Raw genomic sequence first — 71,662 nt, 5'->3', positions numbered from 1 at the left:
ACCAAAGGATACCTTACATGCGATGAATTCCGGAAAATCTGAATCATTTGACTGAATTTGATAAGATGGTAGTCCTTTCTGGCGCACAGGAGCACTCTGCTAACAGCACTTTGACGAGACGTCTTGTATATAAGATAATTCGAGAGGCGAAAATCGTCACTGATTCCCGCCTCTTGAATGCAAAGTATTAAAAAGTTGTATTGTACAAGCAGTTTACGAAAGCCATCACACTTCCTTTGAAGACTTGTTGGCATTCGACTGAAATATGGAGACATTTTTGTAGCGGTTATTCATGTACTGCTTGCCGCAGTTCTGGCCCGGATTGTTGGCGCAAAAGTGCTTCCAGAGGCAACAAGGCTTTCATTTCCGGTAGGTTGTTTGCTTCCGGCAGAGCAAATAGGATTGCCGTAAGAGTTGCGAAAAGCATTAGCCAAATCAGTTGCGTCACCGATGCGGCAGTGTGGTCGCTATTAACTGGCGTTACTTCTGCAGTAGGTGCGTAAGGTCGCTGAGAGTAATGTGTGCGAATATTGGAGCTTTCTGGTGCCTGTTGTCGTGTGGGTTTCCGTAGCATTGACGCATAAGAATGGGCGCTTGACCGTGATCCTCATGGCTGGTCTCTTTATTGCACTGTTGGCTGTTCTCTTGAGGAGAAATAGCTTGTTGGTTCTCTTGGCTGTGGTAGTTCCGGTACCCGCTGAGGTGGGTGACCTTGCACTGGAAGAACAATCTCAAGGTTTGGGAGGGGAGGTTCATTGCGTCGCGGTTGTCTTCCATGGATACGTTCATGCCGACGCATTTGTGCCGCTGCCTTGTTTCGAAGGCAGCCTGAGTAGGAGGCGGCATGGCTCCCCTCACAGCTCACACATTTAGGCTGAAGTCGTGACTTGCACCCCTTGTGGTCATGATCTTCTGAGCGGATTTTGCATCGACGGGTACTGCGGCAGTTTTTTGCCGTGTGCCCAAATCGCTGGCACTTGTAGCAGCGAAGTGATGGTCCTAGATATTCATCGACAGGATGACTGGTGAAACCTAAGCAAATTCTTCCTGGAATAGAGCGATCGTCTCTGAAAGTCAGAATTACTGTGTGAAGTGGATGTAACTTTACTGCTCCATCTTCCTGGCGGTAATACTTTATCTGTCTGCGTGCCGATGTAACTCCTGCATCTTTAAAGAAGTCCAGGAGTTGCCCGTCTGTATACTGCAGAGGCACATGCCATACTTTCCTAACGTTTCGCGTGTATAACTCTGAGATGAAGGGCTTGACTTCCAGGACGCCTACACATGACAGCATCAAAAGGCGTTTTGCAGATGCCAAGGAAGCAACGCTGACAGGGAAATTTCCATCTCTGTTCGTCCTGAAAGACTGTACTTTTTCTTTGGCAGCGGCAACTATTTCAGCAGACACTTGTTTTGGATTCACTTGCCAAAAAGTAGTATCTTCACTTGTTGGGCGAAAGATAACCGGAATGCTTTCTGCTCGTTTTTTTCTTATACGTGGCCAAAGTAAATAGTGCATCTTCACCCATCACTTCTTCACCACTTAGCTCATAATTCGACGTTGTATCATCATACTTGCTGGCCTCTAGACGAGGTTTCTTGTTGTCGGCTTCACCGTTATCCATTATTCCTGTAGTCGCCGAAGTTGATTCCTAGTTGTGGAAAACCAAACGTGCTTTATGCCGGCTTTATGAAGGTTTGTGACGCCTGCAAGGCCCCAGGCTTTTCATTGCTGCCTGTAGTATCATTCACATGGCTTGCTACACTTGGACGAGCATAAGGCTCGTGACGATGTTCTCGGCTTCGGACCACCGTAGTGGCAGGGTAATAGCCAAGTCCTCAAAATAGAAGCGTCGTACCTGTAAGGTGCCTGGCCCGCTGAAATTTCACCCTACGTCTTGCTAGTGTTTGGATCGCACCGCTGGCGCGAGTTGTTGTGGTCGCACCGCTGGTGCGATCGGTTGGGAACTCGGCGCTGACGCCCGTGGTTGTACCTGGGTCGCAAGCCCCAAGGGTAGCGTTGGCCTGGCGGCCTGGGGTACAACTGGAAGCATCCGAAGGTCCCGGCAAAGCATGAGTCGACTGGTAACAACAAAACAACTTGTTTATTTTAACATCGCAAAGAGTTGGCGGTCAGGTTGACCGAAGTAGAGAGACGGGAGAGCACTTTACTCAACAGAAGAAATCGGAGCCCTCCTTTTGGCGTCCGGGGGCAGCTGTTTTTATACTCTCGCAGTTGAGGGCAAGAAGGAACCCCTCAATAGACGAGCACGTGATTGTACAATGGGCTAAGGTGACGCACACTGTCGTAGCGCCGCCGGTCGGGCACAAAGACGGGGAGGAGAAGGTAACTTCGGCTCTCGTAGCGCCTCTGGTCGGGCACAATGACTGGAAGGAGAAGGTAACCTCGGCTCTCGTAGCGCCTCTGGTCGGGCACAATGACACATACACTCACACACGCACATGAAGACACGTGGCATCGGAACATGCCTGGAAACGCCTGGAAACGCCTGGCGGGGAGCGTAGCGGCGACGCCGAACGGGCCAAAATGTCTGCCGCTTTGTTGCAATCGCGCCGGCTAAACCGCGCGTCGTAGGCGAAACGTAACAGACCGCCCCGCCGGGGGAAGGAGATCCCGATGGACAGGGGACTGCATCCGCTGTCCGGAGGGATGTCGCTCGATGATGCTCATAACAGAAGTCGGGCGTCCCTCGACGTTTCTTGAGCGCAGCGCACAGAGAAGGCCTCGTTCTCTCGTTCAGGTTCGCACAGGACACTGCAAAGTGACTTCGGGAGAGTTCACATTCTTGTTCTCGTTCCCGGCAAGCGTTAGAACTACGCTGAAACTCAACCGCTCAGTCAGCAAGCACGGCACAACCCTCACTAAGCCCTGCCAGGCTCTTTCCCCTTTTTATACCACTGCCTAGTTCCTTACAGTAGTCTAGCATCACTCAGAACGCGTCCACAAATTGGAAAATTGCACTAGAAAGCATATCATCACTTTGAAACACTAAACAAAAGCAATATGTTAAAAAAAATCCTGCCTCAGGAAGAAAAACATCAGTAACAAACAATTTTGAGGCTGATTCCTACGTTAGGGGCTTCGACTTAAGCCATCGGCGTTACCGTTGAGACTCCCCTTTTTGTAACGCACCTCAAAGGAATATTGTTGCAAAGCGAGGCTCCAGCGCAGGAGGCGGCCATTTTTGGGAGAGGTGGTCTGCAGCCATTGGAGAGGGCAGTGATCCGTCTCAATGATAAACCTCGAGCCGGCTAGATAGCATGACAATTTCTGAACGGCCCACACGAGACATGCACACTCTTTCTCGGTGGCGCTATACGCCTGCTCACGACTGGTCAGCTTACGACTAGCATACAGGACGGGGTGTTCTATTTCTCCCTTTTCCCGTTGGCACAGTACAACGCCCATGCCTCGCTCACTAGCATCGCACTGAACAACGAACCCTTTTGTATAGTCTGGCGATCGTAGCACAGGCTGGCTTGTTAGGGCACTCTTTAGGGCGCTAAAAGCTCTTTCCTTTGTCTCGTCCCAGACGACTGTTTGAGGCTCTGACTTTCTTAGAGCATCCGTCAGGGGAGCCGCGATATCAGAGTACCTGGGGATGTACCTCTGATAGTAGCCGGCGACACCTAAGAACGACCGAATATCGGTCTTTGTGCGCGGTTGCGGAAAGTCTCGCACAGCGGCCACTTTTATTTCAGAGGGGCGGCGACGACCCTGACCAATCACGTGACCGAGGTAGACAACCTCGGCCTGTGCTAACTGGCACTTAGGAGCCTTTACTGTCAAGCCCGCTTCGCGCAGGCGGGTTAGCACTGCCCGCAAGTGTGCCATATGCTCAGACCAGGATGCGGAGAATATCGCTACGTCGTCTAGATACGGTAAAGCGAATTCTTGCTGTCCCCGCAACACTTTATCCATGAGGCTTGAAAAACAGTATGGCGCGTTCTTCAAACCAAAACTCAACACTTTAGGACGGAATGTTCCCATTGGTGAAATGAACGCCGCATACCTACTAGCCTCTTCTGTGAGTGGAACCTGCCAATAACCCCTGACAAGATCTAGGGTGGAAATAAACTGAGCGCTACTAACTTTCTCAAGGCGCTCCTCGATGTTAGGGATCGGATAAATTTGATCCTTAGTGATGGAATTAAGCCTGCGGTAGTCGACGCAAGGACGAGGTTCCTTGCCCGGTACCTCAACTAAAATCAAAGGGGAGGTATAATCACTCTCACCTGCCTCAATAACACCGAGCTGTAGCATTTTCTTTACCTCAGCCTCCATAATATCGCTCTGGCGGGGTGACACCCGATACGCCTTGGATCGTACTGGCTCTGGGGAGGTAAGTTCTATATCATGAGTAAGTACAGAAGTCCTACCAGGCCTCTCAGAGAACAGACCTTGAAACTCTTGTAAGAGCTGGTGTAGTTCGGTTTTCTGCTCAGGCGACAGCGGTGCTTTACTGATAAGGTCACTAATGACTTGACCGGTGTCTTCCCTGTTCGTCACTGAGCCTAGTCCCGGAAGCTCGACCGGAAGCTCTTCAGGAACGTTTACCATCATGCACACCACTGCTTCCCTTTGTCTATAAGGTTTGAGCAGATTACAGTGGTAAACTTGCTGTGCTTTCCGCTTTCCTGGCAGACTTACCACGTAGGTAACGTCCGACAGTTTCTGAACAATTCGTGCTGGGCCCTCCCACTGCACGTCTAGTTTGCTGTTTAGCGATGTGCGCAATATCATGACCTCATCGCCCACCTCAAAACGACGGGCCCTGGCGGTCCGATCATAATAAACCTTGGCCCTCTGCTGGGCCTTTGTCATTGCTTCACCTGACAACTCCTGTGCCCTTCTTAAGCGTTCGAGGAGCTTAAGCACGTACTCCACCACGACTGGGTCGTCGCCCCTGCCTTCCCATGATTCTCGAAGCATGCGAAGCGGAGACCGAAGCGAGCGACCGTACACCAGTTCAGCTGGCGAAAACCCCGTAGCCGCATGCGGCGCGGTCCTTAATGCAAACATCACCCCAGGCAGACACAGCTCCCAGTCAGTTTGATGTTCAAAACACAAGGCTCTCAACACGCGCTTCATGACGGAGTGGAGCTTCTCAACGGAATTCGACTGTGGGTGGTACACTGAGCTGTGTAGCAGCTTTACCCCACACCTTTCGAGAAAAGTTGTCGTCAAAGCGCTAGTAAACACTGTGCCCTGATCTGATTGGATTTCCGCAGGAAAACCAACCCGCGCAAATATGGACAGTAGTGCATTGACTATCTCAACTGAGCTGAGTTCTTTAAGCGGCACTGCTTCAGGGAACTTTGTCGCTGGGCAGATCACAGTCAAAATGTGTCTGTACCCCGTGGCTGTTACCGGCAGAGGTCCCACTGTATCAATAACGAGCCGTCTAAAAGGCTCCGTAATGATAGGTACCAATTTCAACGGCGCCCTCGATTTGTCCCCTGGTTTGCCCACCCGCTGACAGGTGTCACATGACCTCACGAAGTGGTCTGCGTCCCGAAAACACCCTGGCCAATAGTACTCTTGCAAGAGACGGTCCTTAGTTTTCTTAACTCCTAGGTGTCCGGACCACGAACCCCCATGCGTCAAGCGCAACAGATCCTGACGATAGCATTGAGGCACGATCAGCTGATCGAACTCCACTCCTCTGCGGTCTAGATACTTCCGGTACAGGACTCCACCTCTTTCCACAAAACGCGCATTTTTCCTGGCGATACCTTCCTTGACATTGCAGCGTATGTTTTCTAGGCTACCATCCTTCTTTTGCTCGGCTATCAAAGCCGACCGGCTGACTTTTAGCAACCTATCAAGTCCGTCTGACGTAGGCGCGATGAGCAAATCAGTAGATAGCTCTTCTAACTTTCCCGTGTCGGGCGTTTCCTCTCCAGTATCCGGCGCCTTCAACGCTACAGGCTCAATTTTATTCAGTTCAGGCGTGCTCTGAATATCAGCTTGCTGCGCCTCTGACCCTTTTTCGTTGTTTGATAACATCGGCCCCGCAACTACCGCCTTTGCAGCGAGCTCCCGAACCTTCGATCTGGTTAAGGCCTGAACGCTAGCCTCACCAAACAAAAGCCCCTTCTCGCGCAGGAGGTGATCGGACCTGTTTGAAAATAGGTACGGGTACTGGGGGGGCAGCATAGATGACACTGCCGCCTCCGTCTCAAGCGCTCCGAAAGGTCCTTCAATAAGCACCTTTGCTACTGGCAGACACACGCTATGAGCTTCCACGGTTTGCTTGATCCATACGCACTCGCCCGTGAACATATGGGGTTCTACGTAAGACGGGTGAACTACATCCATCGTAGCTGCGGAATCGCGAAGCACTCGGCACTCTTTCCCGTTCACGAGGAGGTCTCGCATGTAAGGCTCGAGAAGCTTCATGTTCTCGTCAGTGCTGCCTATTGAAAAAAACACAACTTTTGGTGTTGTCTCCGGACACTGCGCCGAAAAGTGACCCGGCTTCTGGCACGTATAACAAACGCGCGCTCGCCTCATCTCGAACCGCTTTCTGCGTTTGGCTGCCGCCGTCTCTTTACGTTTGGTCGGACTGCTTTCACTCGCATCCTCACTACGCGTGTCCCCCTTTAATCTCAAGGGCGTGAACTTCGGCCTCTCAAACTTCGAGCCAAATTCACCCTTTTGACCGTCCTTAGCTCCGCGAGCCCGACGCGTCACAAACTCATCGGCTAGCTCAGCGGCTTTAGCCACCGTACAAACGTCTGGCCTATCCAAGACCCAGTATCGCACGTTCTCCGGTAACCGACTATAAAACTGTTCTAGCCCGAAACACTGCAGAACTTTCTCGTGGTCACCAAACGCTTTCTCATCTTTGAGCCACTCCTGCATGTTTGACATTAGCCTGTACGCAAACTCTGTATATGACTCACTTTTGCTTTTCTCATTTTCCCGAAACTTCCGACGGAACGCCTCCGCAGACAGCCGGTACTTTTTTAGAAGACTCGATTTCACTGTGTCGAAATCCTCTGCCTCCTCTCTATCCAAGCGAGCGACTACGTCGGCCGCCTCGCCGGGTAACAAAGTGAGCAAGCGCTGTGGCCACGTTTCCCGAGAGAACCCCTGCTTCTCGCACGTTCGCTCAAAGTTAACCAGGAACAAACCAATGTCCTCTCCAAGCTTAAACGGCCGCATCAGGTCAGTCATTTTGAACAATACGCGTTCTCCTGCACCGTGTGCCTGACTTCCATTACGAGCGCGTTCCATCTCTACCTCAAGACGCTTCATTTCCAAAGCGTGTTGACGGTCGCGCTCTTCTTTTTCTTTCTATTTTTGTTCTTTAAGTTCGCGCTCCTGTCTTTTTGCAGTCTCCCTTTCCTCAATGGTCTCAAGTCATTCCGACAGCTCGTCATCCTCAGCCTCTAACTCAAGAATAGCCTTTAGCAGTTCTGGTTTTCTGAGTTTGTCCGAGACATCCAGACCCAACTCTCTTGCAAGCTCCAGCAATTTCGGTTTGCGCAACGACTTCAAATCCATGGCTGCTCTGAATGCTGCTTTCTCTACTGCTTACTATTGTCTTGCCGCAAACTAACCTGGCAGCAACGACAACCACAATTACCAGCTCTGTTTCTAACACTAACAAAAGCCTGGCAAAGCTCAGAAGAAGAAAGTCCCGCACTCACCAAACCTCGCAGCCAAGAGTCCAGCGCAGTCGTTCCGCTGCAGGCAACCAGTCATCACACAGGGCTCGTTGCACTGCTCCCGGATCGTCGTTGAGCTGCTCAGCATACAGTCAACTGCATCTCTTCGCTGCTGGCCTCCGTTGTCGCGATCTCACCGCTGGCAGACAGTTGTTTGGATCGCACCGCTGGCGCGAGTTGTTGTGGTCGCACCGCTGGTGCGATCGGTTGGGAACTCGGCGCTGACGCCCGTGGTTGTACCTGGGTCGCAAGCCCCAAGGGTAGCGTTGGCCTGGCTGCCTGGGGTACAACTGGAAGCATCCGAAGGTCCCGGCAAAGCATGAGTCGACTGGTAACAACAAAACAACTTGTTTATTTTAACATCGCAAAGAGTTGGCGGTCAGGTTGACCGAAGTAGAGAGACGGGAGAGCACTTTACTCAACAGAAGAAATCGGAGCCCTCCTTTTGGCGTCCGGGGGCAGCTGTTTTTATACTCTCGCAGTTGAGGGCAAGAAGGAACCCCTCAATAGACGAGCACGTGATTGTACAATGGGCTAAGGTGACGCACACTGTCGTAGCGCCGCCGGTCGGGCACAAAGACGGGGAGGAGAAGGTAACTTCGGCTCTCGTAGCGCCTCTGGTCGGGCACAATGACTGGAAGGAGAAGGTAACCTCGGCTCTCGTAGCGCCTCTGGTCGGGCACAATGACACATACACTCACACACGCACATGAAGACACGTGGCATCGGAACATGCCTGGAAACGCCTGGAAACGCCTGGCGGGGAGCGTAGCGGCGACGCCGAACGGGCCAAAATGTCTGCCGCTTTGTTGCAATCGCGCCGGCTAAACCGCGCGTCGTAGGCGAAACGTAACACTAGTCAGTCGTCGTCAATGCTGACCATAAAATTAAAAAAAGAAACAGCAAAAAACAGAGCACCGCACAAGTACAGCGACCAAACAGATGCCTTTGCTATTAATATGTCAGGCATCAGGATCGGGAGTAATTTTCCCTTACGAGCAATTATATAGGTATATTAGAAATCAGTACATATGCGCATGCGTACGGTGGCGCCCGTTACCTATATATATGTGTACCGCTTCGTGGAATAAAACAGTTGTTGGAAGTTAGCGCTGTGTCCGCGTCTTGCCACTGTCTCTCGTCCCTTTTCGTGCGCTAAAAAACCTCAGTTTTGATACGTTCACTACTAATAATAAATTCAGGTAGGCAAATACCAAATTTTTGTATACGAATTACATGCGTATACTAAATATCAAATATCTAACAGCCGATTGGCACATGCCCTTTCACTCTGTGATACGTAGTTTCGATACGTTCGAGTTAACTAATAAAATTAAATGGAGGTGGGCGAATACCACATTTTTGTACAAGAATCGAATGCGAATAATATGTATAAAATATCCAACAGCCAACCGATGCGTGACCTTGCTCTCTGTGATACGTAGTTTTGATACGTTCCCTACTAATAATAAATTGAGGTAGGCGAATACAACATTTTTGTATACGAATCAAATATGAATAGTAAATATCAAATATCCAACATCCAATAAAGACGTGCCCTTCCACTCTGTGATACGTATATTCGATAGGTTCACGTTCACTAATAACAATAAATCGAGGTGGACAAGTACCACATTTTCGTGTACGAATCGAATGCGTATTGTGGGCATCAAATATCCAACAGCCCACCGAACCGTGCCCTTCCACTCTGTGATAACTAGTTTCGATACGTTAACTAATAATAATAAATTGAGGTGTTCGAAAACCACATTTTCGTATACGAATCGAATGCGAATAATAAGGATCAAATATCCAAAAGCCAACCGATACGTGCCCTCCCACTCTGTGATACGTAGTTTCGAAACGTTCATGTTCACTAATAATAGTAAATTGAGCTACGCGAATACCACATCTTTGTATATGAATCGAATGCCAATAGTATCAAATATCCAACAGCCGACTGATACGTGCCCTTCCACTCTGTGATACGTAGTTTCGATACTTTCACGTTCACTAATAATAATAAATTGAGGTGGGCAAATACCACATCTTGGGATGCGAATGGAAAGGGAATAGTAAGTATCAAATATCCAACAGCCGACCGATACGTGCCCTTCCACTCTTTAATACCTAGTTTCGGTACGTTCACGTTTACTAATAAAAATAAATTGTAGTGGGCGAATACCACGTTCAGCCAACCGATACATGCCCTTCATCTCTGTGATAACTGGTTTCGATAGGTTCACTAATAATGATAAGTTGAGGTGAGCGAATAGCACATTTTTGTATACGAATCAAATGCGAATAGCATCAAATATCCAACAGCCGACCGATTCGTGCCCTTCCACTCTGTGATAAGTAGTTTCGATACGTTCACTAATAATGATAGATTGAGGTGGGCAAATACCACATTTTTGTATACGGACTGAATGCAGATAGTAAGCGTCAAATAACTAACAGTTGATGGATACGTACCCTTCCGCTCTGTGATACGTAGTTTCGATACGTTCACGTTCACTTACAATGATAAATTGAGGTGAGCGAATACCACATTCAGCCAACCAATATGTGCCCTTCCACTCTTTGATACGTAGTTTCGATACGTTCACGTTCACTAATAATAATAAATTGAGGTGTTCGAAAACCACATTTTCGTATACGAATCGAATGCGAATAATAAGGATCAAATATCCAAAAGCCAACCGATACGTGCCCTCCCACTCTGTGATACGTAGTTTCGAAACGTTCATGTTCACTAATAATAGTAAATTGAGCTACGCGAATACCACATCTTTGTATATGAATCGAATGCCAATAGTATCAAATATCCAACAGCCGACTGATACGTGCCCTTCCACTCTGTGATACGTAGTTTCGATACTTTCACGTTCACTAATAATAATAAATTGAGGTGGGCAAATACCACATCTTGGGATGCGAATGGAAAGGGAATAGTAAGTATCAAATATCCAACAGCCGACCGATACGTGCCCTTCCACTCTTTAATACCTAGTTTCGGTACGTTCACGTTTACTAATAAAAATAAATTGTAGTGGGCGAATACCACGTTCAGCCAACCGATACATGCCCTTCATCTCTGTGATAACTGGTTTCGATAGGTTCACTAATAATGATAAGTTGAGGTGAGCGAATAGCACATTTTTGTATACGAATCAAATGCGAATAGCATCAAATATCCAACAGCCGACCGATTCGTGCCCTTCCACTCTGTGATAAGTAGTTTCGATACGTTCACTAATAATGATAGATTGAGGTGGGCAAATACCACATTTTTGTATACGGACTGAATGCAGATAGTAAGCGTCAAATAACTAACAGTTGATGGATACGTACCCTTCCGCTCTGTGATACGTAGTTTCGATACGTTCACGTTCACTTACAATGATAAATTGAGGTGAGCGAATACCACATTCAGCCAACCAATATGTGCCCTTCCACTCTTTGATACGTAGTTTCGATACGTTCACGTTCACTAATAATAATAAATTGAGGTGGGCGAATACCACATTCAGCCAACCGATACGTGCCCTTCCACTCTGTGATAAATAGTTTCTATACGTTCTCTAATAATGATAAATTGAGGTGAGCGAATATCACATTTTTGGATACGAACCGAATGCAAATAGTAAGTATAATATAACCAACAGCCGACGGATGTGCCCTTTCGCTCTGTGATACGTAGTTTTGATACGTTCACTAATAATGATAAATTGAGGTGGGCGAATACCACCTTTTGGCTCATGTCAGAGTCAACGAAAGCAACCGTGAATGCAAATTTCCGCGAACACATAGCGGGGCTATAACGGTCATCGAAGCTTCGTCTAGCCCGTGGACCTCCCCTGTTGTTCCCGTGAAGGGCGGCAGCTGGCGTTACTGTGTTGATTTTCGGAGTTTGAACAAAGTAACTCATAAAGACGTCTACCCTTTGTCTCGCATCGATGACGTCCTCAACTGCCTTCATGAAGCCCAATATTTTTGTCCATCGAACTTCGGTCCGGCTATTGGCAAATTTCAGTGGACCCTATGGACCTCAAAAAAACTGCACTTATTACGCCAGATGGCCTGTACCAACACAAGGTCATGCCGTTCGTCATGCCTGTAAATTGCCCCAGCAAATTTCGAGTGTATGATATACTTTCTAGTGTGGGGATATAAGGGGTCCATCTGTTTATTCTATTTAGACGATGGCATTGTCTACTCACCTTCACAGCCACTTCACCGGTTTATCGGCCGTTCTTGCGGTGTTCCGTCGAGCTAATCTTCAAGCAGACACCGGCAAGGTGTGAGCAGTGCAACAATTTCCCGTGCCGTCACTGCTGTGCTCAGTCAAGGACGTCCGGAGTGTTGTTAGATTATGTTCCTACTTTCGTCGTTTTGTCCGGAACTTCGGGGACATCGCCCTCGTTCTCACTCAACTCTTGAAGAAGGACGTTCCTTTCGTTTGGGGACCCGAACAAGTGTCTTTATTTTCTGCCCTCATCCGTCTAGTTACTGCACCACCAATACTGGCCCATTTCGACCCCTCATCGCCTACAGATCCTCGCGCGGATGCCAATGGTCATGAAATTGGGGTTGTCCTTGGCCAAAAACAGCACGGCAAGGAACGTGCATGTCATCGCCTACGCAAGTCACCTTCTTTCATCGTCCGAACGGAACTTTACCATCACTGAACGTGAGTGCCTGGCGCTGTCACCTGTCTGGCGTGCCTGGCGCTGTGTGTGCGCTGTCACCAAATTTGGACCTTACTTGTTTTGGCAAACTTTTTCTTTGATTACAGATCATCATGCCCTCTGCTGACTCTCGTCGTTCAAGGATCCGTCTGGACGTCTAGATCAGCTGAGACTCCAAGAATGCTCGTCTGTTATGCTCTACAAATCTGGACGACTGCACCAAGACGCAGATTGCTTGTCATGCCACCCTGTCGATGCTCCCAACTTCATTGACCCTGACTCAGACGTCTGCGTACTGTTCATCCTTGCTTCGAATGATATCCCCACCGAACAGCGACGAGACACTTCTTTACGGCTGATCATCGACCATCTAACCGCTCCATCACCAGAATATTCTGTTCGCCTGTTTGAGCTACACGACAACGTTCTGTATCGTCGTAATCTCAGCTCAGATGGCCCAGAGCTTCTGCTTGTCTTACCTCGCCATCTATGCTCCAACGTTCTTCACCAGCTTCACGACGTACCAACTGCCGGTCACCTATGTGCCTCGCGTACTTACGCCCGCATCCGAGGCGTCGGTTCTTCTGGCCTAGCATGTACCGTTCTCTGTGCCGCTACATCGCTGCTTGTGAACGTTGCCAACACCGCAAGCGTTCTTCAGCGCTGCTTGCAGGCCAGCTACAACCTAGTGTTGTCCCTGTAGAGCCATTCTTCCGCGTCGGCCTTGATCTTCTAGGCCCTTTCCCTGCGCAATCTCGGGAAATAAATGGGTTGCGGTCGCGACAGACTACACCACCCGCTTCACAAATTACCAGAGCATTTCCGACAAGCGGTTCTACAGACGTCGCTAACTTTCTCCTCTACGACGTAATTATACATCATGGCGCCCCTTGGCAGCTGCTCACCGATCGCGGGAGGTACTCCCTCTGACGAGTGGTAGATGACATCCTTCGTGCCACAGACGAATGGACTGACCGAGCGCTTGACCCAAACTCTAACTCAGATGCTGGCCATGTATTTTTCACCTGATCACCGTGACTGGGACAGCACCTTGCCATTTGTTACCTTCGCGTACAATTCGTCACGGCGTGACACCGCAGGATACTCACTGTTTTATTTACCGTTTGGTCGACATCCATGCATTGTCATTCGAGACTCTCTTTCCGTCGGCTCCTCACTCGCCTACTGAATACGCCAGTGACGTCGTTGCTTGAGTCCGTGCAGCTCGTCAACTTGCCCGCGACCGACTCTGTGCTTCGTAAGAATCTCAAAAGTCCCGTTACGACAGCCGGCACACAAGTGCCCACTTCACTTCTGGCTATCTGGTCCTCCTATGATCGTAATGTTGCCGCCTTGGCCTGTCAGAGAAGCTCCTCCCACGTTACACCGGGCCCCACAAGGTGCTGCGTCAACTCGGTGACGTCAATTACGAGATTATACCCTTGGCTCTGCTACTTCGACCTCCTCGCTACCAACTGATGTTGTTCGACGTTTTCCGGCTGAAGCCACACTACCCTTCTAGATCTTCACCTTCGTAGCAAGCGCTAGGACAGCGCTTCCGCCGCCGGAGGGTGATGTTACGGAGCGGTGGATACATGGGTGAACGCAAGGTTTGGCAGAGCGATGAAGACGATAAGAACACGTGCACGTGGGCCGGATCAGACATCTTCTCTTGCCCTAGCTTTATTTGTAAATATCCTGTATATATATACTCCGCCTACATTTCGCCTCCGTCATATTATCTGTGTCGGCCAGGAAAAGGGGACGACAATGGCAGCACTTTCCCGCACTTTACGTTTAGCGACACATGAAGATTATGAAGCCACCCCTCTAGAGCACATGCAGATATTCTTGCAAATACCGGTAAATGGGATTGATGCCTCTTGCTGCCGAGAGAAATGTGATATCGTCTGCATAGACATACGGTTCTACACATCCTGGCGCAGTGGAAGGGAACTCATTAGCAGGTTAAATAGTACAGGAGACAGAACAGCCCCTTGGGGCACACGGTCCTCTTGTATGCTTGTACTTTGTTGATGAAAACCGTTTTGAAAACAATTAAATTCTCTGCTTCTTAAAAATACTAATATCTATGCCCTTATATGTATCTATGAAAATTGTAGGACCGTAATGTGTCCAGCAGTAGTGGATACTTGACGCTATAATTTGTTTTCGCTAGGTCAAGCGTCACTAATGCACTAAATTCTTTCCTATCGCGAGCAAGTTGGAAACGGCTTTCCAAGTCTACATGCGCACACCAAATGGAGAGACCAGGCCGGCAAGCCTATTTGACTTGGACTCAGCAACGCATTTTCAGATATATATGATCCATCATGCGGCTACATAAAATTATTTCAATTAGTTTTACCATATTTGATGTAAGAGAAATAGGTCTAATATTGTCAAGACTGTAACCATGCTCCCTGTTTTTTCAGTAGCGGAATTATTTTTGGCTGTCTTCCTATCTGGATTCTTCTAGAATGCACGAGTCTTCGCCTCCAGCCGAATTTCTCTTTCTCCGGATTCCCCAATCTGCGACGATTTCAGCAGATATGACAAGTCGTTAAAGTTCAGTAGTAATTTCGGACGGTGCAATGACGTTGCTGATAGAAGAATTCCTAAGGAAATGTTTAACAGCGCCTAGAAAGACTGTCGATCAAATTGATCGATATTTATAGGCGCGCTAACGAAATAGTTAGGGAAGGTGACATAAAGAACCAGATGTCGGCGTAAATGCCTGGACGGTTGAGGGAGGGAGAGGGGAACGTTGCGTGTCCCCTTAAATATGTTTCCAGGTTGCCCAAGAAAGAATATGGGGACCATGCACACTTACTCCATCCCTAGTGGCCCGTGGGCGCAATGACCAATCCTGTCAGCTTCCCGGCATGCATTCATGGTGTACCTTGCAAATGTCCCGAGTAAATTTGGCTCATAGTCGCGATTGCACCCCCATTTCTGGCCGCTGTTCAGGTGTTATTCGTAGTAGGTTGGTTGGTTGGTTTGCCTCCACTTGTGGCTCATGCTCACTATGGGGGATAGGCCAAGAATCGGGTGAGTTAAGAAAATAGTCATTCCCGATATTTTATCTTTGAGGGCCTCTTCTCTAGGACATTATCATAGGGTTGTTGGTGCAACTGTTACAAGCTTTATAATTGAATCAGGACGATTCCCGTGCTAAATTATTAAATTTTTATCTTACTTCTTTTTTATCTATTCAAAATTTAGCATTAGTGTTTACTGTTAAAGTAGTTGCAGGTGCGACCAGCAGAACTTTCCGCTTTCTTTCTTTCTTTCTTTCTTTCTTTCTTTCTTTCTTTCTATCTTTCTTTCTTTCTTCCTTTCTTTCTTTCTTTCTGTCTTTCGACAATCACAAATAATCGTTTTGCAACAAGAATCAAACGCAGTCAAGCTGACGTCGACGTGCAGGTGTGGTGCTTCTTTTTTTTCGTGCGGCGGTCATTTCTCTCATTTCGGGTGGAGAGGGAGGGGGCAGAAGAGAAGTTTTGCCTGGGGACGAAGTGTGGGGAGGGGTTCACCCAAAGATTTCCGGTGGATCGAGGCCCCGCTACCGCCACGTGTATAGTGGGCGCCCATCGGTTCTGCCTGAATTTTTTTCTTTGTGTTTTTAATTTACTCTGCGTTCTTTCTTTTTAAATTCGGGACAAGTCGTTCATCTTATTGAATCTGTAACATTAGGTATGCGCTTTTTCGAAAATTGGCACAGTGGGAACGAGCCACGGGTCGAGGGGAAAACAAGAGCTACCTTCTATCGTCACAGGGCTGGTCTGGTGCCCTCCCCTCTGTGCCCAGTCTGTGGAGAAGATGAAACAATAGATCATTTTTTCATATTCTGCCGCTGTTTTACTTCTTTAAGAAAGAATATTCTAGAATCAAGATTTACACAGCTTGGTTTAAGCTTCTCAATTATATATATCCTTTCTCTAGGAGCCTCCTCTCTTGGAAAGTGCCACAGGGATATTTGCTCAACCGTGGAGGAATTTATAATTGCTACAAAGAGATTGTCTTGAATTCTTAAGCATTTTATTTTTGTTCATTACCTCCAGTTAGCTTTACCAATTTTAGTATTTCATAAAGATTGCCTAATTTCATCCAAATCTTGGCCAATCCCCCACAGTGGGTGTGTGCCATCGTATAAGGAATACCACACCATACCATACCATAGAGTGCGCGCCCGCGAGACGTCCCCTCGTCGAGGCAGCATAGCTCGCTCATCGCCATGCTGAACCTGTTCAGAAACAACCGCGGTGGCAACACTGCGGCGGGGCCCAGCGGCCTTCGAGTGCCGCTGGCGCCCGATCGGCGTGTGCGGGCGCAGCCTCGGTACAAGGCGGCCGCCTGGCTGCTCTTCCTGCAGATGGAGAAGACGCTGGGCCGCTTCCACAGGGTGCTCAACCTGCCCGGCCTGCAGGACTTCCCGGCGAGCTCCCCCGGCGGCTCGGCCGCGGTCATTAGCTTACCCTGGACCGGCCACAAGCAGGAGGCGGCGTGCCCGCTCGGAGACCGAGAGTTCCGCGCCTGCCTGGACGACGAAGGGCGACTGCTCAAGCCGCAGGAGCTGCGTCTTGCCGTCTACAAGGGCGGAGTCGAGCCATCCCTAAGAAAGGTCCGCTGAGTAACTTATCTGTACAGATACTCATACAGATATACAGATTATATGTCGGACACCACTGTGGAGAGCTCCAGAATAACATTTGCCAACCGGTATTCTTAAGGTGACCTGGTGCGAGCTGATCAGCTCTAGAGCCACCGTCTTATACCTTAAGAATGCCGGTTTGTTGCAGGTGGAGAGCACGTTCAGTGCTCTTCACTGTATATATAGATAACATACCCGTCCGCGTTCCGAATCGGAAGTTGCTAACGGGGAGACAGTCTCCGAATACGCTGCTGAGAAGTCGCTTACGTGCAACTAAATTCCGAGCAGGTCGTCTGGAAGCACATTCTGAACGTGTACCCAGAAGGCTTGACGGGCCGCGAGCGGTTGGCGTACATGCGCCGCAAGAGTGACCAGTACCTACAGCTACGCACCGCCTGGAAGGCGCTCGTGGAAAATCCCGGCTTCAGCGGCGACATCCAACTGGTCAGCAACATGGTGCGCAAGGACGCTTTCCGCACCGACCGCTCGCACCCGTTCTACGAGGGCGCAGACGACAATGCCAACGTCGTCTCGCTCTTCAACCTGCTCACCACGTTCGCGCTCAACCACCCGTCACTGTCCTACTGCCAGGTGAGGCGAAATTCGAAGCGAATAATATTAATAATAAAACGCACGCTCCGCACGTGAACAAGGAGACGCGTGGATCGCTTCGTTCTCGCGTCATATTGTGCAGTAGCCTTTTACAAGGAAGCGCAGTAACGCGCCGCGCACCCTTTTGACCCATTCGCACAGGGCATGAGCGACCTGGCGTCACCTCTGCTGGTGGTGATGCGCGACGAGCCGCAGGCATACGTGTGCTTCTGCGCGCTAATGCGCCGGCTGGGGCCGAACTTCAACGCGGACGGCGAAGCCATGACGCTCAAGTTCAAGCACCTGTCCGATCTGGTGGAGCACTTCGACTCTGCTTTCTTCAGGTACTCTTTGCCATTGCAATACCCGTGCTGCTGTAATGAGAAGCATTCTTCTCCGAGTCAAGCCAGTTTTTTTAGGCTGCCTCAATGCACACCTCTTCCCCCGTGCGAAGCTGGGGGCGAGGAGGGCATCGAGTCGTTTTGAGAGCCGGCGCCAGCTCGCGGTGATTATTTCATATGTCATCACCACTACGCTTCCGGCACTTCCTCGTTTCGGCTCCATCCGCCATGTTTATACACCAGCTGCGCGATGGGCGCACATGGTATTCAAGCGCCAACTGAAGCGCCGCAAAATAAACTGTGAACGTCAGGTACCGCAGGGAGATGGTAAATAAAGTTGAATAAACAAGATGAAACAAATTAAGGTGTGTGATAATGATCAGATCATAGAAAACTATACACTTTTTTAAAAATCATGTAGCGATCCTCGCCCTTACGCCTTTCGATCTACGACGCTATTTAGCATTTCTGAAGCTCTGGTTTATAATTGTCATGGCTAATTTCCATCGCTGTAGCGTATCGATGAGTTACCACGATCATCCGCCTGTCGTTGGCGGGTCCGGTCCGGTCCCATCATGCATGCGAGCTTGCCAAGTCCCGCACATCTTTCAAGCTTCAAAACACATTTTTTGTCGTACAGCCCTGTCATTCTTATAGCACCGCTGTCAAAGTCATGCATACCTTGCTGAGTGGAAGGCCTTAGTGTGCAAATGAGAACACTTGCGTATGTTTCACAGCACGAAAATAAAACTGTATATCGGACTCTCCGGGTGTCGATATGCCGCAGAAGTATGACAGTCGTAAATTTCAGCTATGCTCTGGCACCGAACCCGGCGCAAAATTGGGAAGCATATTTCGCGCCTCGTATTGTTGCGAAGCTCTGGCCGTACACCGCGGTAGCTCTAGAAGTATAGCCTGCGGTGAATCAAACGCAACAGCCGTTGAACGTTTAGGCGTGCTTACGGAACGAGGCGTAACCTTTTCTGCAACTAAAATATTTTATTACAAAACCTGCGCTCGTGTGGCGACCACTGCAAATGAACCTCGAAACCTCACACGTTTTTACACCGACACAGACACTAAAATGCAGTACAACTAAATCTTACAAGGCGGTATGTTCACGTTATACAAACCGCATCCAACCGACGCGCCCAAGTGCTCGGACTATAGTGTGATTCTGAGCCGATGCAGATCACGTTAAAATATTTGTGACAATATGGCCTTTCTTACCACCGAATGAACAAGTAGGGGAAAAGCGTTTCGGTCCTCCCCCCCCCCATATCCTGATTTGTACAAATGAAATTCCCTGCATCTGAAATCACGACCACTTTCATTGTAAATTGAATTGCGATCACAACAAAAGCTTGCGTGTCTTCGCCGTGAAGTGCTCGAAAACGTCGTCAAATGAAACTGATGTTGTGAATCTCCTGCTCTATAAAAGGTAGCATCACCCAAAAAGCCGCCCCCACGACGTGGTTGTAACTATCGCTTGGTCTTTACGTGCGTTAGCTTCGGAAATGTTATTTCGCAGCAGGAGCGCTGGCTACAGGAACAGCAGCGGGGGAAAAAAAAGAAATCAGCTGAAAAACGCGACAAAATTTCGTGCGTATACTGTTGTGTTCAAAGCGACTTCTCTGAGCGAGTGAAGCCATGGCATAGACGGTCATTCTATTTTCTCCTGTAATCCGAGATCTCAGGAGTCGAATTGCTGTCATCGTCTTTATCAAACAAGACGCAAGTAATTGACGTCTGCTCAACACTCACTGAGAGACTGAGGAGGCTCCTGCAGGGCACGCACGAGGTCAAAAGCCCCACGTGCGAACCTCGATTCTCCGGACAAAGGTTTCAAACATCGGAAAGAAAACGGCCGGGCGATACATATTGTAAGATTTGGAGTCGGGCTTGTAGGGCGATCGGAGGAACTTGGGGCGACAGGACTAGGCGAGCAGGAATTTATTTACATTTGAAACAAGTGATACATTTAAACAGTCCAGCGTGACTCCCAAATGGAGCCCTCAAAACGAAGCATACAGCAAACAAGCACACAGCTCACGAGTACATTGACGAGCACAGAGCACGACGACGAGCGCACTCTAGCCGCCGACAACAGCTGGTTAAATCCACTTCGTGTTCCCTAGATCCCTTGATGAGGCAAATCGTTCGACGGCATCGTAAACAAGCCGCCTCTCTGCGGGACGGTTTACAAACACACGTACGCACTTTCACTGCACTCGGAGCTGACCTTCGCAACGCGGCCGTTGTGTTGTCCATTGTCCTGCGTCCCCGTAGCCAGGTGGTCACGCCCGACCCCAGCCGGCGCCTCTAAATTCCAGGGCGGACCTCGCACAGTGGCCTCCGCCGCTGCCCATTGTCTGGCGTCTTCAAAGGCCCGTGAAAAGGCACCGCAAGGCATCTCCTTCCAGGAAATCCCCCTGCTTCAGTCGAACCGTGAAGGCGTTGGCGATTTCACTAACAATAGCTGATCGCGTTTAGTCATGCGGCGCCTAGGGGTCGTTGACGCAGCACCTCGCGGCCCCTACGAAACGAGTCACCGCGGCAGGTGTTGAAGGCTTCCATGGTATCTTCGGGGAAGCTCGCCACAATCGCAGCTGCAGCTGGCTGCGAAAACTTTCATGTTTCCACCTCGGCAGGCCATTCCTAACAATATGCTGCTCCTCTTTGGTCATGCAGAAATGTTCATTTATCTCGGTTGCGTTGATTCTATTAGACATCTTTCTTCTCCGGAATTGTCTCGCAGATAGAGCAAGCTTCTGAAAACCTTATTAAACCTTATTAAATGCTGTTGTGAGCTCAGCATTGAGCTCTTGAGGAGCCCAACTAACCTTCATAATAACCTGAAAAAAAAAAACAGGGTGACAACTTCCATGCAGCACGCACGGTTGAAGCTCTAGCTGCATCTCCGGGTGCCTCATTGAGTTCACAATCTCTACTAACTCACTCGGGATCTCTGCGCAGTTTTCACGAACGGCCTTCCCAGCTTCCGCGCGACAGTCGTGGAAAAAGACTTCAGAGCTCTAAGCTTTGTGTTGAAAACATGAAGATTTCTCTCAAAAAGTGCGTGGCGTACAACACCATTTGCAACGAAGTTTTAGACAAATTGCAGAGAGCTAAAAAAAATCTAACAGCATTTTGTTCTCTGCTTGTGATAAACAATCCGTCGACGAGCACCAGGTTCAGGTAGTGGGCATAACAGTGAAAATATACAAGCTTGCCGTTCTGTTCGCACTTCGCTTGGACACTGCAGGTACGTGACCAGATATGTTAGAAGCCCCATCTGAACCGACATCGATGCCAGAGAAAACAACTTGCAATGTTGCGAAGACAGACTTGCTGTCCATGTTTGTGAGCCTTTAAAGATCGAAAAACTCCTCAAATGGCCTATTTCCAACCCCTCCAAAAGTATCTATACAGTCGAACTCTGATATATTGAACCGAAACATAACGAATTATTGCGTAGAACGAACGGCTATAATATAACCTTGAAAATGCTTTTATAATATTGTTACGGTGAAGGGAAGGAAGAAGTTGAACTAGACTAGAGCTAGGAAGACGAAGTCTGGCAGTTGCCTAAACGCCATATACCTCAGTTGTAAATATACATTATCTTACACTCGTGGGCCTGGTTTCTTCCTGCAACATTTTTATTTTTATTCGATATATCGAATTACCTATATATCGAACCTTGTTTTGTAATCTCCTTCAGATTCGATTAATAAAGACAAACAGCTACTCTTTTCCCCTTGAAGCCGCCAGATAATTGATGAACCATGGCTGTGTACGGCAATCGTAAGGTTATTTTGCATTGTCTAACTCGCGTATACAAACGTTCTTCGACCCCGACTTTGAATGATCTCGCAAAATGGGGTCATACGTTTTCGGTAGCCTTTATAATTTCTAAATATTATCCAGTGTGCCTTCTGAACGGCCTTCCTTCTTCCGCTAGCAGCAGGACTACGACGCCAAAAACAACGTCGCGTTTTCGTTGGCGTCGTTCCTCTGTTTGGCAGTCTCGTCGAGCATCTAGAAGAAAAGCAGTTCATTTGTTCACATGGCCCTCAGGTTTTTTTCATGCTGGTTGAACGCTTGCATCGCGTTCTGTTGCAGACAGATAGCTCGAAAAAGGATGTCGCCAGTTTCGCTCACGCCCGCCATAAAAAAAGCGTTTACGAAGTCACAGGTGTCCCCTGTCTTCTTTCGTCTCTGTACGCGTGGCGCCTTTTTCGCGCCTCTTTCGTGCCCCGCGAGACGCTTGTCGTGTTCCTTGTGCCTTCTTCTTCTTCGTGATTTGGGAGAGGGAAAGTACGCTGAATTCTGCAGCCCATATGGGAGCACGGCGCAGCGTAATGGGGATGGTGGCGGGGGATGAAAGATGAGGGGATAGAGGGGGAAAGGGATGTAGGTTTCAGGCAGCATACGTCAGCATCATCCAGGGGCGATGGCCGTCGCGCGAGGCAGATGCCCATGGGAGGCCGAAGTCTAGTGGCGATCTAGGAGCCCGTTTGAGTACACATGTTCAAGCAGGCATGTCAGTGCCGGAAGCGGGCCGGGAAGAGTAGGTGTGTTTCTCAGTCTCTGCCACCTACCGTCGGTAGGTGGCAGAGACTGGAGCACGCTCCTGGGCTAATGCAGGACAGGTGCAAAGTAGGTGCTCGAGGGTCTCGGCGTCACCATACCTTCTGCAGGCCGGCGAGGCGATGCGTCCCTTGGCATGGAGCCTAGCTGCCGTCCACGCGCAGCCCGTGCGCATTCGAAGGAGTGTGGAACGGTCCCATCGCGAGAGACCGTTCTCAGGGAGGAGTTTTGGGGCTCGGTTGGTAGCTACCCTGTTATCCGGATGGCTGGAAGTGAGCAGCTGTTTTAGTCGCTGCCTGGAGAAGTCCGATGCTGCGACTGCTCTGGTGAGTGGAACAGTAGGGTGGTGGGCGGCCTTAGCAAGGACATCCGCCTCCTCGTTTCCGGCGATCCCTACGTCAGAAGGCACCCAGTGGAAGGAGATGGCTACCCCCACTGCAGAGAGGGCCGAGATTTTTGCTCTCAGGAGAGTCTCAGTGACTCCGTGCCGATGGTGATCTGAGAGTGCCTGGAGAGCCGGTCGCGAGTCACTTAGCACCGTCACTGATTTTGTCGGGAGGTCCTCCGACAGGAGGCCTGCAGCCGGGTGGAGTCCCGCCAGCTCAGCTGCTGTAGAGCTCGGGCGGAAAGGAAGTCGGCGCTGCCTGCTCCTGCTCTCAGATGGGATAGTGTAGGCCGCCGCTGCGGAACCATTGGAGAGCACGGAGCCATCCGTGAACATGAGCAGCCTGCCGTCCAGCTCTTCCAGGAGTTTGCCAGTAGCAGCCTGTTGTAGTGCTGCTGCTGGCGTCCGGCGCTTTGATGCTCCATTCAGGGACAAGTGCACCTCTGGAGGTTGCTCGTGTGGCGGAGATGTAACCATGGGCACTGGTCGCTGCACAATCAGCTCCTCGTAGAGCTGACAGAGCCCCCCCCCATGAGAGATAGCGGCTGGCTCCGCAGTCGGCAGAGCAGAGCCCCACCATCTGGAGCACGGTGCAGACGGTCAGTGTGCCCAAGGGCACGCTGGAGCATGTGCAGCGACAATGGCCATTCGCCAGCCTCAGCCAGTGTGGCAGCAATTCGGGAGTGCTTGGGGAGACCGAGGATGCTCCTTAATGCACTTCTGTGCAGTCTCACGAGCTGTTGCTTCCTGGCTGGAGATAATAGAACCAGCGGCAGGGCGTATAGCAGGATGGATGTGGCCGCAGCTTGGTTCATCCGCAGCGCCCACTTAACAAAATTTGCGCCCCTGTGCTCAACCCACAGGGAAGGAAAGGAGGGGGGTGGCTCTCTCGTGTGCACGCCTATGAGTATAGTGTCTAGTTGCCGCTGAACAACAAGTAAAACGGAGAATTAGCGGCAGTTTTGTGGCATGCAGCGTAATAAGCGAACGTTGCGTAGGGCGAAACAGTAGCCACCTAATCGTGGTGGCCGGGCGAAAAATATAGTTAGCATGTCGATGAGTGTGCGGTTCAGTCCCTTAGTGGTCCATTGGTCTGAAGATGACAGGAGGTGGTGAACGTCAGCGTGATAGAGCAATAGTGCAAGCTGTCGGCGATTACTTTGGAAAGTAATGTACTGCCACATTCCGCGAAGAGCTGTCGTGAGGTCACCGTGCACTAAGATAATATCGTGAAGGAGATCAGCAACGTAAAACGTTGCGCACTTGGTTGGAAATGCTGGAGTACGTGTCGGCGTATCGTGTCGCGTAATCGGTTGCCAATGCCATCCAGCTGTTTAAAATAATAGAGGTTTAATAGAGGTTTGAGGAGACCGAGGATGCTGGTAGGTCATAGTTGGTAGTTGGTAGTATAGTATAGTAGTTAGTATAGGCATAGGTAGTATAGTAGTTGGTAGTATAGTTAGCAGGTCATAATTAGCGAGAGCTATATATCACCACGGCGAGTGTCCATTGCTAAGGACACTCGCCGTGGTTGCTTAATGGCTATGGCGTTGGGCTGCGAAGCACGAGCTCGCGGAATCGAATTCCAGCCACGTGGTCGTAGGTGCGAGAGATCCAGGGATCCCCTGCACTTAGCGCGTCATGAAATTTGTGGAGAACAGCTTAGCGAATGTTTTGATAGAAGACAATAAAAAGGAAAGTGCCTTCAGGGTAAGAATTACGGTGGTACAAAACGTCATCCTGGCCGACGAACAGCCGTGGTGATAGGTCGCTAACCGGAGATTTCACTCTCTCAATGAGAGTGCGCAAGGCGGACGTAGCTCAATTTAAGAGGCCTAAATGCAGGCACAAGACTTGCACATACAAAATTTGAGCGCCAGTAAACCGAGGCTGTTTATAGCGTCGCTGTCGGAAATTTCGGTTATGTCTGCAGGATAACGGGACAAGCAGTCGCCATCGTTGGAATGTGTACTGCTCGCGTAAGCAATGCTGGCCGACTTAGTGCCGTACTTTTCACCGGCCTTGCCGTATATCCCCATGACCTGGTACTCGACCTTAACTTTATTTCCGCCCACTCTGGAGTTGTCGATCGGGACTCCCGCCTTTCTCTAATTCTTGATCCTGCTGCTCCGCCCGAGAGTCACTCTGGTCCTGCGGATTTTTCACGTGACGCCACAAATCGTCACATGCATCGAACAGTCGCCTTCACAATTTGTTCTGGACGCTACTACATCGTCATCCCTATCATACTGTATACTGTCGCCGACAGTGTCGAACGCACAACGCCACGATGGCCCTTTGTACGGTGCTGGCTTTTGCTGCCAACCGTACATGCCTTTCCGTGTTATATTTTGGTCTTAGCTAAGCAAGTCTAACCACAGGGAATATCACTGGTCACTATCGATGCCTTAGCAGATCACCCTGCTAGAATGTTAAATCAAATTATGGGCTTTACGTGCCAAAACCACTATCTGATTATGAGGTACGCCGTAGTGGGGGATTCTGGAAGTTTGGACCACCTGGGGTTATTTAACGTGCACCTAAGTCTAAGCACATGTGTGTTTTTGGATCTGCTAAAATGTTTGTCGTTGACGCTTCCTGTGGGAGCCTGAAGTCTGTTGATTGTCCTGATGACAACTTAAAGGGACACTAAATGTTAATATTAAGTCAACCTGGATTGTTGAAATACCATCCCAGAAACCCCGAAACGCTTGTTTCGTGCGAAGAAGAGACTTACTTTAAGAGGAAATGCGTTCCGAAGCGTCCGCGTACCTCTAGCGCAGTTCAAATCGCCCGCCCTCCGATGGAAGAGTGGCGACGTCATGGTCTCATGGTGACGTTGCGCCGTCGGCGAGTAAAACGGCGCCCGCAGACGGCGCTACGGCTTCGCAAAACGCAAACGCGCGACCAGAAACAGAGCCAAGACAGAGCCGACAGCAGCGCGAAAGCGGAACTATGGTGGCTAGCGGAAGGGAAAGCGCGCGACGATAAGCTGGTTCTTTATTTTATGACGCCAACTTCGACGCTCGTTGCAATAGATGACCCTGACAATGACACATTTGCTCGCGATGCTGGGCTCGACGTCAGCGATTTAAACACTGATGAACGTGACCTGCTGCTGAGGGCTTGCGCTGCCGGCGTCGTTGCGTACTACTACGACGGCGGCCTGCTTTGAAAGGCACTCCACACGACTTCAGTAAGTCGGCGTTGAACTCGTAATCCTCTGGACGAAAGTGCAGCGAGCACACTACGTGATTTTTCGGCTCTCTGCCAGCGCGCTGCGGCAGAGGTACGGCACTTAACCACATCGAACGGAGAGGTTTACTCGTTGGCACACAGTGATAAGTAACGTTGGATTCGCCGCTGCAACTGCCCCTGGCCAAGTTCCGCGGACCGTTCGTGCATCCCACGATATCACATGGATGTGGCATTCTCGCTGCTTGTTCCAAATGCAAGTTTCGCGAGCCAGCAGGACCACCGCAGCACGACGCGATAACGAAACAACTGAAACTCCAAAGCGCGCGCGGAACAAGGTCGAGCGCGCAGAGTCGAGCGAAAACGAAACCTTTCTATCACCCATACTACTCATGGGTAACGTCAAAATGTTTTTTTCCTAGAATCGAATAGAAGTAGACAAGTAGCATTTTCCTACGTCTTATAATCTAATGAAATGATATTTTAATACGAGTAGTTGAGTACTAGTGACATAAATGATGATGAGGAGTGCCTTCGTCATCGGGCTATAGTACCGGAATGTCGCTGGGGAGTCTGAAATCGTGTCATGCATTTACCTCAATTTCTCGGTTACGAAAGCTCTGTTCGCGATTATATTGACGCCTTAGACGTTCTAGAGCATTGCTTTATCACTTTAACTTGACTTCATAGTAACCTTTAGTGTCTTAGTGTCCCTTTAAACGAATGATTGCCACAGACCTACCACTCGAGTTGGCTGACGTTCTCTATTGTTGCGCTCTCGTATGACCAAATTATCACAGAAGTGTTTCCAAACCTTCCTGTTAGCCAAGTATCATCCGTGAACATGCGAGAATGGGGTAGAGTCACTGCATACAGCTCCGAAAATATGTATCCGCTAGAACTAGTCTTTTGCTAAAAACAGAGCTGTTTTGTACGCGACTCTCCTATAAAATAGATTGACTGCGCGACTCGGGCCACCGGGGATCTTGAAATCCGCTTACAGGTACCTTGAGAAATTCGGAGCCCACGACCTGCTCTTCTGCTACCGCTGGCTGCTGCTGGAGTTGAAGCGCGAGTTCGCCTTTGACGACGCACTGCGCATGCTCGAGGTGCAGTGGAGCTCACTTGCACCGATGCCACCAGACGGCGAGCTGCCCCTGTTCGAGCGGCCCTACCACATGGAAGGGGCCCTGCCATGTACGTTGCTGTCGACGCACGCCGATTCCAGCTCGCAGGGCAAGGCGCACGTCACTAGCCGACAGAGCCCGCCGCCGGCTGCAGAGGCCTCGCCGTCGGCGTCCACCATGTGCGGCGGCGGGTCAGCAAACGGTGACAAAGACGAGCAGTATGTCTGCAAGTCCGTCACCACGTCCGTCACACAAGAGCTGAGCACGGAGCTGAACAGCACGAGCCGGCGACCGGGCACATGGTGCGACGGCCATGGCGACAGCGCGGGCAAGCACGCCTCTGACACGGAAGACCCGCTCAAGCCGAACAGCACTGGCGACGAGCATCATGCGTTCCAGGAAGGCGGCGCTTCCTCTAGCGGGGCCTGTACGCCGGAATCGGGCGCTGTGCCGCGGACGAACGCTTCTATTTTCGCTAAGAAGGCCCGCCAACGATGTGCGGCCAATATGCGGCTGCCGCGGCCGCAGGAACTTGGCGGCGGCAACCCGTTTATGATGTTCCTATGCCTAGCGATACTCACGCAGCACCGCGACGTCATCATGCGCGAAGGTATGGACTACAACGAATTGGCCGTGCATTTCGATAAGCTGGTGCGCCAGCACGACTTGGCCAGCGTGCTCCAGCGGGCCAGGGCCTTGTACTCCGAGTACTTGCGCCTCGGATGGGACGAACCGTGGGAATAGCACCCACGTCTGTGAATCCGCGATTTCATATACTCAACTGCAGTGGAGGCTGGCTGTTCTGACGCGGTCGGGTATTCCATATAGGTCGGGGGCTGTCAGCTACAGGTGACGTGCTGCACGTGTCCTCAGTGCACATCAATCCTGCTGGCAGCCCAACGCCGTCCATTGCAGGTAGTCTTACTCCGCGCATCATATAGCGTTATGTGTCTGAGGTCCAACCCAGATGCACCCCGAATACTTGCTTTCAAAGCACTGCGCTTTCATATGAGTGCACTTCGTTAACGCCCGGTTAGATTTGAGATTGAATTTTGCGTCCCATATGACTTCTAGTGCTACAAACGTGCGTTTGTGTTGCCTTCATTTATACATGCTGGCTTACATCTTGAACCATGCAGCGATAAGCCCTGTTATCACCGTGACCGTTAAGAACAGTGTATGATTGAATGCAAGCGCCGCCGTCAGGCCACCATTATGATTGCAGCGAAACCAACGTTTCATTATTAGATTTCATTATGAGCTTGTCGAAAGCTGTAGCGCCGGAACAACCAATCTACCTTTCAGTAAAGGTTTACTTGGAATTCTTGAATGAAAGACGTTGGTGCCACAACCATCAGCATTTTCTGTTTTCTCCTTTATATGTGCTACCCGCCGTGGTTGCTCAGTGGCAATGGTGTTGGGCTGCTGAGTACGAGGTCGCGGGATTGAATCCCGGCCACGGCGGCCGCATTTCGATGGGGGCGAAATGCGAACCGCAGGTGGTCGAAATTTCCGGAGTCCTCCACTACGGCGTGCCTCATAATCAGAAAGTGGTTTTGGAACGTAAAACCCCATAATTTAATTTTTTCCCCTTATATGTGCTGCAGCAATTAACTTTATATTGCGGTTATCGTGATGACCGTTATTTTCGGCAGACATAGTCGTAGCTGTTCCACAGAACTTAAAAGAATGGCACAGGTATGACGCGTGCATTTTATGAAGAACCGAAGCACATGAGGTCTTAATCATGTTCGTTTTCTTGAGGGTTGGAAAAGTTGCGCGCAAGACGCGATAATAGACAGTAGAGAGTTTTAGAATAGGGGCCCCAAACGTTTTGGGGCCCCAAAGAAATAGCGTCGAAGCCACAGCGCATGCGCAAGACGCAAACTCCGTTTGGATTTTGCGTTGGGAACGCTATTTCACCGATTTAGCGGGAGCCCAAATAGCGGCCCCAAAAGCTTTGCGTCGGCAAACATGGCGGCACCCATCGAAGTGACGGCTCTAACCTAGCACAAAACTGGGTTCGATTCGCGGTAACGCGTGAAGCTCGCAAGCTAGGAGAAGTGAGTGCGGTTATCGCTTTCTCTCAACTAGCTTGTGTTATGAAGATTGACTCATTAGACGCGGCTAATTTTGAATTCGATTGTGGATTTTATGGCTCGTAGGCCTAACACGGCTCAGCTTGGCTGGTGAAGGCTAGTAAAGTTGGTTTGCTCAAAACTAAGCGCAACTAATTGTTTGCTGCTTACAGAGAATAACCTCTAAATTGTACTTAAACGCGAATACACGCAAGTAAAAATTATTATTCCTATCATAAAATGGTATATTTTATTTAATTATTTCTAATATAGTTTTTCTTTGACGCCGTAGTGGCGCTGTCAGCGCAAGACGCTATCCGCAAACGTCAAACCCTATTCTAAAACTTTTCACTCCTACGTGCCCCAACGCTAACACCCGCAAAGCTCTTTGGGGCCCCAAACTATTGGGGCCCCTATTCTAAAACTCCCTAGTTTTAGTATAGCGTACGCTATTCCATTGCGTACGCCAAAATATAGCGGGTCATCACTGCGCATGCGCTGAACGCTAAGCGAAATAGCGGGTATAGCGGGCGTACGCAACGCAAACGAGTTGGCGTTAGCGTTTTTGCGTGGTTTGCGGAGTTTGCGGGAAACATGGCGGCGGTCCCGTGTGCCCGCTTCGAATTGAATTTGGCGTTGCTTTTGTAAAATGCACTTCGTTCGTAGCAAATGGCTGTGTAAACGGCTTTCGCTTAGTCTCAGGCCGCTTCGACGACAGAGTATTATGGATAACTTCGTGGTGTTTTCGAGATCGCTTCTCGTTTCGAACGAGTCGAAGCCTAACGAAAGAAACGTTCGAGATGTCAGTGCCACCTATCGCTACAGGCGCGAAATAGCCACAACGCCGGCATGTAGCCTCAGAGATCCCAAGATATCGTCGGCCAACTAAAATTGTAGAAAACGTGCGCTGCTTAGCGTACGCTGTATTATAGCGTATAGCGTACGCTATAGTTGCGTACGCTAAACTAAAACTGTCTAATATCCTCGCTCTTCGTAACCGAGCGAACGAGCGCAGCGGGAGATAAAAGACTGCGGAAACGAAGAGAGCGTGAGGAGGAAAGCGGAGGTGGAGGGTGCAACGAAAGCATGAGCAGGGAAGCGGAGGAGGAGAGTATCACAAATAGGTGAGGAGGAAGGCGGAGTGCCGCACGCGACATGCTCAACGGCGGCGAGCGTTGTGGGAACAAAGCTGGCGTGGGCTTCGGATCCACTGCGCATGCGTTACTTCGTCGGCGGCGCCGCTAGAGAATGCGCTCCGTGCGCGCCACGCATTCTCGTGTTCGCGCTTTCTGAACAATGAGCGACACAACCGGTGGGAATGCTTTATCTGTCGCTGCTGCTAAACGAGCCGCCCGAGCAGAGGCTCAGCGCCGCCTCTGAGAGGACCCGGTCGTTCAGAATCAAATTCTTTGTCTCGGTATATCACGAATTCAAAAATACCTAGAACAGCCGCGCTCAAAATTAGCGTTAGGGAGTATCATAATCGTCGGTGAATATTTTTTTCAGGTATTTGACTATCCAGCATATTACCTGGGGTTCCGCAAACCATTACCAGACGAACCAAAGTGTTTGTGTAAATTGTGTAGTTGCGAGTTCGCGTTGCGAGCACACGTGTGTGTGCCGACAGCACCACCACGTTGAAGACGGTCGCATGGCAGCTAACGTATATCTACGCCGGCCATTCGACTCGAGCTTACGACATGATGCTTCTTGGGTTCTGCATGGGCAGCGGACGAGCGTAAGCGACAGAAACGCGGATTGTGAAGCACGGATACAATCGTACGTACTACCTATGGCTATGTCATGTGGTGTATGTTAATACGACGACGGCCCTTGTACTCCGGTGAAGAAATGTTAATGCATGACTAACTTGGGCGATCATGAAGTTTGTACAACGTCGCAGCTATTGTTGCCTTCAAATAGCGGCAGATGATGCCACTATTGTATCAACCATGTTGCAATGAAACGTATTCAGATTCAATCCGACGAGAGGACGCAGGTGCTGCATATATACATAGTACCAAACAATACCTACAACCGAATTCCATGTCTAAGGACATTTTATTGATGCCACAGCGTCAAAGGGACCATTGAGCGAAAAAGACATCGACTGTCATCTGTAGGAGCGGAACGGCACCTAATTTCCCATTGGCTGCGACGCCACGTCACAAGCGCGCATCGACAGAGCAAAGCGGGCGAAAGGGTTCTCTGCTGCACGGCGCCAAGCCAACACTCTCTCTACTTCTGGCTGACCCTCTCCCCTTGAGCTACGTCACGCAAAAGAGGCCTACACAGAAGTTCCGTGCAGCGTGCTACGAAGCTACGAGCGGCGCACCTGTGTTGAAAATGAAGCGCGGAAGATATACAATGCTTAACCCCGGCTATTCGGAGAAGACAGAGGGGACGACGGCGGCGACAACAATTCGATTAGTTCCAGGAGCCCTGCCGCACCTAGAATAGCTTCGGGGTTAAGTAAGTCCCAGCATGCTGGGCCATGCTGTTGCATGCTTCCGAACGCACATTTTTTTGTAGACGTGACCAGTGTATGTAGCCTCAACAGTTGCGCTGTGTTTGCGATTGTGTGTACCGCGAGTCGTCATTGCCCCGGAATATGGAGTGCCATGCCAAGATATATGCCTAATAAGTGCTGCGTTCCCAATTGCCGGATCAATTACATGTACAAATCGGGGCAGAAGAATCATGTCTTCAAGTTTCCGGAAGATGAAGCCCAGAGTGCCTGGATTAGGGCGCTACCACGTGCAGACTTCATTGTATGGCCGCATTCCAGAGTAAGATGTTGAGAACTTCTTTAAATAGTTACTTTTGAACAATACGGAAAGGTTAATTGCTCAATTACATAAAGTACCATTACAGAAAGTGATGATTCCTCAGAGTTCGACGCCTGCGAGGATGGACACAAATGTGAGTGTGTGTTAAGGCACCTTTTGTGGTGTAGAACGAATATTTTATTGAAGAACTACTTCTTCAAGATGAATGACAAAATATTGGATGCCAATGCATGCTAAGGCAAGGAAGAGAAAAGCTGAAACTCTGCGCAATAATTAAGGCAGCTGTTTCCTTGTAAATAGCTGTACGAATGTATTATATCCCATTTCTAAACTTATTTGAGTTGTAAGTTAGTGGACTGCGGTAATTAGTGCGTCGAAAGCGAAATTATTCGTTTAATTGAGCGCCCAATGCAAGGTGACCCACTGACCTTTGGTTCCCGTCGAGTCCTGCATGATTGTACCCCTGATTTAAAGCAAACAACCGCATTTCCAAAAGTAAGTCCTGGAACCATTACCCCTTTCCACATACCTCGGAGGACCTCCTACCTATTGTATCCCCATAGCGCTCTGTGCTTCCGTTATGGCTGCATTTCTCTTCCCCTTGACTGTTATGGTTTTTTCCTGTGTTTCCACATATCCATTGCCTTCGTTTATCCATATACCAAGGTATTTATATTCTGTTACCCGAGGTATTTCTTGGCCCTGTATCTCCACTGTCTGTTCGCTGTTTTCATTGAATACCATAACACCTGATTTTCTAACACTAAATTTCAAACCTAAATTGTTGCCTTCCTGTCCACAGATATTAGCCACTGTGTTAGCGAGCAACACAATGTCGTTTGTATATAATAAACCTGGGAGTTGCTGCTCTATTACTGTACCTGCCTGTTTGTATGAGAGATTAAACCCGATATTACTTCCTTCTAGCGCCCACTCCATCCTCACCATGTACATCATAAACAGCAGCGGGGATAAAGGGCACCCCTGCCTCAGTCCCTTGTTGATATGAACTTTCTCCGCGCTCATCATCCCTTCCCATTCAACGCAAACGGTATTTTCTAGGTAAATCTCTCTCAAAAGCTGTAGACAATCGTTACCTAAGCCTTCCCCTTCCATACAGGCTAGAGTTACTGTATATGCTACCGTAGGTACAGTAACTCTAATACATACAGTAACTCTAATACAGGCGCCACTGATAGCCACCTAGCGGGCGGTTCGAAAACTGCGCTCGGGAGCAGTAGCAGACGACAGCCCTTTGCGGCAATGATGGCTGAAGTTCGCGGCTGCGATTTCTCCTTTGTTCGGGTGCTAGACTGCTTCTTCTGCGGTGTTAGCTGCAGGAAAGACGCTAGCATCTATGGGCGCGGACACAAACACGATGTTACCGGTGTTTGGGACAACCCGGTCCACACACGTGCCAGGTGTGTCCCGCAGACAAGCGCATGTCTGCGGGAGCCCATGTGGAAGCGGAGCCCATGTTAACTAGCCGCTTGGTTTTGTTGATTCATGCGATTTCGCGATCGTTTTTTTTTTCTTTTGTTCTACCCTTGCCGTAATACTGCTTCTGTATACCTCAATAATAGGCACATGTCGTTAGTGCAGACTTACATCTCAAACAAATCCTGAAGGCGCGATGTCTGCCCACGTCGTAGTAATCTTTCTGGGGATGAATACATACATGTAACATTGCCGAGTAGGTGCCGTCAAAGTCGTCTCAAGAAGAGTCATTGCGAATTTATTGATGGAAATGCGTACACTAGTCAACGAAATCACCAAGGCACGGTTTAATTAGAGCGCGAATTAGCGCTGCATCGCCGATGCAATTATGCTGCATACGCCGACGAACTGCCGTTTCCGCGGCAGTTTTCGCAATTTGAAATTTCCTTAGGAATCTGCTTGGAAACGTACAAAGCTAAAGTCCGACAAACTTTTCAGTGTTTTTTTTTTTTCTCGAATGTTGCTGGAGAGAGATGTCCCATGATCTATTTCAAGGCAAAGCAACGTCAACCGAAGTAGATGGGCACTGGCGGCATTTAAGTCCTCTGCGGCATGCGCAATAAGAAAGAATTCAGTTGAGTACAAAGTGCACATGCAGAAATACACCAACATTGTGAAACAAATCAAATCAGTCGGCGTGGTGCTGAGATTGTCAGCATGTCCCAAGTTCCGTGAGCTCCATCTCACCGCTGACTACCACCAGCTGTGGAGAAATCGGGGGGTCCGTGCGAGCAACGAAGTTTCCATTGGTGGTGCCGTGCCAGGTGTCGGGAGAAAGGGTTTCGAGCAACGTCGTTTTAAGAAAATGAAGAAAAAGAAATATATTCAAAAAGGTACATAGTTGAAATTACAAAACGGCTCCAACTATCGGAGCACACTATGGTAGCGTCTTAGCGTGTCCGAGTCACGCTGTTTCCGAGCGTCCTCGCCTCAGCCATCCGGATCCGCTTTTTATGCCTGCGTCCTGGTTGCCACCAACCCGGCGTAAGGAGACTGATGGCGTCAGGAGAGCAATCCCGGCGTCGGTGAGCTGGTTGCCTCTTTCGGTGCGCCCGGTCGGAAACGCACACTCTCCCTGGGCATCAAGAAGGAACGCAAGCTGACTCTGATCCCCGGCGTGGCCATGCCAATTTGGGCTGCTGACAGGCGTGTAATGTTGTAGCCTTGCACCGACCTTCACTCCGGCGTGGACAGGCCAATTTGGGCTGCTGACAGGTGTGTCGGATGGAGGCGTGGCAACCGCATGCCGCAGGTACAGTGTACTAGTACACTGTACCTGTACCTGTACACTGTACAGTGTACTAGTACACTGTACCGCAGGTGTGGCATCTCCCCCGATCTGGAGGGCCGCCGGGCACAACAGTGGTAAGTCTACTCAGACAGCATCGATGTGTAAAAAGTTCGCAAACATGACGCGAACTTTTCAGTGAATATTGAACAGAAATACGCTATATGTAGCAGCTATTAGCAATTCTTGCCCTGAACTACCTATTTTCTAAACACATTTCCAGTAGAAACCACAATATCCAAGGTGTCCTCGGACGAAAAGAATAAAGCTTTTAAAGAAGCACTTGCCTGTTATAATTCCATTAAGACATAGCGTGATTTAGGCCCTTTAAAAACGAGTCAAGGTGAAAACCTTAAGAAGACGAAGGCAAATGTAACTGGAAGGAATGATTTTGAGAGGAAATCGGTAGAAATAAACACGTACTGGAGATTACACTGCAGGACCATTGTAGGATGTCTTCCCTGGAACGAAAACTTTAAATAACTTTTCCCAAAATCCTCATCTTTGGTGACACAAGAAACATTTTCTCAGCAGCCACTAAATATTTTAAAAATATCTTATACGATATCGTTTCCGAATTTCTGTCGCACCTTCTGTACCAAAACAAACACGTTCGCTTCAGGAATTGTATGCTCATTGATAAATTTGCCTAAGGAAGCTTGCCGAAATATGAACCTACTGATTGGAAGCTTTTTTCAAGTGGTTGATCACCTCCTAAATTATTGTTTTTGTTCAGGAGAAAGCCCATTATAACTAATATATATAACTAGTAGAACACATTTCTGCTATGTAAGTAAAAACAGAATTCTATAAAATTTTCTTTAATCAAAGCAAATAATTTCTTTAAACCTACTAAATGTCCACAAACTTTTAAAGAAAAGAATAGGAGAAGTTCGAGTTTCCGGCTGGGGCGGTTGACGTGGAAAGGGCCTTCTTTCTGTTGTTTGGTTGCATGTTTGTAGCTTTCACAGAAAATCTGAAGTTAGAGCACTTTGAAAAAACGGGAACAGTAATATTTGTTTAAAGGAGTGGGACTTATCTATCAAAAATGAAGCGATACTGACCGCGTAAACATTACATCCGATCAAGGCATCCGATATTAGGCCGCAACACCACTGCCGAAACGAGAGCTCTACTTTATGGCGGCAGCGCGTAGAGATAGTCATCACTGACCGTCGGTAATGGCCGCAATGGCTGCGCGCTGCGAGTTTCGCGATATGTGTAGTGTTTCTTTTGCGTGTGGTGAAATGTCAGACTCCTGACCCATGTCTGATGCTGCGACAACGGGTCAGAACGCACTGTGCACCTGACGAGTGAACCGAAGAGCACGGATCTCTTGAAATGTGAGGGCCACTCCCTCTTGTTTACTGGAGCGCATCGGGCGTCTGATCATGCGCGCCTTGGGAGTGATTGTGGCGGTCATCCCGCTCAGTGGAAACGTCCGGCATCTGTTCTAGCTGCCGGCGTGCGGTTGGTTGTGCTAGTACAGAACACGATAAGCGCCGTCAACGTAGGGCTGTGAGATCGTCCGCGTTGCGACACCTGCAAGCCGTCGCGTATACGTGCTGAAGTGACGCATGCAGTTCAGTTTCTGGTTTCCTTGGGAGGGCGCGGATGTTTCAAGACATTGTGTTCAACGCAGCTTGTACGCTTAATTGATCACCGCCTCATACGTCGCCGCATTCCTTACTCGTTGTAGGCTGCCGCGAGCGCCCTTTGTGGGTGCATGAGCTACGATTTTGCTGTAACATGTTGTTTCGCCTTCAGTTTCTCATGTGGCCTTTCTGTTTGCAGCGTTCGTTGCCGGCCAAGTGGGGAGAGAATTCGTCGTGACCGTCATGATCTGCGCCGGTTGACATGACTTCAGACGTAGCGCCGAGACTTGTCCGCGCAATCCACAATTTCAAGGGGAAAAACAATGATGAGGTGAGGTACACGAGGGTCTGCTACCTTTACTGGCTTCGCTAATGGAATCCTCGACAAACTGCATAGGTGCGCATCGGGGCGCCCTGGCGCGAGGATGATTATATGAGAGCAACGTATGTATAAATTATCTATGAACCTTGGGTGACACGGCGCACCAGGGCACACCGGTGCGGTTCGTCGAGCATGCCATAAGTCATCTTATTTTTCAAAGCAGGTGCACTTCTCGTGAAAAATTACAAAGTGCTTTTCGCGATGGCATACTAATGGTGCTAAAGCGCATTGGCCACGCTTTCCGTATTTACGTCCAGTTTACGTAGGAACTGAAGAAGTCGGTGTATTGTACAAATGTAGGTTTCACTTCGTGCTGCCTGTGTTGACAGCACGAAGATTTTTTTTTTTTTTTTTACAGTGATAGACGGGCTTACACTGCTTAGGAGCAGATATAATAATACCTAAAAGATGGAAGAAATTCCTGCCATGCACAGACTGTCAAAATATTTTGCATACAGGCGGTCTGCTAGTATGTTCTGGGTTGTTTTAACCTTTATTAAATGTCATTATTGCGTCTGTGTGGTTATACGTTAGTAGTCACGTGATCCCACATAAATTCCATGTGTGCATCAGGTGCCATGCCTCGGGGATGGCAAAAGGTGGAACCAGAACTTAAAATTAAATAGTTGGACTTTTAGCTTAAAAATGAGATTTCCAAAAGTGACAGGAATAGAAGAGCATTACATGATAACCACGAATGAATTTCTGCAGTTTACTGAGGTGTATACCTTCTGATAGTTATTCAAACAAATTCATTTGTCTTTTATTGCCATGTGCCGTTGCCAGTAAGTGTCGTGGATGTTAAACCTGCTGAGCTTTATTTTCCCTGTTGTGTTGGCTAGCCACAACTTGCATGAAACTTTCGCATGCCACAGTGTCTACAAAGTGTGCTACTTAAAATTTTGATTTACCTATTTCAGACTCCTGTTATTTTATAACAATAAGGAGCTGTAGCTCTGCTGGCATTGCTATACTGGCCGTTTGGATAACATGGTAATCCACTGCTGTTTCAGTATGGGGCAAGTACTGTGTGTGCTATGCTTGTCCAGCTCAAAGGATTTAGTACACAGCCAGGTGCATTTTGTACCGCAATACAGCTTAGCTGACACTACAGTAGCTTGCTGAAGTGAAATAAAGCAAGCAAAACTAAGAAGAAATGAAAATTATTGTTACAAAACATGGCTTCTAGGATCTTTTTGACTTTGAAGAAAAATATTGTTGATTGTTTGATGTCTTGATGTACTTACCTACTCCTGCTATGTCTAAAATCTGAGACAGCAGTATTTGTAAATAAATAAATAAAATAAAATATTCTTAAATGTTTCTCTGATGCAAGGTGGAATTGAACCTGCATCATTTTTAGGAGCTGTGGCTCCTTTGGTGGTGTGTAATGCCTTTGGTAGAGTGCGAAGGAGAGGAAGCATTATCCCACATGGTTAGAAAATGCTTTGCTGTTCAAGGTGTGCATTGTGACAGAGATTTAAAGCAGTTGAGCAGTCGCCCTTTTCACAGAGATCCAGGGCCAAAGTCCTTTCTTCGCTTTATTGTATGTTAAGATGTTTCCATCAACACAAGCCCAATGTCTGGGAATTCATGATTTGCATTTTGCATCACACTTACAGAGTGGCTGCTTTACTATAGACTTAACATCAGAGTTAGTTATTAAATGAAGTCTTTTAAGATAAGGAACCTGGTTACAAACGGTGCCTGCATTTGTGGCAGGAGTGTGAGTGATTGTGCACGTTTTTTGCAACATAAGATAGAATGACAGAGAGTGACAGGAAATGAGGGTCCTGATTATGTTTGTTTCCAGCTGTGCTTCAAGAAAGGTGACATCCTGACGGTGACGCAGGCCTTGGATGGGGGCTGGTGGGAAGGCACCCTCCAAGGCAACACTGGCTGGTTTCCTAGCAACTATGTCAAAGACCACAAGCTCCAAGGTATGCGATCACACATTATGTGATCACACAGATTTTATATGTTTGTGTGTGTGTAGGGGGGGGGGGCATGTGTGCGTGCACGTGTGTGTGTGTGTGTGCACATTAATCAGGTTTAAAAAAGGTGCTTATTTTACAATCTGCTGTGATTACAAAGTTGCAAGCAGTGCTCCTGCAAGTTATGACTTGATGTTGAGAACTCAAAGTGAGATACTAATTATTCAAGAGAACAACAAGAACACGTTGTCATTGCACAACTGGAAGGAACTGTTGTTGTGAAGGCTCTCTGTATCATTGACTGACAATGCTGGGGCAAGCTGCTGGAAGCTTAAAGTAGCACCTTGAGCCTTCTTGCATGCTGTTGCATAGCTTGCATAGTTGTTTCCATAAACCAGCAAAAAAATGTTCTATAATCCCAGCCTGGATGCCAGAATAACAATTCACTCACCATAACATCACCGTAATTTGAAACTTGCACAGGATGAAAGAAATGAGAACATCACTTACATGACATATGCTTTGAAATGCAATGCAGCATTGCTAAATAACTGGTTATTTAGTGCAGCCCCAGTGCCAACAGTGACGTCATATGGATATTCTATGGACATCACTGCCAGGGCATGGATATTCTATGGGTGTGTCGACCACATCCTGCGGACGTTTCTCACATGACCATTTGGCTGCACTTTCCATGTCCTGCGGACATCTCTTGCACATCCGCGACGGACACGATATGGGGACATGAAGCGTACATGTTGCAACATGCCAGGGTCTTTTTCACAGTGTTCGCACACTGTGTGATAGATGCCACAGACAGCGCGCCCGTGCATCAAGAACAGATACATCGTGTGTGCACGTATGTATGTGAAAGTGCAGACTACTCATTCTTCTAGGCCTTCTGCCAAGTGCAAGTGGGTCGTTGAACTGTAGTTTTCAATGTAAATTGCATCAGAAAACTTGTATACGACATACACACGAGTCGCAGACATGATAGCTTTGGATTGTAAATTGAACATGCGAGAAAACATAATTCTATTACGAGGAAACTCAAAGGCAAAGCCTCGTTTGGAGGACAAATATTCACATGTACCTCAAAAAAGTCAATTTGTGGTAGGATATCTGAAACATATCAATGTGTGATATCCTTAGGACAGCGGTGGTAGGATATCCTAAACTGAACGTCTGGCGGATGTCCTATTTGTGACCGAAATAACGCATAGACATTGGGACCAGATTCAGATGTTCTATAGACGGAGTGTTTTCTTTGGGGTGTAGCCGCATCTCTTTTTGAACATCAAAATGACACTATACAAAGTCTATTTGCCATCTTGGTAAAAGTCTTGTTCATGAATAAGCAATTTTGTTAGCTTTCATTACAATGGTTAACACAAATGTTAACAAACTAGTCTTATGTCATCAAGAAAAGGCATCACAATAATAAGGGAGAAAGAGCTCTACTTGCATTTTGTTACAAGCACAAGTGATATGCTTAAATATTTCACAATATGTTGTAGTTCCTTTGGTTATCTAGTTAAGCTGGTGCATTTTGTAGTGATTAAAATAAAAACTAGCTAACACAAAATTTTTTTTCCCTATACTGCCTTGTCTGGGCGACCCCGAACATGTGTTGGTGAGGCCTATTGTGTGCTTTACCAGTTGCATGGCCGCGTTTCAAAAATGTTTAATTTAATAAAGTTGCCCATAAGAGATGCTGCAGAAGCTTGGGGTGGGGGGAAAGGTGGTGTTGAGGTGCAGTGTTTTTAAGTCTTTAACATTTGGCCAACTCCAAGTTCACAGCTTCTGTGGAATTCCCATTGCAGAATGCAGCTGCCATGGCTGAAAATCAAGCCTGCACCCTCATGTCTACCATCAGAACAGTGGGGTTGGGAAAAAGAACTTATGAGAGGCAGAGAAGTCTGCCTAAGCTATTGTGTTCTACCCTGTTACTTTGCACAAGGGAAGAAGGAAAAGGGGCAAAAATGAGTGACGACAAATAATGATAAGAAGCAGGGAATATAATTCTGTACATACAAAAGCTATGCACTTAGTATCTCAAGATTGAGTGGCGGTGGTAATTTTATGAGCATGTAATATGTCTTTCTCTCGAAAGCTGGTGATGCGTCTCGGGTTACTGGAGTCCAGGTCAGGGCGCTTGACCACTCGCTCAGCTCAAGGCATCGGAACATGGTAAGAAGTGCACACTGGCTTGTTGTCTTTGTTGCAGGCTAGCAGTGTGTATAGAGTTCAGTGCAATTCTCTCATTGTTTGGGCAATGCAGAGCAGAGCAAAACAAGCAAGCTCTGAGCAGCTCTTGGTGTGCTTTATGTATGGAGCTCATCACTTGGCGCATTCCAGGGGAACGTCATCACTTTCTTGTCTGTTGACATGTGATGAAGAGAGGATATCTCTGAGATTTGGTTGTGTTGAATTATATTTAATGTCAAAGCAAATATAAGATGTAAGCTTTTGAACCTCTAGTTTAGGTAGATATTGTGCTTCAACAATGTAACCGCAGAGAAATTGTGACAGTAAGTAGAAAATTTCTTCAATCTGCAAGTATACCATTGTCATTAAGTAGACAGGAGCACCTGCAAAAAAAACATTGACAACATGGTTCATCATAGGCAGTAGACCAAATTAGTTTAGTTGCCATTGATCTCAGGAGTCGCAAAGGTCCCTATGCCTTGTATAAAAAAAAAATGCCAGGCTGCTCTTATGGGGCAAAAGAGTTGTAAAATGTTGATTAGTTTAGGGATGTGCCCTTTTTACCCCTTGCCTGGGCACACTAAAGAGTGACTTGGAGCCTGCACATACCCTGCATATGGCCCAGTGCCTTAAACAAGTTTGATATCTGCCATTCTTAGTCAAACAAAGGCCTTTGTTCGTGTCAGCTGTTTGGGGGCACAGTGTTACACTCCAGTTAGACATGCACTTTCATTGCCCATTGAAACCAACTGCGGCAGGGAACTACAAGCTTCATTGGCTCCTCTCCATTGTCACTTCAGCAAAGTGGATCTGATGGAGCTCATAGATTCCAACAGCCATAGGCTTCAGTGGCTGATGTTAGTGTTCGTGAGGTGGCTATTAAAATAGTTATAAACCTGTGTGTTTTTGTGTACAGGTGTTCAAGGACATCCTGGACACAGAGGCAAGCCATGTGCATGAGCTGCGGACCCTGATGAGCAGCTACCTGCAGCCCCTTGAGCAATCTGGCTTGTGAGTTCCTGTCAGTGCAGTGTGCGTAGCATTGGACCGAACTGTTTGCTGGTAGTTAAATCTCACTTAGTGGTCACACTCAAGTTGTGCTGCTCACTCCTTCATTGCTATTTAGCTGCGAGCTGCGAAGGTGAACCCGGTTGAGCAGTTGCATAGAGTTGGTTCTGCACAAACAAAACAACGGAGCCTGGGTAAGCACTAGTGTAGCATCTGTAGCAAAACGTTTCAAAAGTGTAGGAGAGCAAGCCAAAACCACAATGAAAAATTTTGGTTAGCTGGGCACAGGTTTTACATAGAAGAACAGAATTTCATTGTGTGACTCCAAATTTGCTTAATTAGAAGTCATTAATGCGAAAAGTGCAGTTATTGGATTTTGTGGTCAACTCAGAGAGGGAAGAAAACCATTACTGGTTTGCCAGCCTACATCAATGCAGCTGTTGTAAACTGGTTACACTTTAGCAAATAGTTACCAGTGAAGTTTGCACATGTGCAAGTTGCCTCAGTAAAATTTCTCGGTTATAGCATGGCTACTATATTTGTTCTGTGGAGGAGTTGTGTGAACTTCTTTTTTCAGGCCCCTTGAAAAAATATTTTTTTCTTGACCAGCATGCTGGCTTTTGTCATTACTGTGATGTTGTAACAGCAGGGGTTCGTTTCATGCTCGTTTGTCCTCTTTCTGGCAGGTTGAGTGACCAGGACCTGCGGCAACTGATGGGCAACCTTCCTGCTGTGCTGGAGGTGCACACGGAGTTGCTGGAGGCATTGGAGGGCGTCAGAGAGTGAGTGATAGTGCCGCGGGACAGAAAATGGGAACAAATTGAAAGGGTCTTGCATCACAGAGCTATGCGGTGGGCTATTATGGATGCTTTAGTGGAGGGATCTGGATTGATTTTTACCACCTGATGTCTTTTTTACATACTCCTGAATCTAATAGGCTTTTCTGCCTATTTCCCATGCCGAAATTTGGCTACCTTGGCTGGGAATATAACATAACTTCACTGTCTCCACGCTACAGTGACTTGTAACAGATGCAAATTTGAGCATGTTGAGAGTTTATAACAGAAGAGCGATAGTTGCGCAAGTTGGTGTTATAACATACTGAGGTACACAGTGCAAAGATGACAACAAAGAAGGAAAAAAGCAACAGGACGGGCACTGTCCTGTCGCTTTTGTAAAATGTAATGAAGGGGTATTACATTTTACGTATGTGTTGTAGTACTTATGTATTCATGTAGGTCTGTTGTGTTTATATGTGTTGCCAATTACCAACAGGGGACGCAGACCTAGCCAAGCTGAATTAGTGGCTTTCTGTCTGTATATGCCCCTATTATCTGTATGTTGTACGGATGCCAATATAAAGTTCAAGTTCATGCCTCTTCTATTCATGTTTATCCATCTACATTGTTATCAGCATTCTTATCTTATAAGTTAGCCAGAAATGAGTATCTTTATGATAAAATTCTCAAATCCAATATGACTATGATAATGAACACTATTCAATTCAGATTTGAAATTTCAATTACAGTCGAAGTGCGTTATCATGAACATGGGTATAGTGAAGTAAATATGAAATGTGGGGCGCTAACACTAACAGCTTTTAATGAATATATCTGTATAATAAATATTGGCGGTAATGAAGGTATTTTCATGTCAGGTGTGGCTTTATTATAAGAAGTTCAGACTGCATGCACACACACCCAAATATAGTCGCTTAAAGTGACTCGGTAGCTGCACACCCACAGCAATGCTTGCTTGTGTCTTTGGTTTGCAGGCAGCCAAGCCGAGAACAGCGGGTCGGCGGTGCCTTCCTGCAAATTGCAGCACGGATGAAGGCCAGCCAGCTGATCTACTGTGCCAACCATCCACGTGCCATTCAGCTTCTGGACAAGCTCAAGTGGGTATCATGCAGATTGGACACCGTTGTTGCTTCACTGCACTGTGCTATACAGCGTGGATTTGCAGCTTGATGTGTCACTATAGTGCATGTGCTGCATCGTGCTGCACACGCGAGCACTTATCCGCTGTGTGCCCAGCAGCAAAAGTTTATAGACCAAGGCAGCTGTGAAAAAACAATTTTTGTGCAGCTGAGGAGCATAGTCCTTAATTAGCTAGAACACTTTATTGCTCACGTAGCCAATCATCGGGTGCATAAGTCAGCTCCTATCCTCACACCTAGGCTGATAGGAGATTATTGTTATTATTATTACTTTCCTTCTTTTTTTTCACCTACTGTTTATTGATATTGCTTTTCTCTTCTTATCTTTCATCTTTCTTTCTATGGTTCTTATTCTCTTTATATCTCAGTTGCTGTGTTCCTACAATTTAACCTGCTAAGCCTGTTAATGTACTAGGTGCATATTAGGAATTTCCAGAGTAGTACTTACTATGCACTGCAATTTTTGCCTGACTTTTGCACTTTCAACGCGGTTTATGCTGCCCAAAGGCTGGATGTCTGAGAAGTTGTGACATGTTCAAACATGTGGTTTTTAAAGAGAGTGCCTTCTTGAACAGGACATCATGCTGTCTTGTCCTTAAAATAAATTCTGGCTAGCTGAGTTTTCTTAATAAAACTTCATCTGGGCACAATGCACTGAAACTTAAGGCTGACGACTCTGCATGACAATCTCTGGAACCACTGTGAGTCATTCAAGTTGTGCGTTTCCACTACGGTGCGGAAAATGTGCAGGAGTGCAAGGCTGTTTCCATGGTTACCCAGTGTTACTAGTGTATCAGATCAAACTTTTAAACTTTGAATTGACTGTTGATATTCATACGAGAAATGTTCTGTGTAACCGAAACAAAAGCTAACATGCACAATAACAGATATGACATTATTACATTGTCTAGAACTGCACCTGATATTATATCTTGGGAGGTATCTGACACGGATAAATATGATTTGCAAGGAGTGCCCAGAGGGCTTCCTCAGGCAACGTTTTGTGATCAAATCTGTGCTTGGTCATGTTGGTAATTTGTCATAGCCAGTTAGAGCACAATTAGACACAGTGATGGAAAGAAAGACAGACAGGCAGCTGAAGTGCCTTGTTCGTGCCATTTTTCCATCCGAACTTGCTATCTACAGTGTTCAGCGGTTTTACAGAGGCCATCTTTCGATCACTTCTTGTGCAGAGACATTCTGGGTCCCTGGCTAGAGCAGCTTTCGCCACCTGGCGCCACCCTTCTAACTCTGACCACAGGGCTAAGCCGGCCATTCCGTCGCCTCGACAAGTACCCGGCCCTGCTCACTGAGCTCCAGCGGCACACTGAGGTAGGCACCACCTGTCCTGCTCTGATGTTAGCACGCTTGATGGCAATTCGTTTCTGTTCCTGGAATGAAAATGAACAAATCTGTCAAAACCATGGTGGGATGGGCTGTTTAAATTTTGTAAAAGGTCAGCCCTTCTTAATTACAGTTGACTCGCATTTATTCAAGCTTCTGGGGACCACAGATGCTTCTAATTTCAACCGCTCCAAAATTTCGTGAGATATGCTGCAATGCAGAACTTGGGGTTACGGCTACACATGGGCAGAAAACACTGTAAAAGAGAGTTACTGGGCACAGCCATGCTCCACAGAAAAGAGGGTCCCATGCGCACACATGAGGATATCACCACTGATGATGCACAGATACCACTGAATGTAAGTTCACAAGTACCACAGGTGGTACCCTTGTGGTACCTGTGAATTTATGCATTAAGTTGAATTTTAAGTTTGTGGCACGCTTTTATTGTTAATGCTTTGTGAAAGTCTAGCAGATTTCACACCTGGGAAGCCAAAAATTTCGCATTTTCCGTAAGTCTTGTATGAATGAATTGTCATTCAGCATTAACCGAGTTTGAATGATTGCGCGTCAACTTATATTGGAAAGCTTGTCTCTCTGTGTTCTTCATAGCACCCGAGGGCAACATTTATTTGCGTGTCATAGTTTGCAGAGGTCAGAGATGTGTTTTGACAAGCGCACTTTTTCAGACTCCCTAGTGAGAACAATGGGCCCCTGTTGAGCATTTAAGTATACCAAGGATCTACATAAAGGTAAAGAAAAATGTGCATTGAGACATACTGTACATGTAAATTTGTACAGTTATCAATTACTTGAACTTACTCCAGTGACAAGTTGCTGAAGAAGTTGTACTGGTTGTTCCATGTTTTGTGCAGAGCTGTTAACACTCGGCGACGTATATACTGAGTTGAAAGTGCCCAAACGCATCGTTTGTCAGTTGTGGTAGTGCTGTTGAGAACACTGTTGACCTGTCGTCTTTCCGACCCTTGTTGCTTTATCCTTTTAGGAGAGTCACATAGACCGTGGGGACACACAAAGAAGCGTCTTCGTCTACAAGGAGATGGCAGTACGTATACAACCTTCTATTCACGCGGTAGTTCTGCTCCCCGAGCCGTTATGCCGAGATCCGGTTGCATGTTTGTGCAGGCGAGCTGTTCTACCATGCGGCGCCAAAAGGAGCTGGAATTGGAGGTCCTCGCTGGCACTGTGGATGGTTGTGAGGGAGAGGTGAGCACTCTCTGGCACAGTTCTTCCCACAAGTGCTGCTGTGAGTGTCCTGTAACAGCCACCATTTTACAGTATGTTGCAAGAGTTGTCGCAGCAGGTTACTATAGTCCAACCTTGATTTGGTGAAATACTTCCGGTTCCCTGACATGTATTCATAGAGCCTAATATGCTGAAAACCTTGAAGCAATGTACTGTAGCAAACGCTTCACCCAATTTAACAAAGTATTAGAGAAAATATGGGGAAACAGGCAGGTTACAGCAAACCTGTTGCTACACTAGATACATTACGATTCTTGTTTGATGTTCCTTTTACGAACCACATTGACTTGGTTAAGAAATTTGCTAGCCCCTTTAAAGGAACCGAAGACGAGCTCAATGGGTATGGCCACTATCCTTTATGACATGTTGTCCGTCAAACACCATGTATTTTGTACCCTAATATAACGAAGTCTGCTTATACACGATTTCAATATAATGAAATTTCACTGCTACAGCAGTGCAGTGCTGAGGCAATATAAATGGAAACAGCCATGGGCGCAGATGGCCAAATGACTGAATTGCATGTGGTTGCTTGTGAAGGCACCTCTCAAATCGTGTGCTGCCCAACATAGAGTGGCCGCCAAAGCGGAGCAGTGTCTGATGAATGTCAGTGGTTTCACTACTAAATGCAAGGCCCTCTTGCCATTATGTTCCATATAAAGTCCAAGTGTGATGGAATTCTGTTGCACTCGCACGTATCATGTGGATTCGAGGGAAAGCATGCGAGGATTAACTGTTGCATGCGATGCACCCAAGTGATTGTTGTTTAATGTGCGCCATCTTCCTGCGCATGCAAGCAAGAGGGAGTGCAAAATAACGTGATCAAGTGTGCACGGCCATGGCTGCGTTCAGTACAGGAGGATGCATAATCTCAAATTTTGAAGACGTTGGAAAAGCACTAAAAGCAGTAACTTACCTCTCTTTATACTCTTCATCACACCAGCATTGTGGTAGCAAGCGTTCACGGTCATCGAGTAAATTATGTTCATGTTTGTATGTACGTATGTTACACCATGCTTGCTAATTATCATATTTACCCGGTTAAAATGTGCCCCCAAATCTAACGCGCACATAATTTTCATGGGCTTAAAGTAAGAAAATAAAGGTGCGCCTGAATGTGACACCACTGTCACACGGGCACTTTCAATCGCAATTGAGCCCAATCTAAATTCTCGACCGCAATTGGCTCCCTCCCGTAGCTTGAACAAAGGGGCCAGTCGCGACTGAAAAATTCGATCCTGATCGAGCTCCATCGCAATCAAAAGTGCGCCATGTGACATTCGTATAGCATTCCACTGATTCAGAAAAGAAAGGTATACCATTCCCCCCACTTTTGCAATCACAAGGGACAACATGTACAAAATTTACCTTCACAGACTGAAAATTCTTTTTTGCATGAGCTTTCATAATGACAGCGGCTCATCATCATCGCAATTTGTGAGTCGTTGGCCCCATATATCAAGAACACAACGGTGATATTCTCGAGCAATCACTTTAGATACTGCTATCACTTTTGCAAGACTCTGCATCAGACTTGTCGAAGTACGCAGCTGACATTGTTCCTGGCACTTTCCACAGATAGTGAGTTTCGCACAGCACCAGAAACACTAGTGGCCGTTTACACTAATGCATTTGGTACCAAGTCGCATGAAATCTCAAGAAAGTGATAGTATCTCTGAGAGGTAGTCACTGAGAATACCACTCCAGATCGTAACCAAGCACAAACTGAACCAACAGCAACCTTCCCAAAAGTGTGTTCTATCGCCATTTTGTGATGGCAATTACGCTGCATCTGACAACTCTGGTGGTAGGCTGTTGCCAACACCGCGAACCTGTTTTTGGTTTCATATTCGATCGTAAAGCAGTAGCAGTAGCAGTATGTTTATTTGGCCATATTATATACAATATGCCCTCGAGGTGAGGCTAAAGGAGGTAGACCAAGCATACCTCCTGACAAGGCCTACACCCCGATCACACATCAGGCAATTTTCAGATCCACTTTTTTGAAAAAAAGATGCGTGTTAGTTAGGGTAGATACGGTAATAAGTGAATATTTTCTTCAACTTATTTGGTCGATATAACTGAATGTTGCTTTGTGTAGTTGTGTAATACTTTGCTATCACCATCAATCCTTTGCCTTTCAGGAGAAAATGCAACTTTTTTGTGATTGAATTTTTTTCATTTTTCAATAATTCAAAGTTTTACATTCTGGATAAGAACAATTTGTTAGCAACTGTACTTATTTGCTAAAAGGACAAATTTTAATAGAACGAAATTTCAATATAATGAAGAAAAGTGCCGATTATACCAACTTCGTTATATCAAGGTTTAACTGCATTCCTGCTACTGACAGCGCTCATGCAGTCAAAAACTACATCTTTCTTCACTCTTAAATAAAAATTATGTTATTCGCGCGAGTGATTTAAGTGTTTTCAACTTAATCAAATTCTTTACAAGATTAAATATCTCTGGAGTGCCGTTGGCTTTGTTAAATTCTAGTTCAACTGTACCAAAAAACATCAAAATCAAACAGTATCTTTTACAATACGTAAGAGACAAGCAATCCAGTGGGTCTATAATTTTACTGTTCCTTGATCTCATATGTCTTGTTTGACTTGTAACCATTCTTGAAACCCGGATGCCACAGGAGCTCCAGTGCTTGGGCGAGCTGCTGCACGTGGGGCCTGTGGTACTGTTGAGTGGGGAAGAGCGACGTGACCTTTACCTGGCACTGTTCTCCAGCTGCCTGGTGCAGCTGTCTCTTTCCAATGGGCGTTTCTCTTACCAGGTGAGTCCATTCTGCATCATCCTTCCCTCTGTTCCATTGCACATGTTGGAGGAGTGCTTGAATGCGACAGGAGTGCGACAGGACCGGCGCCGGTCCTGTCGTTTGTGTTCTTCTTCTTGAGTCCCGGTCTTCTGCGCCTTGCCTTTACTAATTCAGGTATGAACCGACTAGCCCAAGCAGGACTTTTACTGGAGGAGTGCACTGCACGTTTACAACACTCCTTGCACAAGGACTCGCCCAAAACCTTGTACAAATCCCTGTAAATGCGTGCTGCACATTTGCAAGCTGCACATGGATTGTGGTGTCACACAGTGTCGCATGCGTTGCCTCATTTCCTAGCTGCCTGGCAGCACCAAGCATTAAGTAAATATAGTTTGTAGTGTGCTTTGTACACTGTTACAACTTGTGTAGGAAATCCCTGTGCATTCAGGACTTTAGCGTTGAAGAGCTTCAGGCTACTTATTGTGCATAACTTGAGTTTTCTACTTCAGAAAAAAATTGTAAATTTTGCAAGATTTCTTGTTTTGTGGCCAGCAGAGTTTGCTGGATTTTCATTTATAAATAAAATACCACTTGAAATAGCCACCTTTGCAACTCGTGCAAACGAATCCGTTGTTCCTGAGCCACCCAACTGCATGTGTAACATTTTAGGGCAAGCTCCAGACTTGTGTCCTTTGCAGGGTCGCTTCCCTTTATTGGGCTTGACAGTCACGAACTCCCAGGATCCAGCTGATGGCTGTGCCTTCGACATTCAAGGTAATATCAACCCTCCCCCTTTTTTTTTATTTGTTTGTTAGCAAGTGAAAAATTAGACATCTACGTACGACTCTAAACTTGGTGCAAACGCAATATAGTGCTTCACTTGTCTCGACATATTCATTTTTTTTTTCTTTTCTTCTCTATCCAGAGAACTGGTATTCCGCAGTATTTCTCTACAAAATTTGAGCTTTAAGGTACGACTGTGCGTGGTTGGGTGGCCTCGTTTGTTTTCAAGGTGGAAGTTATGACAAGTGCCATTGCTGTCCTTAAAGTATGACATACTCCTTCTGCTCCTCCTCGCTTTCCTTGTTGATTGTGTCCTGTTTTCCCTTCTTGGTCATTGTCACAATTGCCATCTTCCTTATGGCTACCTTGTTTACTCGTTCTTCCTCCTCTGACATGTCCTTAGCTTTGCGGTAAGCAGTTTGCTCCTCTGAGATCATGATGCACTGGTGGGCTTATTGGTGCAGTTAAGTATGGGCCTCGGAATTAAGTGGCACAGTAGTTCAGCCCATGCCACAGGATCTTCTTGGCTTTGCTTTACTGCCCAAAGGCTGGCAACAGACAAGTGGTTGACAGGTTTAGGCGAGATAAGCAATGTTTTGCAAGATGAACGTCAGTACAAAGACTGAGAAGTGAGAAATCCAGCACCTAGAAGTTCATATAAAAAGCACATTTCATACAACCGGGCCAAAAATCAAGTTAAAGCTTGAGGCAAAGTTGAGTGCTTTATGGAAAAAAGTTGGTGGGTCAGTAGGAAAATTGAGATTTGTATAGGGACATTTGCTGTTGAAGTGGTAAAGTGCTGCTGTTCGAGTGGCCGTCTGTGTCCTATACTGCCTGCCTACCTCTGTGGGGTGCTTGGGTAATGTTCTCACAGTTACTCAGAGGCATGAATCCTTTTAGAGATAGGTTAGAACAACCTAGTTCATGCGAATTCAATACCTTCTGTGTGCTTATCGTAAGTAGTGGGCCACTACCAGCTCTTAGGTATCCATTCCTGGGTTGAGCATTGACATCTCTCGGTGTAATTGCGTGAACGTGCTCATGCCACTGCTCGCACATTCGTCATCGTCTTCTTCCACAGCTGGCTCCAATGCTGCTCATCATGCCAGCGTTCCCATACTGCCCTTCACGTTTGTGCCACTGCTCATGCATTCGTTGTCGTCATCTTCCATAGCTGGCTCCGATGCCATTCATCATGCCAGCATTCTCATACCACCCCTCCCTCTACGGAGGCGCTGATGGCACTGGCCCACTGCCAGTCGGTGCGGTGATTTCGGTCTCAAATTCTTTGCCTCAATACTACATCGCGAAATGAAAACACATATCAAGCTGCGCTCCAGTTTCGCATTAGGGAGTATTGTAATCGTTGGACACTTTTTCAGTCTTTTGTTTTCATACCTTTAGGGAGGATTAGTAGGACGGTTACTAGGTGTTCTGGGGCTGAAGGGGGTAAAAAAGTGCTTGTTCGGTGTACACACCTGACACAGTTTTATTGATTGGCGGCTGTGTGGGTCGTTTGGTCATAGTAGCTAGAGCTTGTTATTAAGCTAACTGCTACTTCTACTCGCAGGTCCTTCAGTGCCACGCATGACAGTGCTCTGTCGGAGCGCAGAAGAGGCATCCCAGTGGAAGGCCAAGCTGAACTGCTCACCCATACCGCCGCCTGCACCCAGCCCGCTCCGACGGGTGGTGGCGCAAGTGAACACCCCTACACCAGCACTCACTGTCACTGTGGTCCGGTCAATGGAAACTCCTGTGCCACAGCGCTCCTTGGTGAGTTTTCCAATGAAAAAAGCTTGAATGCCTGAAAAGAAGCTCGTAGCTGTAGACCTATCCTGCTCAACATGACTTGCGCAACCTAGTTCATGCGAATTCAATGCCTTCTGTGTGCTTATCATAAGTAGTGGGCTGCTACCACTACAAGGCACGAGGCACGTATAGTAGAACCTCGTTAATGTGTGCTTGCTTAAAACGTATGAGCAGTTAAAGGTGCCCTGAACCACTTTTTACCGAAGAGGAGAAATGCATTCGAGGTTAAAATGGGCTACTTCAGAAATACTTTGCTACAAAAATTACTTCAATTTGCTTAGCAGAAGTGGAGTTATTGGCAATCAAACACGGCCTTCGCAGTGCTTCCGTTCCTTCTTCATTGCCTTGCACTGCGAAGGCTATGGCGGAGCAGGGCATGCCCACATGTCTTCTAAATGTCACCGTGACATGCAGTTCAGATTTCATTTTGGATGTTAACGTAGATGCCAGTACTTCCGATTATGGAGGCTAGACGCGCCAGACGCAAGTCAAGCGCAATTGTCTTCAGCAAGCTGCAGCACGCTTAGCCAGTGGACTTGTCGTGGTACCTTGAGCTGGCCATGGTGTCTACGCTACGTAGCAGGCCGCAGCTACATTCAAAGGTAGTGCATATGCGCGGCGTTTGCTTTGCGCACGACAGGACTTGAGTACATGCTCGCGCTCATATGCTACAGTCTGACCATGCTACATGGTGCGGACTGCCTTTGTCCTTCACCAGCTTTACCTACGGATAGCAGCCACATCGAACTTGCGCATTTTTGAAGCGCTGTCAATTAGTTTGCCAAGCTGTCTAACCAAAAGTGGCCAGCAGTGAGCGCATACTGGCAAGTGTGCATGTGGTCTGACCTTACGTTTAACTTTAACATGGTTCAAGGCTATTTAAGGGACACTAAAGGCAAATACTAAGTCGACATGTGCTGTTTAAGTACCATTCCAGAAACCTCGCAACGCTTGTTTCACGCCGAGGAAAGACTTAGTTTACGAGAAAATTGCATCTGAAGGTTCAGATGCCTTTTTTTAAATTCAAATCTCCCACCACCCAACCGGGAGAGGGGTGATGTTGCATATGTCGTCACTACCGTTTGCTGCCATCGGTGAGTAAAACAGCGCCCGACAGGCGATGGTACCGAACCAAGATTCGCCGCTGCAGCTGCTTTTTGGTCGAGTGGCGTAGACCGTTCGGGCATCCCGCAACATCACATGGAAGTTGAATTCTCTGCTACTTGCAGTTTGTGTGAGTTTCGCGAGCCAGCAAAACCAGCGCAGCACTACACAATCTGCTGAAAGTGCTGAAATGCGAAAGCATGGGTGGTGCAGAGTTGAGCGAAAACGAAACCTTTCGATCGCCTGCGTCGTCAATGGTTATTTCAATGAGTTCTTCCTTCTAAAGATGAAATATAACTGGACAAGTAGCATTTTATTTCATCTTATAATACAATACAAGGATGTTTTTTGCAACGAGTAGTTGAGTACTAGTGACAGAATTTAACTGAGGAGTGCTTTCGTCATTGGGCAAGTGTTTGAATGTCCCATGGGAGTCTCAAATCATGTTCTGCATTTACCTCAGTTTCTCGATTATTAAGGCTCTGTTTGCAAAAATATTGACATCTTAGAGACTTAACATTTGCCTTTAGTGTGCCTTTGAGTGTTAAAAAATAAGCAAAATTAGTGAGACCCGCAGGATAGCCAAAGCAGGGTGGCCAAAGTTTAATTCCTACGTAGGCATCTGCTGCCAAGTGTGAGCAGATGATAGTCTGCTTCTTCCGAAAGTATGTAATTATTATCGAAATTCAAAAGAACATCTTACTTCAGCCTGTTTATTGTGCTTCGTCAGTATATATACGCAGTAACAGTACGAAAAAGCACACTGATCCAAACATCCATCTTGATTGCCAATCTGCCAATAGCAGTCGCGTGTGGGAATCTGCTTCTTTTTTTATTAAGGCATCCAAAAAAGAGTGAGGAACAGGCTTCTTTTAAAGAGAGAGCATTTGAGAGAAATGTAAATTTTCGCTCCGCTTGCGAGCTTTACGCGCCACTTGTGACAGCAAAACTTGGCTGAGATGCTCACAGCAGCATATGCCGTCCGCCGACTATGCTTTTTCACCAAGCCCGAGGGGTGGTTCAGGACCCCTGTAAAATGTAGCAGCAACAAATCTTTGACCTTGAATTGGCTGACTGCCTAAGCCATAATGGCTTGACCTTCAGGACCAACAGGTGAGTGACCCCACAGACATCGCTCTGTCTCATCCCAGGTGTTAAGGGAAAGGACCAGAAACAGCAGAACAGTCGAATGCCTGCACAGCAGTGATGAGGCACGCCTCAATCACGTGGTGATTTTTGTGATTGGTAGCATGTCAGCTTAATAATATGTGAATGTTGCAGCCTGTGGTGCTAGGCCCATCCACTGAGAGGACAGCCGTGCCAGAGAGCTCATCAACCTCACAGAGTGGTGGTTGGTGCCTGCGACCGCATCCACCTCTGCGTCCCCGGCCAGCAGCTAGCCGTGCCCCAAACCGGCACCATAAGCAGCAGCGGCGAGCTGGTGAGATGTTTTGATTGCAGGCTCATAAGAATATGCAATATACTTTTTTAATTTTCGCTAAAATATTATGTTCTTTGATATTCACTTTGGCTCATATTTCAGTATTCAAAATAAACGAATATAAATCTAAAAAAAAATTACGACTGAGAGTTTTGGTTTTGGTGAGCAATTTTCATTACCATAATATAGCTTATAGCCAAGACAAGCCAAAGACGGGGAATTTGTTAACAGTTGCCGAGTGACTTTCGCAACCTTCTCTCTTGAACCAGTGTAGTATGTCGGCAACCGAAACTTCGAACTGTTTTTGACACTGGAAGCTGTCTGGCTCAAATTTTTGGACATGATTTGCGCGCACGATGTCGTTAAAGAACTGTTGCCAAGAAGAAAACTTGCGCAGTTAAAATTGTCTCCCATACACTTGCTTTTGCTGCTGAGATGGTATCTTGGCTTTCCAAGAGCCGTATGACCACTGCCAATGGATTTGCGCTAACCCGGCACAAAACCTTAACTTTGGTCGCTGACACCTGGTGAAGGTGAAGCAGTGCTGGTTAGGCCTAATAGCCTAGGCTGGCATGGTGTTTAGGTGGCAAACCGCTACAGCAAGCGATTTTTCACTGTGTTTGACAGTAGATTGTAAATTTCCGGCTGCACACAGTGCAGTAATATTTGGCTCACATGTTCACAGCAGCCTCTACGACAGATTGGGAATGTTTCTTTTACTATGTTAAAAAAGGGTTTCAGGGCCCCTTTAATTGTCTGTTCTTTCTCTACTCTGAGAGGAAGAAATGTGGTCACAGCTATGTAAATACTAACTACTTAAGTGTGAAGAAACAAAATTTGTCTGAGCTTTGTGAAAAGTTAGGAACAGCCTGCAACTATTGTTATAACTTCTTCACAACGAAAGTTGTTCTTTAGGGGATGTACTGCTAAATAGTCGACAGTTTTAGTTTAACGTATGCTATAAAATAGCGGGTCGTCACTGCACATGCGCATACCCGCCGTGGTTGCTCAGTGGCTATGGTGTTGGGCTGCTGAGCACGAGGTCGCGGGATCGAATCCCGGCCACGGCGGCCGCATTTCGATGGGGGCGAAATGCGAAAACACCCGTGTGCTTAGATTTAGGTGCACGTTAAAGAACCCCAGGTGGTCAAAATTTCTGGAGTCCTCCACTACGGCGTGCCTCATAATCAGAAAGTGGTTTTGGCACGTAAAACCCCAAATATTATTATTATTACTGCACATGCGCAGAACGCTAAACGACCCATAGCATATGGTGTACGCACGCTATTTCTCAGATTTAGCGTTAGCGTCCTTGCGTGGTTTGCAAAGTTTGCATGAAGTATGGCGGTGGTCGCGACTGCCCGCTTTGAATTGAATTTGGTGTTGCTTTTGTGAAATGCACTTCGTTCGTAGCAAAACTAAAACTGTCAAAACCGTGCGCTGCTTAGTGTACACTATACTATAGCGTATAGCGTACGCTATAGTTGTGTACGCTAAACTAAAACTGCCTAGTATTTAATTCAGCCTATTTACATAATGTGATCTACACATTCATTGTAGCTTTGCAACTTCGTGCTACATTCGGGTGGATGACAGTTTTCCCTTTCATGAACCTTTCTCCACCTTGTGGAATTCTTCTGAAATGATCTGCCATTGAACATTTAGTTAACTGAAAAGGGTGCCATCACCTTTCACAAAGTAGGTGACCTTTCTTACTGCTCCAGCAAAATTTGCCTACGCTTTCTTCTTTGATAGAGCGTTAGTCTCCCTTTTGTATAGAAGGCAGAAGTAGAGGCAAAAAAGTGAGCTATATGCTGTGCGTTACGCTTACCTGTTTGTTATCGGTTAAGTGAAGTCAGATGACATCACTTTAATGCAGTCCTTATCAACATGGTGCAGGCAAGGCATGTTGTGATGTATGGCTGGGCGGCGCCTGTGCAGGTCCTGCTGAAGACAGGGCTCCGCATGTGGACGACATGCAGCTGCTGCAAGTCATTGAGGCCTACTGTGGCAGCAGTTGTCGAGCGAGGCACACAGTGAACTCAGGTAGGCCTTACATGCTGTGCAGAATTTCAGATTACAGTAGTATCCCTTCAAAACTGGCACTAAAGACAAATGATTGCACCAATCTAGAATGTTACACTACTTCTCTAGAAATGTCACATTTCTTTTTTACCATAAGGTGAACCACACATGGTGCTAGAGGCCTAGTGAGGTGACTCATGTCGTCACCTTTCACCTCAGCGCCATGACAATTTTACGCATATACCATTGTCAAATAAACACATTGTCATTGTCATCAGTTGCAATGTACATCATTTCTATAGGAGCTTCTTATTCCGTCATTATTCCGTCATTCAAGTCACCAGTGACGAATTAGCTTTGTTGGGTAGCTATGCTGACGACCTTGGTGGCGATGCTCCATTGGGTACCACTGTTTACTTCAAGCCAGTCACCAGCATAGAGAATCCCTTGCACTGTTGCAACTAGTGCCATCAAAGTTCATCTGTAGAAACATCTGATAAAATTGGCCAAGGTGCTCTTCCTTTCATGTTAAAATGCGTCAAATTTAACATTTTCATTACCAGTGAGTTACCAGTTACAAATGAGGCAGTATCATGGGAGGCAGTGCCATATTTCCTCAGTGGTGGAGCCAGTCCTGTTCTCTGTTTATGTCATTTGCTCGCTTACGCAAGCTGTGTTCTCAGTAAAAGTGATGCTTCGGACACGGAGCACTTGTGTATCTCCTTAAAGGGCTCCTCACCAGGTCTGGCAATGTTGAGCTGACAAGCACAAAGCATACAATGTGCCAACGATAGTTTTTACAAAGAATTACAGCGCTACGTGCCGCGGAAAGGCCTGAAATTTAAATCTAATCGCAGTTTTCCTCTTCACTCGCAGCGAATCCACCCAGAGAGGGAACAGTGACATAGTCGGGCTCCTGCGCCTATGTAATCGTGTCCGCAGTGTGACGTAGCTCGTGGAGACACGTGACTTCGAGAATTATTCAAGGCAACATCTTTCATTTGTGTGGTCTGTTGCTTGAATTGACGAATTGAGGTTTAGAGAAATAATAGAACACACAATAGGAATGTCTGCATGTTTTTTTGTTTTACTTCGCACCGAAGCAAGAGCGATGTACTTCCGTTTCGTCTGCTTGTTCCCACGGTCGTGCAGTCACGTGCGCAAGTGTCGAAACTATGCCATTTTTTACCGTGTTCCAGCACGTGATCATGCTCTACGATCAGCTTGTTCTGTCTCAGTATTCGTGTAGCACTGAATTATACCGCTAGTCATGTGTCCTTGTGCACAGTGCACAAAATCACGCGCTGCGTGAAACAGTAATAGCTTGCACGCAACGCCGCCAGCGGATAAACCAGCGAAAGTGCACATCGCCGAAAAAAAAGAAAGCGAGAAGAAAAAAAAAGTGAAGGTGGGCCCGTGACGTATGTGTCACGCGATCCTCAAGGTCCGACATGGGAAGACGCAGGGAAGGATTTTCGCTTGCGAACGCTAGACGGGGAAAGTGGAGAGGGAGTCTCGCTATGCAGCGGAGCCCACCTGCTGAACTCACGGGTTCGCGGCACTGAAATATTTCTATCTCGGCTATTATGTTATGCTCCCTAGAGGACACGTGACAACTTACAGCGTATAATCAAAATTTGTTATGGGGCCTGGTGAGGGGCCCTTTAACTTGGCTTAACATTTGCCTTTAGTGTTTCTAAACTTGAAATACCGCGGAAATCTGGTCGCCCTAACAGAAGCCTGGCTTAATAGAGGGGTTCAGAATCAGTGGGACACTAAACAACGGGCCTTGGAACTGTTAAGCTTCTCGTGGGAACGCAGTATAGCGTTATAAAAAGAATCTGCAGTATTTTGTGTACTTTCATCAATTGACGTGCTGTCCCTAATGTAAGGCATTCACTGACCTGGGTGCCACTTCTCTTTACAGCATTGATGAACTGCCCACAAGTCTTAGTAGCGGAGGACGAGAAAATTATTGTTGAAGACAACAAAGGCATGGAGGAGAGGTAAACATGTTTGGTTCTGTCCACGAATAGCAAATTATCCTCTTGCAGCGTGAAAAAGCATGTGACAATTGCTTTTGCTTGTTTAACATTTGTGAAAGACATCTGGCAACTTGCTTCTTTGCTTTCTTTTCCAAGTAATACACAAAATATTCCATGAGGTCTCGGAACACTCCAGACCGTTTTTGTGTCCTTATGAGCCTTTTTAGAAGGTGCTTTACACTGGTCATCCTGCCAGCATGATCTTGACACCACATTTTGTTTGGTTTGGTTCACAGAAGCCTTGTTGACACTGTCTATGCCCTGAGAGACCAGGTCAAGGAACTGCGAACTGTAAGTACGGTGCTGTCGGTTGTTGACTTTTACTTTACCAATAAAATGATATGCTTTGTACAGATTGGGCGATCCAACAAGTTCATTCAGTAAAATTTGGATAAGAGGCAACTTGCTTGCCATGCTTAATTGAAGACAGCCTACTTAAAGGGACCCTGAAACAATTTTGATGATTTTGTACAGATGTATTGAGCAAATAAGGAAGGACCTTCTGATAATTAAATGATGCATCTAAGTGCTCCGCCTAAAGTGTGTATTATAAGGTTTTAAAAATGTACATCGCTACTGATCGCAGCACGCTACTTGGCTGCGACATAATGTCTCTCTGCAGAGGCAGCAGATGAGCAAAGTGGCTGCAGCCACTTTCGGACTGTTGGTATCGATGTTGGTTCGGATCGGACTGTTGGTATCCGATCGGCACTGGGCTTTGCGTGTTTGTGGCCGTCACTTTACGACGGAGGATTACTACCACAATAGTGTTTTATGTGTCCAGTAGTCAGGTAAATGCAAACTCAAGAGAACAGCCTGGGAGTTCACTGTAGCTTGGGCATTTCACGAGATGAGCGGAAGTGCAGATGTGAATGGTCTGCACGGTGCAGCCAGCTGGTGGCACAGAGCTCAACCAAACACAGAATTAATATAGCAGTAATGAAGTGTATTCTACTTTGCTGCTGATATAAATTTTTGGAAGGAGCGAAATCATGAAAACATTTTTCTAAATGATCAAAAGGTTTACACTTGGTTAGAGCAATATTAGCTCTTTGTTTGGCTGGTTATGCTCTGCTCCACCAGCTGGCTGTACCATGCAGACCAATTAGCCAGCTCATGTACGTCTGCGTTAAAGCTCCTTCATAACAGCAGTAGTGGTATAGAGGGGCTTTAGTTTACGCCTCCACCTATCGGTCGAAATTCCCAGCTCGCCTGTGGTTACCGGAATACGAGATATGCTCGGCTCTGCGACAGAATGCTTTGACAGCTCTCGCTTGGGATCGACTGCCAGGCAGCTGGTGGAGAGGTTGGAGAGGCTTTGTGCGCTGGCTCCAAGACAACGGAAGTAGACAACATGACGTCTCATCATAATGAAGAGCTAGTAAAGGCGGAGCTTAGCCCGATCACTCAGCAAATGAGCTGAAGAGAAAATGCATAGCTATGGAGGAGGGCAACTTGCAATCATCCATAGCTCTCTTAATATGATATGCTTCACACAAATTGCGCTGCGAATTATTTACTGTAGCTGTAACCTATGAGTCTACAAAATTTGTTTTTAAAGAGCCCCTGAAATGGTTCGTACAAATTTTGTAGACGCGTAGGGTACAGCTTAAGTAGAACATTCGCACCACAATTTAAGTGAAGCGTTACGTATTAATGGAGCTACAAGCGATTACAAGTTACCCTCCTCCCTAGCCATGCTTTTCCTCAACTCGTTCGCCGAGCGAACGAGGCTAAGCTCCGCCTTCAGTGGTTCTGCGTCACAATGCGATGTCACACCATCCACTTCCGGTTGTTTTGGAGCCCGCTCGCGCGAAACCTCTCGGCCAGCTGCTTGGCCGTCGACCCCAAGCGAGAGCTATCGAAGCAGAGTGCGTTGCGAGCATTCTGTCTTAGCGCTGAACGTGTCTGGTATTCTGGTAATCACACATTAGCTGAACATTTCAACGGAACGGTGGAGGCATAAACTCAAGCTGATGAAGGAACTTTAGCATAAATGTATGTGAGCTGCCTGATCGGTCTCCACGGGCCAGCCACCCGTTGGCACAGAGCTTAACCAGCCAAAGAAAGAGCTAATATTGCTGTAACCAAGTGTAAAACATTTTAAACATTCACAAAAGCAATGTGTTAACAGTTACACACCTGTGAAAACTTTACACCAGCAGCAAAGAAGAATACATTTTGTTACTGCTACTGTGTGTGGTTGAGCTCTATGCCACCACATGGCTGCACCGTGCAGACCATTGACATTTACGCTTCTGTTCATCCCCTGAAACAACACGCAAGAGGTCACGGCCAGGCCCTGTCTCCTTGCGCTTGCGTTTACCCTAATACCAGGCTCACGAAACGCTATTGCGTTAGTAATCTTCCGGTGTAAAGTGACGGCCGCAATCGCGCCAATCCTCCCCGCAGGGGCGTCTGCGTAAGCAGGCGTTTGGTGTGTTGCGACACCACGTACCTGAGCACACGAGGGTTGGACCCTCCCGCGTGTAGCCGTGCGCGGCTTAGCCGTGTCTGGGGAAAAGGGGATCCTGGAGGTTGAGCCGATGCTGGGTGTCTGGACCTTTAAGGCCCCCCGGCGAAGGCAACACACCTCTTCGGCCTCGGCTTCACATAGACGGCACCTCCAGGCTGAACCACCTGGAGGACATCGGCAGTCGCCTTTTCCTGTCTCTCCCTCCTCGAATCTTCGTCTTTATCTCTCACTTTTTGACCTTTCCTGTCTCCTTCTCTCTTCTTTTTACTTCCTTTCTCCTGGCGGCAAGGGTTAACCCTGTGTGGCTATCCAACCTTGGGTACACCATATTCGGTTATAGTGACGGCGTACGACTGGCGTCGTGCAGACTTGTACTCAAGCTCTGCCGCATCCCCTCGTTGGGCTCCGTGGTGGGCGGTCGGCGCTGTTGCCGAATGCATACATTTTTTCATGTAAACTTCTTTCCCCTCCCTTACTGATCGCCCTCAGAAACGAGGGCGCACCGAAGATGTCTTCAAGTTTTTTGGATGCGAAACCCAGAACTTTCCCCACTTCCATGTTATTCCATCCGAAAAGCCAAACAAAGCAGTGCGAAACATCTCACCATTCCTTGTTTCAAAGTCCCTAACTGATATTTTTGGTCCAGGTTACAAGGTGTCGAGGATGGCAAGCGGCGACCTCCTCATGGAGCTCCGTGATGTAAAACAGTATGAGAAACTACTGCAACTAGTGTCATTTGGAGAGACCCCCATAACAGTAACCCCGCACCGTACAATGAACACCACCCGTGGTGTTGTGTCAGATGATGATTTGCTTGAGCTGACTGAAGCGGAACTACTGGAGGGCTTCAGTGAACAAAATGTGATCAATGTCAGAAGAATTAAGATGAGGCGGGATGGAAAAGAGATTCAGACGAAGCACCTAATAATTACTTTTGGATCAAGTATCTTGCCCGAATCAATCGAGGCCGGGTACATCAAGCTCCGTGTCAGGCCGTACGTACCAAACCCATTCCGATGTTTAAAATGCCAGCGCTTCGGCCACAGCTCGCAGAGCTGCCGAGGCCGCCAGACATGTGCAAAATGCAGTGCCCACGAACACACATCTGAAGCTTGTGAGAATGCTCTCCACTGTGTAAACTGTGATGGGGAGCACGCCGCGTACTCGCAGGCGTGCCCATCCTGGAAAAAAGAAAAGGAAATTGTAACAGTTAAAGTAAAGGAAAATGTAAGTTTCAAGGAGGCACGCAGGCGGGTATCGTACCTGCCCAAGAAAACCTTTGCCTATGTCGCGCGTCAGGGGGCAGCGTCACAACGGCCTCCGGCGGCTGTCCGACCCACAGGCAGTGAGTCGGCAGTTACGCCATCTGCCCCCGCGGCGGTTGCAGCTAGTGCTGCTCCGTCGACCCAGAATGAGGGACCATCGACCCCGAAGGTGGCCGCCGCCGAGGCTGTCCCAACCTCCCCGGCCCCTTCCAGCGCTGGCAACAGCCGGCGCAGCCAAATCCCGCAGGGTGCCCCATCGACCTCTGGGCTGGTGGGCGCAGGGGTCTTGCCCTCCAAGGCAGGACTCTCTCTTGTAACTTCTCGCTCGCAAGAGCACGTGTCCGGCGCCTCACAAGAGGCAATGGACACAACACCTATCCTCAAGGCGCACCAAGCGCCTAAGGAGCGGCGAGGCTCCCTCGAACGCTTCAAAAAGGGCAGAACTCCCGTTACAGGGCCTCAAAAGAGCTCTGTAACCTAAGACATCACCACCATTTCCGTAAACACAGCACCAATTTTTTCTTTAATATGGATACACAAATCATTCAATGGAATGTCAGAGATCTTCTTAGGAATCTCGATGATCTACAAGAACTCATCTACCAACACAATCCAAAAGTGCTGTGTTTACAGGAAACACACTTAAAACCAAAACACACAAATTTTCTTCGACAACACGTTACTTTTCGCAAAGACCGCGATGATGCTCTCGCATCATCGGGTGGCGTTGCCATTGTAATTCAAAAAAGCATAGCGTGTCAACGTTTGCAGCTACGAACGGCCCTCGAAGCAGTGGCGGTTCGAGTTGTCCTGCTAAACAAACTCATCACTATTTGCTCACTTTACATACCCCCACATTACAAACTAAACAAACCTGAATTTCAGTCCTTCATAGATGAATTGCCAGAACCTTATGTTGTTCTTGGCGATTTCAATGCGCACAGCTCCCTGTGGGGCGACTCTCGTACAGACGCGCGAGGTCGTCTCGTTGAACAGTTCCTTTTTTCTTCAGGTGCGTGCCTTCTAAATAAGAAAGAACCCACATACTACTCTCTTGCAAACAGAACCTTTTCGTCAATAGATCTTAGTATAGTTTCCGCGTCTATACTGCCCGAACTCGAATGGGAAGTTATGAGCAATCCTTACGGGAGCGATCACTTCCCCGTACTGCTAAGAACATCCAAAGAAAATGAATTTCCTCCACAAGCTCCTAGGTGGAAGATAGATACAGCCGACTGGGAGAAATTTCGAAATCTATCTAGCATCTCATGGGCTGATACGTCTTCTCTAGAAATTGATGCCGCTGTGGAGTATTTTACAGCGTTCATAATAGATGCCGCATATAAATGCATATCTGAAGGAAGTGGTTTGGCATGCAGACGGCGTGTCCCGTGGTGGAACGACGAATGTAGGATTGCTTGTAAGAAACAGAACAAAGCGTGGGGGTTGCTACGCGATTCCCCCACTGCAGAGAATCTTATTAACTTTAAGAAAGTAAAATCTCAAGGCAGGAGAACCCGCAGGCAGGCCAGAAGAGAAAGCTGGCAGAAGTATTTATCGAGTATTAACTCGTTTAGAGATGAGGCCAAAGCCTGGAACAGGGTGAATAGGATTAGAGGGCGCCAAACATATTCACTCCCTCTGGTAAACACACAGGGCGATACACTGAAAGACCAGGCAGACTCACTTGGGGAGTATTTTGAGAGCGTGTCAAGTCTAACAAATTATTCGCAATCCTTTCTAAAATACAAACAAATAGAAGAATGTAAGCCACTCATAGGAAAATGTCGAAAGAATGAACCATACAACTGTCCATTTAGTATTGCCGAGTTCAGAGCTGCCTTGAGATCATGCAAGAGCTCCGCACCGGGTTCTGACAGAATTATGTATGAAATGATCAAAAACCTACACAATGACACCGAAGTTACACTACTCACAATTTTCAACATTATTTGGGCTGCGGGATACTTTCCAACTGCATGGAAAGAAGCAATTGTGGTCCCTGTTTTGAAGCAGGGGAAAGACCCATCCATGGCAGCAAGCTATCGCCCAATAGCTCTTACAAGCTGCCTGTGTAAGGTTTTTGAAAAAATGATTAATCGCAGACTCATACACTTCCTTGAACTCAATAATATACTTGATCCCTATCAGTGTGGCTTCAGAGAAGGCCGGTCGACAACAGATCACCTTGTGCGCATTGAAGGATATATTCGGGACGCATTTGTACATAAGCAGTTTTTCATGTCAATATTCCTTGACATGGAGAAGGCATATGACACAACATGGCACTACAGCATCTTGCGAGACTTGTCGGAAATGGGCATCTGTGGCAATATGCTGAAAATTATTGACAGCTATTTGTTGAATCGAATCTTCCGAGTGAAAATCGGCAACATATTGTCGCGACCTTTCACACAAGAAACAGGTGTACCACAGGGAGGCGTGCTGAGTTGTATGCTCTTCATTGTGAAGATGAACACGCTTCGTGCTTCGCTACCACCTGCCATTCTTTATTCTGTCTACGTTGACGACATTCAAATCGGCTTCAAATCCTGTAACCTCTCAGTATGCGAGAGACAGGTGCAACAGGGCTTGAACAAGATTTCCAAGTGGGCAGACAAAAACGGATTTAAAATCAAGCCCCACAAAAGCTCTTGCGTTCTTTTTACAAGAAAGAGAGGCCTGTTTCCGGATCCTTCCTTAGAACTGTGTGGACACCAAATACCTGTCAACAAAGAGCACAAATTTCTGGGTATTATACTTGATTACAGACTCACTTTCATTCCACACATTAAATATCTGAAAGAAAAATGTCTAAAAACAATGAACTTAATGAAACTTCTATCCCAGACTACATGGGGTAGTGACAGGAAGTGTTTAATGAACCTATACAAGAGCCTAATTCGGTCTCGATTGGATTATGGTGCTGTAATATATAACTCTGCCGCCCCGAGCGCGCTAAAGATGCTAGACCCTGTTCACCATCTAGGTATCCGCTTAGCTATGGGCGCTTTCAGAACAAGCCCGATTCAAAGCTTATATGCCGAATCGAATGAATGGTCTCTCCACCTACAGAGATCATACATTAGCTTTACATATTTCCTTAAAGTACGCTCCAATCCTGAACATCCATGTTTTCATACCGTTACCGATATGATGTGCGCTACACTTTTCAGCAATCGCCCCTCCATAAGACAGCCTTTCTCGCTGCGTGTGAAGGAGATTAGCGATGAAATGCGTGTCCCACTCCTCGAGCATCGCTTAATGCACCTAACCAAGCTCTTACCTCCTTGGGAGTGGCAGGTGATACAATGTGACATATCCTTTATAAATATTACAAAGCACGCTCCTGAGGCCGAAATTAGAATGCATTTCCTCGAACTGCAGTACAAACACTCCTGCGCAGCGTACTACACAGACGCTTCGAAGTCAAATGCCGGGGTATCCTATGCAGCCGTCGGCCCATCCTTCTCGGAATCCGATGTACTGCATCCGGAAACAAGCATCTTTACGGCCGAGGCCTACGCATTACTCTCTGCTGTGAAGCATATAAGAAGATCAAAACTTCCAAAAGCAGCGATCTATACAGACTCTCTAAGCGTCGTGAAGGCCCTAATGTGACTCTACAAACATAAAAATCCCGTATTCAATGAACTGTATTCGGTATTGTGTAAAGCGTACTCATCTAACCAGAACATCATAATATGCTGGGTCCCTGGCCATAGGGGAATCGAAGGTAACGTTCTCACGGACGAGATGGCCACGTCAATCACATCGCAAGCTGTTAACCCTACCGCTGATGTGCCTGTCACAGATCTGAGGCCTTTCTTACGAAATAAACTGCGACATCACTGGCAGTGCACGTGGGACGCGCAAACAAATAACAAACTGCACGTTATAAAGCCCCAGTTAGGTTTTTGGCCCTCCCCAACAAAATCTCGGCGAACAGATGTCCTATTCTGTCGCTTCAGAATAGGACACACATTTGGCACCCATAGTTACCTGCTTACTGAAAGTGAACCTCCAACCTGTGGCAGATGCGGTGAGAGGCTTACCGTCCTCCATGTGCTCCTGGAGTGTCGGGAAGCCGAAACGGAGAGAAAGAAACATTTTCCGCTTGCTTACCATTATAACATCCCTCTACACCCGGCTATGTTTCTCGGCAAGGAACCGCTTTTTGACACCAAGGCAATCCTCAACTATTTAAATGATGTCGTACTACACGTTATATGCCCATTAAATTCGTAGAGCATCCTCGCTCCAGAGGATGCCACTGCGATAACAGTTTTGCATAGCACATGCCTCCAGGCCCTTGTTCTTCAAGGGCTCTAAGGAGGCAACAGTGCTCTAGCATATCTTATAACCATATATATTTTTACACATCGTATCATTCTTTTTAAATGCACCTTAAATGTTCATAGTACACGTCATAAGACATCGCCATAATCTTATTGTACAGATTTTGCGCACTTTAGCGCGAACATTTTTAAGGCCCCTCTACAGCCACGTCACACCAACTTCATCGAACTCATGATTTCATTGCAAACTCATTAACATGGACATGGCGCTCTTTGGCCATAACTGGCCCTTGCGCCATTAAAAACCACATATCATCAATCGCGCAAATCCTGGCGCCGATCGGATAGCGGCAGTCCGATGCGCTGCAGCCAGTCCGCTCGTCTACTGGCTTGCAGAGAGACACGATGTCGCAGCTTGACATATTGCCAGTCGCTGTGTTTGCAGTCCACTACGCAACAAAGTCGAATCATAGCGCTCGCGAAAAGACAGACCAACACTGACGGCGGAGCTCTCGTCAAAGACGGAGAACGTTGTAACACAAGCAGATGACACTTGCTGTGTGCCGGAAGTGCTTAAGTGTACTGAAAAATTGTTCTTGTGCATACTCCTTATGTTACTTTCTTTTTATAAAAACAAATTAACTAACATACATTCCAACTATTACGAACATCATTTGTTTACCATAAAGTTGGAAAAATTATCGATCACGTGCCCTGGTCAACCAATCGGATAGCTTGCCCCACTGACGTCATATGGGTGACTTCTGCCATATGGGTAGAGGCAGCTTAATATTCCGCTGAGCAGTGTGCTGCGATCGGCAGCGATATGCATTTTTAAAAGCTTAAAATAAATTACACGTTTTACGCGGAGCACTTAGATGTGTCAATTAATGCTCAGAAGGACCTACTCTAACGACTCAGTGCGTTTGTAGAAATCATCAAAATCGTTTCAGGGTCCCTTTAGGTATTTGATTGGTGACAGCAAGGCAGGCTGTTTTTAGTCACTGAGTTGTAGTTTGTTTTAGTTTGGCTAATACTACCAGCATTTGGAATCTTCATTAAAGACTTTGTTAGCTTGCTGTGTACCATTAGCAAGTGTTTGCTTTGACATACATGATGTACACTGATGATGATGGCTGATGTTGCAGGAGACCAGCCAGCTGTCGCGTGCACTTGAGGAAGAGCGACAAGCACGAATGCGACTGGAGGCTTTACTACAGCAGCACTTACTGCTAAGCTCTTGTGACCAGCCCCTGCTCATCACAGAGTCCTGACCAGCATGCTATGAGGCCACCATCGGCTGGCCGTACACAAAGTTCTTTGTTGCTCTTGTGTGGTGTGTGCGTCCAAAGGACACTGCAGTGCAGCCAGTTGCTGCGGTGCTTCTCCATCCACTTGTTCTCTGAGCATGCGGTAGCTATCTCTTGGGCATGGCACGGTGGCAAAAGGCGGGCCTATCAACTGTCGTGTCATGCCTCGACGTCGTGCGCTGTTGCAGCAATGCCCCCACTCCAAAGCTCATGTCTGGGCAGCTGGATGCAAGTATTGAGATGTGGGTACGGAGAGCCAACTGGACCAGCATTGTCATTCTCCTCATTGATATGCTCATGCCATTGGCACTGCCACTGCAGCAAGGAACAGAAGTTTCACCCTTTCCCTGAACTGTTCAGAATGGTAGGACGTGATGATGGTGGTGCTGTTCTGACCGGTGTGAAGATGGCAAAAGGACAATGGCTGAGGCAGTAAACCCTTGTTATGACGTAAACACTGTATTTTTTCAGTCCTGCAGTACTGCCAGATAATGCTTGATGACCAAAAAGGAGCTTGAGATGATTTCAATGGCTGTGCACCGATGTATTGATTATGTATGGGAGGTTCTTGTGAACATTAAGGGTAGATTTTAAGTGTGCGTGAAAACACACTTGTTCAAGAAAAATGGGAGTAGACAACCCTCGTGTCACGAAACAATGTTGTGTCCAAGTAGATGGTATGTAGCCATTGATGCATGGAAGTTGAGTTGAGGAGGAAGGCCATAACCTGAGAAGAAAGCAGTTTTAATCATGCAACAACCTTTTTAATAGTGTTTGCTGGTAAAATTTGTAGCTCTTTTAATGTCTACATTCGATCAAATTTCTGTGGGAAACTTTTGCTTGAGAGGTACTGTCCTTGCTTAAACGATTCTCTTAGGTATGGGAAAAAAAATGTAAGAATTGTTCCAGGGATGCATTGTTAAAGCAGCAGCCACATGGAATGCTTCTTTTTTTGCCAAAATTTTCACACAGGTCCTTCTTGGTGTGTGGACCATTTGCATGTCACAGTACCTACGAGGCCAATATAACATATAATATACAGTAATAAGCTGACTTGTGCAATGCCTGCATTTAAATTTTAGTCAAGATGTATTCCATGGAGCTGCTGCTGAGAGATGTGCCAAGAAGCATTATGGCTGTTCTGTTGGGTATTTGCTGTTCTGTAGGCTTGTTTGAAGGATTGTGTTGTGTTAACCACTGTGTTATGTCCAATTCTACTGGTTGTTTTAGAGAAACAACCTGAACCCTTGAGCAAGAACTTGGACAATTCTCAGATTTTGCAAATTAAAATCGGCTGGAGAAAAACATACTGTTCCATACTGTATAACAATAGAAGTTGTCATGCAAAGCTGGCAGAAGTGACACTACATAGCACAGAGCTTCCAGACAAATTCATTTATTGGCAGCAGAGCAAGAGAGAGTGATATGTCATAGAGTGACTTGGTTCAAAATGACCAGTGGAACAGAGAACACATGAGCAACAAAACCTGCTCCAGATTTACGAGCAGGCATTACTGTTAGAAAAATCAAATGTTTACATTTAGAAGCGTTTTTATGTTGTGTACTATGTAGGCCTTTTTTGAAGCCCAAATACGTATGGTGTGGGGAAGCTCTCTTAAAGTTTTGGCATATCTCAGTTCTGTCCAAAAAAGCTGAATGTAGGCAGAAATATCTGTAGAGCCGCCCACTCTGCAAACTCAAATGCACACTCTTTCTGAAACTGTGTCTTTCTACGTAGCTACCACTGTAGCACATGGTGCAGTATGTATTTTCCGGCGTATAAGTCGCACCCCCCCTCAAAACGGCACTTTTTCAGAATAAAAGCGTATATAAGTCGCACCGGTGTATAAGACGTGCCTGTTCACTAAAAAAAAAAGTACAGTGACGTTTCACTTCGTGAATGCAGGTCATGCGCAAGCAATGATATGGACACTCCAGGGCATTTGTGTCTTTGTGGTCGCCACATGTACCACATAAAGTCCAAGGCCAATAACATCGTCCCCGCATGCTGTATATGCTGCATGTGCGAGTGAAAGCGTATGATGATGAGTCGAATCGTGCACCAGGGTGGAAAGCGAGAAGGCAGCGCGGGAGGGAGGGGGGACGGCTTTTACTTTGGTATCAACTGCGTAGTTTGTGCGGCAGCGCGCACCGTATCTTGAAAACCATCTGCAGATGCGATGACTTTGTAGTCGGTCGACTTGCGGCCTGCCACCGCTTGCATTTCTGCTCCATCCTTCTCACACTACGCTTGCGCAACTCGATCACGAGAGAAACCCGGTACATACATAGTGTGCACACGACTTGTAGCGGTTGCCAGAAGAAGTCAACCCAGGGCATTTCACGTGGCCATAGCATCCAAGCCGATTTTGATGGCAGCTTTCTCCAAAAAAGAAAAAGCCGTATGCAAGTCGAATCGGTGTATAAAACGCACAAACAAAAATTTCCGGAAAGAAACGAGAGTTATACACCGGAAAATACTATATATGCATTCAATTCTAAGAGAAGGGATAGAAACAGAACAATGTTTCTTTCTAAAAAATTTTTTATTTGGGCATCTATGTCACTTTTTGTCATTAACAGACTGTTTCCCGTCACTGCTGTTGTATTTTAGCATCAAAATGTGCAGGCCACCTATCCCACTTTTACGTGCCACACTTGTTACAAAAGAGCTCAGTCATCACAGTTGGTTTCGTGCACAAGTCATTGTTATCCACCATCCACACAGGCATTCTTAGTGGTGTCCTTTGGTCGGTTCTTTGAGTGCGCTTCGCACAGATTTACCATGAGAATGTATTGTATAAACGTGGCATTCAATTCATGAAGCGATGCTGTGTAAATGCGTCCTTGATCACGTACAATTGAAAACCATCCATGTGCCATCCAGATTGTGCTGTAAAAATAAGATGTTAAAATCTGTTATCTGGCTGTTTTCACTCTGCAGGTACTTTATGAGAACAGCCAAACCCTTACGAGGAGCTATGAGGCAGGGTGAGACTGACTTCCAAAGTGTGTAGTGCTTTGTTGTGGGTTTCCTTGTACTACATACAAAGACCATGAGCATATAAATTCTAAGCCATTTTAATGCTCATTGAGTTTTTCGTTGTGTTTAACTGCTTGCTGTTTCAAACTTTTCTAAGAGGCAGAAAGGTGCACGTAGTAGTACAATAGAACATATAGCTTGCTTACGAACTTGCTGCCTTCGGTGTGACCAGCTATTGTTACAATGCCTTTTTTTTCCATTGAACCATGAATGAGGCAAGATGTTGTCTCTGTATTTACCATCATGATCATAGAAGAGTTGGTTTTTGCATTACTAAGGTCTGTAGCTCTTTTACGTGAAACTACTGCGTTGCCAAGGCTTTTGTGCAGTTACCTGTGAAACATGTAGTGTGCAAATGAGTTGCACTTCCATATGTGAGAAAGCGAAGCACTACAGGACAATGCTTCTTTAGTCGTTCTGTGAGACATAACGAAAAGCAGACATTGGTGCAAATCAAACATTTTAAGCAAGGGGACATAAACGAGCTCTTTGTAGCCATTTCTTACCGACATATATTTTTGGAGCTGTAGAAACTATACCACATGCTGCTTGCATGTGAAAGTATAACAGCTGGCACGAAGGTTAGGAAACATTTTAATTTGGTACTAAAGTTGGTCTCGTGATGCTAGACCTCGTGTCATCACAACTGTAGTGCGATGACACTAAGCGAAATTTGCTGATGTTGTGTGG

The 71,662-nt window shown here is 47.1% G+C and overlaps 2 protein-coding genes across 4 annotated transcripts; both read left to right on the top strand.

Moving 5' to 3' along the window:
* Positions 1–16,626: 16,626 nt before the first annotated feature.
* Positions 16,627–28,019, top strand: LOC142570407 (TBC1 domain family member 25-like). The gene is made up of 4 exons (XM_075678792.1): positions 16,627–17,013; positions 17,332–17,634; positions 17,797–17,978; positions 27,152–28,019. Exons 1-4 carry the CDS (start codon positions 16,627–16,629, stop codon positions 28,017–28,019), a joined length of 1,740 nt encoding a protein of 579 aa, XP_075534907.1.
* A 6,966-nt stretch (positions 28,020–34,985) lies between these two features.
* Positions 34,986–68,809, top strand: LOC142572566 (rho guanine nucleotide exchange factor 7-like). 3 transcript variants are annotated; one of them, XM_075681763.1, is made up of 18 exons: positions 34,986–35,004; positions 36,722–36,853; positions 38,718–38,844; positions 40,952–41,028; positions 41,963–42,057; positions 42,741–42,836; positions 43,829–43,951; positions 45,187–45,325; positions 46,344–46,403; positions 46,484–46,564; positions 49,251–49,391; positions 50,072–50,147; positions 51,727–51,929; positions 54,351–54,510; positions 56,410–56,556; positions 58,463–58,541; positions 58,817–58,871; positions 67,768–68,809. In XM_075681763.1, the coding sequence occupies exons 2-18, from the start codon at positions 36,785–36,787 to the stop codon at positions 67,891–67,893; spliced, it is 1,854 nt and encodes a 617-aa protein (XP_075537878.1). In that variant the 5' UTR covers positions 34,986–35,004; positions 36,722–36,784; the 3' UTR covers positions 67,894–68,809. The 3 variants fall into 3 exon arrangements, with proteins under 3 accessions (XP_075537878.1, XP_075537879.1, XP_075537877.1); XM_075681764.1 differs by lacking the exon at positions 34,986–35,004 and adding an exon at positions 36,086–36,270 and having other exon boundaries at positions 56,452–56,556; XM_075681762.1 differs by lacking the exon at positions 34,986–35,004 and adding an exon at positions 36,086–36,270.
* The last annotated feature ends 2,853 nt before the right edge of the window (positions 68,810–71,662 follow it).

This window comes from Dermacentor variabilis, chromosome 2, assembly GCF_050947875.1.
Source record: "Dermacentor variabilis isolate Ectoservices chromosome 2, ASM5094787v1, whole genome shotgun sequence".
Lineage (NCBI taxonomy): Eukaryota > Metazoa > Arthropoda > Arachnida > Ixodida > Ixodidae > Dermacentor > Dermacentor variabilis.
Note: the sequence above shows the minus strand (reverse complement) of the source record. Positions and strands in the feature narration are given on the sequence as shown.

What these genes read in the sequence shown, in the direction of transcription:
- LOC142570407 (XM_075678792.1), top strand. Translation starts at nt 16,627, where the DNA reads ATGCTGAACCTGTTCAGAAACAACCGCGGTGGCAACACTGCGGCGGGG. An exon ending in TCGAGCCATCCCTAAGAAAG is followed by an intron (nt 17,014 to 17,331) that starts GTCCGCTGAGTA and finishes AATTCCGAGCAG; the next exon opens with GTCGTCTGGAAGCACATTCT. An exon ending in TTCGACTCTGCTTTCTTCAG is followed by an intron (nt 17,979 to 27,151) that starts GTACTCTTTGCC and finishes ATCCGCTTACAG; the next exon opens with GTACCTTGAGAAATTCGGAG.
- LOC142572566 (XM_075681763.1), top strand. Translation starts at nt 36,785, where the DNA reads ATGACTTCAGACGTAGCGCCGAGACTTGTCCGCGCAATCCACAATTTC. An exon ending in CAAAGACCACAAGCTCCAAG is followed by an intron (nt 38,845 to 40,951) that starts GTATGCGATCAC and finishes TTCTCTCGAAAG; the next exon opens with CTGGTGATGCGTCTCGGGTT. An exon ending in GAGGCACACAGTGAACTCAG is followed by an intron (nt 56,557 to 58,462) that starts GTAGGCCTTACA and finishes TTCTCTTTACAG; the next exon opens with CATTGATGAACTGCCCACAA.